Consider the following 72,089-nt stretch of genomic DNA (forward strand, 5'->3'; position numbering starts at 1 on the left):
GAAGATCGCGACTGCTCCTGAGATGTAGAACCTTCATCTGTGCATGCTAAGGTAAGGGTCACAGTTTTTGAAGCATACACATCCCTGTTCTAAATTTCAGTAAAACACATTTTAAAGAACATGAAAACAGTAATCAGGGCTTTGTTTCTTCTTTAATAATTCGAAATCTTTCACTTCTTTAAGCCAATGTATTTTGTCATTTCAGGGTACACACCCTACGAGTTCGTCAGGGCTGGAAGTAATACAAATACCGAAGTTGTAATACAAGAATACACACATGATTTCTTAACATTCAATGCAAACCCAGACAATAACCTTGTGCAAAATGGTCTAATCAAAAACAATATTTGTGCGTAGATACATTCTGAAAGCAGACACCCACACTGTTTCTTGTTGTTACTACATCTAAGCATATACTTATTAACCTTGATAATGACAAGCTTCTTAAGCTTTCATTCAAGTAACATATTCTTATAGTCAAATACCCCTCTTGTGAGTGTGAAAAATCAAACCTATGTCAATCATGGTGTCTGTTATATTTAGAACCCCACATGACTTACATGCTCCCAAGGAAAAACAATATACCCGGGAGACGTCCAAAAATATAAAGTATATGCATGTATAAGATGGGCATCATGAGGCACAAGTTTCTCAATACGAATCTTTTAATCTTAAATTGCAAACTACAAATAAAATAAACCAAGGTAATCCATACCCTCTGTAAATAGCTCCGTGCATATGACTCATTCCAATGATATATAGTCAGTTATCCAGTGCGTGTCATAAACGCCTCCTAAAATAAATTCGTGCCCGACCCTGTAAAAAAAAAACACAAGCACACATCAGATTGTCGCCCCCTGACTACATCCGAGCAAATGTAATCAAATCTCAAGAATTGCTTACCGCAATATAGTGCTGGTGAAGGCCTGGGAGGCAAGGTCCCCGAAACGTAAGTATCGCGATCCTAGAATACGGGAAGGTAGGAGACAGTAACCTCCATCAATCGTAACGTGTCCCTGAAGTACGGGGATAACTGAAATTACAAATAATACGGTTTTAACCTCTCCTTGCAAAGTGCTAGGTATTTATTATTGTGCGTTTAAAAATATTAGAAATCCCACATGCCTTCATACGAATACCTCTGCACCCGAATACTGGCAAGAACACTCGGAAGCCTGTGTCATTTGGATTTAAACCAAATGGTAGAAATCAAAGTAAGAACTCGGGAGTAACGAGTAAACATGAGTGCCATTATACAAGAGTAAAAGTAGACATTTCGTAACTTTAGGCACCATCTTGGTCAATATACACAATTTGTGTGTGAAAGATTTTGAGTTATTAAAGAAGAAACAAAGTCCTTATTACTGTTTTCATGTTCTTTAAAATGTATTTTACTTGAATTTAGAACAGGGATGCGTGTGCTTCAAAAACTGTAAACTGTTTTGTTCAATATTTGATTGATATTTGGGAAATTAGGGTGTATGTTCCCCCTTTTTAATGCACTGTAAGGCATATATAATTGGGATTATTATACTAATTGTTGTGAATACTCTCTTTGCAATATGAAACTTAAAGTTGTTCTGTTCCTAAATGATCTAGAATTCAGCAATATACAAAGGACAGTAGGCAACAGAGTCAAAGAGATGGGAATCAATTTCTTTGGAATGTAATTCCCTCACACACCCAGTTGGGTGTCATGCTTCATCATTGGGCTGCTTCTCGTCTGGCCGGAGCTGCTAAGCCTGACGGGCTCCCGATGCAGGGCACTTTGGTGGAGATCTTTTTCCAAATAGCTGTTTGGTGCCTTGGGGGTGAGAGATTTGTGAGTGTAGATGAATAAGTGGTGTTCTAGTTCAAGTTCAGTAATTTGTATAGCGCACTACTCACCCAGGGGGTCTCAAGGCGCTTAAGGGAGGGTGGGTGCATTACTTATCGAAAAGCCAGGTTTTGAGTTGCTTTCTGAAGGAGAGGTGGTTCTTTGTAAGGCAGAGGTGATTGGGGAGGGAATTCCAGGTCTTGGCCGCTAAGTAGGAGAATGATCTTCCTCCCATGGTGGATCTATGGATGCGCGGGATTACGGCGAGGGCTTGATTGGACGATCGTAGTTGGCGGGTGGGTGTATAGAAGGATAGTCGAGTGTTGAGGCATTCGGGTCCTAGGTCGTAGAGGGCTTTGTGTGCGTGGGTGAGGAGGCGGAATGTTATTCTCTTGTTGACGGGGAGCCAGTGGAGGTCTTTCAGGTGATTGGAGATGTGAGCTTGACAGGGGATGTCCAGTATGAGTCTGGCTGAGGCGTTTTGTATGCGTTGGAGTTTTTTCTGTAGTTTGGCTGTCCTTCCGGCATAAAGGGTATTTCCATAATCCAGTCGGCTAGTAATCAGTGCGTGGGTGACTGTCTTTCTTGTATCGGTGGGGATCCAACAGAAGATTTTTTTGAGCATGCGTAGGATGTTGAAGCAAGAAGATGAGACGGCGTTGACTTGTCTAGTCATTGAGAGGGAGGAGTCTAGGATGAATCCCAGGTTGCGTGCGTGGTTTGTGGGTAAGGGTGCTGTACCCAGGGCTGGTGGCCACCAAGAGTCGTCCCAAGCAGAAGGGGATGATCCTAAGATGAGGACTTCTGTTTTGTCAGAGTTTAGTTTTAGGCGGCTGTTCTTCATCCATTCGGCTACTTCTTTCATTCCTTCGTATAGGTTTGTTTTGGCGGTGTTTGGGTCTTTGGTGAGGGAGAGGATCAGCTGGGTGTCGTCTGCGTAGGAGATGATGTTGAGGTTGTGTTGTCGCGCGATGGATGCGAGGGGACTCATGTACACGTTGAAGAGGGTGGGGCTGAGTGATTATCCTTGTGGTACGCCGCAGATGACTTTGGTGGCTTCTGATCTAAAAGGGGGGAGGCGGACTCTCTGGGTTCTTCCATCGAGGAACGAGATGATCCAGTTCAAAGCTTTTCCTTGTATTCCGACGTTGCTGAGGCGTTGTATGAGGGTGCTATGGCAGACTGTGTCGAAGGCGGCGGAGAGGTCAAGTAGGATAAGGGCAACTGTTTCTCCGTTGTCCAGTAGCATTCTGATGTCGTCTGTAGCAGCGATGAGGGCGGTTTCGGTGCTGTGTTTGGCTCAGAAGCCGGACTGTGAGGGGTCGAGGGAGTTGTTGGATTCAAGGAAGGTGGCGAGCTGATTATTGACGGCTTTCTCAATGACTTTGGCAGGGAATGGGAGGAGTGAGATGGGACGGTAGTTCTTAAGTTCAGAGGGGTCTGCTGTGGGTTTCTTCAGAAGGGCGCTGAGTTCGGCGTGTTTCCAGATTTCCGGGAAGGTTGCGGAGTTGAAGGAACAGTTGATGACATCGCGGAGATGGGGTGCGATGATGGAATCTGCTTTGTTGAAGATGTGGTGGGGACATGGGTCGGTTGGTGAGCCAGAGTGGATGGAGTTCATCAGGCGGGCGGTTTCTTCGGTTGTTATTGGGTTCCAGGCGCAGAGGTTGTGAGAGTGCTCTTTTGGTTCAGAGGTGGGTGGGGTGGACTGTTCTTCGGAATGGTTTTCAAAGCTGTTATGTATGTCGGCGATTTTGTTGTGGAAGAAAGAGGCTAAAGAGTCGCAGAGGTCTTGGGAGGGAGTGATGTCGTTGGTGCCGGCGGTGGGGTTGGTAAATTCGTTGACGATGTTGAAAAGTTCCTTGCTGTTGTGGGCGTTGTTGTTGAGCCGATCCTTGAATGCTGATTTCTTTGTGGATGGGATCAATTGGTGGTGTTTGCGGTTGGCGTCCTTGAAGGTGGTCATGTTATCAGTGGTTGGGTTTTTTCTCCAGGTTTTCTCGAGAGTACGACATAATTTCTTGGATTTCTTAAGGTCAGCATTGAACCAGGGGGCCTTTTTGCTATCTTGTTTGATCTGGATGTTTTTCAAGGGTGCTAGTTCGTCAGCGCTGTGGGTGATCCATTGTGTGAGTTTGGTAGCAGCTAGGTTTGGGTCCGATGATATGGTAGGAGGGTTTTGGTTAAGCGATGTGAAGAGTTGGTCGATGGTGATTTTGTTCCAGTTTCTTCGAGGAATAGGTTGTGGGGGATTGTGGGACGTGTTTTTTTTGTAGCTGAAGTGAACGCAGCTGTGGTCCGTCCAATGGAGAGCTGTGGTGAGATCGAAGGAGATGTGCTTGCTGGAGGTGAAGATGGGGTCAAGCGGGTGTCCGGCCAAGTGGGTGGGGGTGTCAACGAGTTGTTTGAGTCCGAGATTGGCGAGATTGTCCAGGAGAGTGGTGGTGTTTCTGTCGTTATTCTTTTCCAGGTGAAAGTTGAGGTCTCCCAGTAGGATGTAGTCCTCGGAGGCGAGGGCATGTGGGCTGATGAAGTCAGTGATGTCTTCGCTGAATTGCGTGCGTGTTCCTGGTGGTCTGTATATGAGGGTGCCTCTAAGTGTGGTCCTGGGGTCGGTGTGGATCTGGATGTGAATGTGTTCGGCGGCCGCGAGGTTGTCGTCAGAGCTGGTCGTGATTCGGATGGTGTTCTTATGGACGATGGCGATGCCTCCTCCTGTTTGGTTGGTGCGGTCTTTTCGGATGATATTGTAAGTGTCCGGGATGGCTATGGCGACGTCGGGCGCTGAGGAGGCGTTCATCCAGGTTTCTGTAAGGAAGGCGACGTCTGGCGAAGTGGTGTTGAGTAGGTTCCAAAGTTCAGTGGCGTGTCTGTGGATCGAGCGGGTGTTGAGTAGTATGCACTTCAGGTGGTTAGTGTCGGAGCTCTGTTTGGAGAATGTGGATTTAGGGTGAGTCCTGGTGCAGTCGAGTTTGCAGGAGTGGCAGGCGAAGGGTCCATGGGTTTTTCCAGGGGCGGCTTGGTAGCAGTCTTGGAGTCGGCCGGGATTGAGTGCTGAGAGGGATGCAAAATCGTACGTTATGCGGGTGGGTTGGTGTTTGCGGGGGCCAGGGTGTCTGGCGCTGGGCGCGGGCCAGGCGCGGACGGGCGTAGACGGGCTTACCTTTGGCGCACCTTCGGCGCGTCCGCTGCGCGTGGACGCTGCACGTTGGTTCATCTGTCTTAAAAGGAGAGTGGAGGGGGGCGGAGCGTGGGAGGGTCAGCTGGGAGGCGGGATCGGGGAGGAGACACGGGCCACAAGTAAACACCACAACAAAATGTCTGCCCGGGACCGAAAACTAAACTGGGGCACAGCCGGAGTGCGAGCAGAGGTACAGTTACAAAGAAATCACTAAAACACTTTACAGGCTGTTTTAAAATCGCCGCCAATGCAAGGCCAATGCGCTTAAATAAAATGAAATGCTAACGATACCAGGCGCTATGTGCAATTCAATGCGCTCTGACTTGCAGGTGATGTGGATAGCCAGGCGCTGTATCAGGGCAGGCAGCGCTGTATCAGGGCAGGCAGGCGAAGTGGTCCGCAAGGAGCAGAGCGTTGGTGGGTCAGGCAGTGAGCGAGGGGAGCGACCGCTATGGAGCAGGTCCAGACGGTCACAAAGTAAAAGAGGACGGGGTGAGTATACTCTACCAGTGGGTGGGAGGGTCAGCTGGGAGGCGGGATCGGGGAGGAGACACGGGCCACAAGTAAACACCACAACAAAATGTCTGCCCGGGACCGAAAACGAAACTGAGGCACAGCCGGAGTGCGAGCAGAGGTACAGTTACAAATAAATCACTAAAACACTTTACAGGCTGTTTTAAAATCGCCGCCAATGCAAGTCCAATGCGCTTAAATAAAATGAAATGCTAACGATACTAGGCGCTATGTGCAATTCAATGCGCTCTGAGTTGCAGGTGATGTGCATAGCCAGGCGCTGTATCAGGGCAGGAAGCGCTGTATCAGGGCAGGCAGGCGAAGTGGTCCGCAAGCAGCAGAGCGTTGGTGGGTCAGGCAGTGAGCGAGGGGAGCGACCGCTATGGAGCAGTCCAGACCTGTGAGTTAAAACAGGTTTGGGAGTACCAGCAAAAATAACTTTAATTGTGGGATATCCTACCCTGATTAAAATAAAGAGGAAAGGTGCAATGTTAAGTTAATGTCTTAAGTGTGGCACTCTTCCGTGTGGTTGGTCAACATGTTTCTTCGCAATTCTACAAGTCTAGAGGTGATTCGTCTGGCCCTAAAGTTAAAAAAACTATCTACACTAAGGTGGACTGGAAAACAATAATAAATTAATGTTTGGGATTTAAGCCACCATGACGTACTATGTCTAATGGCTGGTAGTAATGGTTCTAACTAATATGGAGAGAAAATCACATATTAATGTATGATGTCAAACACATATCACAAGTATTCCCTGTGTGTCTAAATCACAGCACACAGTGGTGCGGTTTTACCGGCATATAAACACCAGGTGCCAAATATTGACCCAGCCGCCACGACCGAGGTGTACTGTGGTTTCGTGGCGGTTAGGGTTTTGCCAACAGCAGCACTCCCAGTTACAGTGGCAGGTGCGGCTTTACTGCCGCCGGGGGTATTAGGCCCCTCACCCATATTGGTCTTGCGAGCAGACTCTATTTCCTTAAGTAGGCGATCTCCCCTCATCAGGTCTAAACTGATCAAACCCTTCGTTTTTGTGTCATCCTTTTTTACAAGATTTTCTAGTCTGTCCAACCGTTTAAAAATAGAATTAAATTGCTTGATCATTTGACTTTCTAGCTGTTTAAAAATGGTATCTACAATAGTCTCAATAAGATTCCCATTAGTCTTTAGTTGACTGGTGCTGTCAAATGGTAAATCAGTCTGTGTGTAAGCAGAAGTATAGCCATCCATTGCGGGACTTTCTGAGGGAGCAACAAGAGCCACTTTGTCTTGAAGTGTGGAATCATTTAAAGCGGCCCCACCCCCTGTTGGTTCTTTATTTCCTTTATTCCACATACTTTGTGGTGTTGGTTGGCTCTTCTGACGTGGAGGTTGCTTCCTTTTATTAACTGTTAATTTGGATGCACCTCTTTTCCTTTTCTCGCCACCGAGTTTAATGTTTTGGGTCGGTGAAACGGTAACAGTATGCACAACTATGTCTGATGGAGAATCTATTATAAGGGTAGGGCTACTGCCCCCTGGCAAGGGGTCCGAAGAAAAGGAAGAATTGGTGGGTAAAGGTGTTTTTGTTACTACGACCATAGGTGAAAGCGGCTGGGCAGGGCTAGAGTTAGCAAATGCTGGCTCAGTTTGCGTGCTGACGAAACCCATTGACATCCTTCTCTCAGTGTCCGCTATTTTGTTAGATACCATATTAAAAGCGTTTTGTAACATGCTTTCCAAAGATGGTTGAAGAGGTAAGGGTGTCTCAGGTACTTGTGGCACATTGTTGACATTGCGCTTCCCCATAGTTTATAATAAATGGTCTGCCTCACCTGATATAGACAACTTAAGGGGGTGGCCCAGCCCAGCCTCCTAGGGCCTCTGAGGGCCCGCCCTTGTCCCGGGCTTAGCCGGCGCTGGTCCGCGCGCGGTCTCGCGATGCGGGAACTGTGTGGAGTTTAAGTGCCTCCTGGCGCTGTGGTTGCGGGCGGTGACCGCTTCCTGGTTCCTGCCGCTGTGCAGGCTGGGTGTTGTAGTTTGCCTGGCTCCCCCCCGCTCGGCGGCCGCTGTAGCTGGAGATGCGGCGGCGGGAGGGAGAGCAGCTGCAGGCTGGGCAGGTGCTGGCAAGAAGTATGGGACCCAACAAGTAAGTCCGACGTGTTCTGAGATTGCCCCCGCTCCACCGAAACTGTGTGGAGTTTAAGTGCCTCCTGGCGCTGTGGTTGCGGGCGGTGACCGCTTCCTGGTTCCTGCCGCTGTGCAGGCTGGGTGTTGTAGTTTGCCTGGCTCCCCTCCGCTCGGCGGCCGCTGTAGCTGGAGATGCGGCGGCGGGAGAGAGAGCAGCTGCAGGCTGGGCAGGTGCTGGCAAGAAGTATGGGACCCAACAAGTAAGTCCGACGTGTTCTGAGATTGCCCCCGCTCCACCGAAACTGTGTGGAGTTTAAGTGCCTCCTGGCGCTGTGGTTGCGGGCGGTGACCGCTTCCTGGTTCCTGCCGCTGTGCAGGCTGGGTGTTGTAGTTTGCCTGGCTCCCCTCCGCTCGGCGGCCGCTGTAGCTGGAGATGCGGCGGCGGGAGGGAGAGCAGCTGCAGGCTGGGCAGGTGCTGGCAAGAAGTATGGGACCCAACAAGTAAGTCCGGCGTGTTCTGAGATTGCAGCTTGTTTGTACATGGCCTCTTTTGAAGACGAATTCATTTTAAACGACTCCAACCCATACCAGGAAAATCTATGCCTCTGGAAGATGTTCATAGATGATATATTCATCATCTGGCAAGGCAATGTGGATACATGTAACAACTTCTGCATGTGGATTAATACTTTGAATCCATACCTCAAATTCACAAGCTCCTTTTCAGACAACCAAATTCCATTCCTTGATCTCTTGATAAGGCTAGATAATGGTACCTTGAGCACAACAATATATAGGAAGCCAACGGATCGTAACAGCCTTTTACTGTTCAGTAGTTTCCATCTCCGTGCCCTTAAAGAGAATCTCCCTGTGGGACAGTTTCTGAGCATACGCAGAAATTGTAGCCAACTGGAGGACTATAAAACAGAAGCAGAAACATTGGCAAAAAGTATTGCGCAAAGTGAATATCCCGCATGCAGTATTGCCCTTTTGAAAAAAAGTGCAAGAAAAAATAACTGGGAGGCTCTATTAGAACCTAGACAAAAAGCAGAAACAGAGATGTTGACATGTGTAACAACATATTCTCCAACCTCCAATAGCATAAAAAATGTCATCAGGAAACATTGGGGCCTATTAAATACTGGGAGCATGACCCTTGAACAACCACGCTTTGCCTTAATTAATTAATTAATTGTGGGTTTATGTAGCGCTAGAATCAACTCCCGGAGGAGTATCTCCGCGCTTCGACCGCTGGGGAACCCGTCCTGGCTCACCCGTCCTGGCTCACCCTGAGAGATGGTCCCTAATGGGTATCTCTAAGGTGCGACCAAGCATCCCCGGCGGTCTGGGGGGCCGTTGTGAAGATGAGGCAAGCTAATGCCCAGAGTTGCCGAGTGTGGTCCCTGACTGGAGTAGGCACGAGGCGAGAATTATCGAGCCCGCTGACCCTGGTCCACGACCCTGTGGGGTCAAACGATCAAACGATCAAAGAATCTGAAAGACATACTGATACATACCAGGCCTCAGACACGAACCGTTAACACACAAAGACAGTGGTGGGACCTTCCGCCAGTTCAGGGTCACTACCCGTGCAGCACTTGTACCTTGGACTACCATCTTATTACTGCATCACTGACACCTATTGACCTTCATTAGACCCAGTACACTAAGATTCACAATTATGTAATATTACATATTGGGGATACTTTGCAGGAGATGATAATGAAGCCTTATTGTGACCTTTCCTCAACTCCAAAATGGCCCCCTAGCTTTCCAAAAATTACAAAATGGTCCCCATCATCTGTTCCTTTATTTACCATGAATGGAGGACGCGCCCGCGCCAATCTAATGATGGTTGCCAACCAAGATTACGCTTATAAACTCGACATATAACCTATTAGGTTACTCTCCTAACTGCAATTCACACAGTGCGGGGCAGAACAAAATACTTCTTTAGTATCCTCACGTCCGCTCACCATGTATATACTTTTTATTTAAAATAAGGCGGAAGCCCTGGCGGTTGAGTGCTTTATTAATTCCACAACCTCCAGAACCCTGTACCTGATCGGGGTTGTTTCCATAGCCTTCAGATGTAGAAACTGACTAGCTGCTCAAGTTAGGGTACCCATTCCAAAACATCACCTGCAGTAGAGAGTACAGCACAATGGCTTTCCACACTCATGCGAGCGGTCCAGCTGGTAGCAATCAGGAGTTAATGAGTCGGTGCAGCGGGTATTTAAACCAGGCTTTTTCACTGCACGATACCTCCTGGTCCCGGCATCAGTGAGTAGGTCCTTGGACACATTGCGTACAACTACAACCGTGAGTACTATGTTAACCTTTATGGTCTGTTGATGTTCCGCACTCCCAACCCCTGTTATTGGGTTTCCCAGCCAGTTTAAAACATTCAACTAGGTAGATGCACTTTCCTCACCTCCCCTCCCTTTTTTTGTTGTTTTGTTTTTTTGTTTCTTTAGCCCAACTTCAGAAACACATAGGAGGCATGTGTTGTTCAACCATAACATAACAGGGATCACTTTTTAATGTTGTGGGCAATGTTAATGAACTACCCCTGAATGATGTGCACTTCTCTATGTGCCAGATAGTGTGATGTAGGAGAATGTCACTATATGTTATAAGGAGATCCACATATCCATCCTTCTAGTTTATTCAATTAAAACGCTATTAACTTCGCAAGCTAGAAGCTTTTAACTATTCCTTTTTATCTACATACCCCTGTAGTATATGGGGAAGTTCCTCATATCTTGACCTGCCAGGGATTGATGAAGCAGTAGTATATCCCACTTAGAGTGAGTCTTGTGCTCTTTCTGCAGTTTTTGGTTTTAATACACAAATTTGGTCACTGCACACATGAGCAATAATGTGACCACTTCAATATTTGGCACCTGGTGTTTATATGCCTCTCAAACCTCAACACTGTGTGCTGTGATTTAGACACACAGGGAATAGGACAGTAGTGTGTCACTTTGTGATATTTGTTTGACATCATACATTAATATGTGATTTTCTCTCCATAATAGGTAGAACCAGTACTACCAGCCATTAGACAGAGTAAGTCATGGTGGCTTAAATCCCAAACATGAATTCATTATTGTTTTCCAGTCCACCTTAGTGTAGATAGTTTTTTAACTTTAGGTCACGACGAATCGTCTCAAGACTGGTAGAATTGCGAAGAAACTTGTTGACCAACCACAGAGAAGAGCGCCACACCTAAGACATTAACTTAGCATTGCACCTTTTCCCTTTATTTTAATCATGGTAGGACACCCCACAATTAAATTTAGTTTTGCTTTAACTCCCAACCCTGTTTTAACTCACATAAACATCACACACCACTTACTCATCTACACTCACAAATCTCTCACCCCCATGGCACCAAACAGCTATTTGGAAAAAGATCTCCGCCAAAGTGCCCCTCATCTGGAGCCCGTCTGGCATTGCAGCCCCAGCCAGACGAGGAGCAGCCCGATAATGAAGCATGACACCCAATTGGGTGTGTGAGGGCATTACATTCCAAAGAAACGGATTGCCATCTCTTTGACTCTGTAGCCGACTGTCCTTTGTATATTGCTGTATTCTAGATCATTCAGGAACAGCACAACTTTAATTGTCATATTGCATTTGGGCAACAGTGCTGGACCTCATGTATAAAAGACCCTTTTCCCTCTATTTGTGAATACTATTTTTGCACCTGAATACCCTTTACACCCAATTCGGTGAATGCTGGTATCGGGTCTGCTACAAACACCCAGAGATCTTTTGGTAAATAATCTCTTTGTTTCTGTAGAAGGGGAGGGGGTAGGTTACCCTGTCTTATATAATTACAGCTCCATTTATGGTTAATGGATTGCTTACTATGCTCATTGTATTTGGCATTTTCTTACTTATTGTGGAACGTACACTGCATCCTAGAGCAAAATAAATATTTTAAACTTTTCTCGTGTCAGATCATATTGTGGACAAGTATGAGAGTGAAAGCAAAAGGGTATGTCCTGTCACTGCAATTCCTGAGGTGGTCGGAGTATTGTGTTCTGGGGTGTCTAATCACTTGTTCCTCTGTGAGTAGGAGGGCAAGGGGTTCACTATAGCTATTCGGTCCTAGGCTCATGGGTGCTTAGGTGGTACGATAACTCAGTCCCTGCCTACTAAGGTTCGATGGTCCCAAGCATTGTTCTGTGATTTCGCTGAATCCCTGCAACAGTATAAGTGCTGGTTTATTTTATAATTTCATTGGCTGGTGTTCCTTCATTTGCCAATTTCTGACCCTCTCTAGGTATATTATCCTTAGATTTGAACTTTGTGAATACATTAGCCATGATTTGCACCTAAACAAACACAAAACAATCTCAGCGAGCAACAGACAATGACAGCATGACTCTACCGAAGGTCAACCTATCACAGTGCAACTATGTCAGCAACCGCTCAATCAGAGCAGAGCTTTGTGGTGAAGTCTCAGCGCAGGTCACAAGCTGAGAAACCAATCACTGTGCAACTTCTTCGTGAACAGGTAAACAATTACATATCCACTTTATAACACATAGCATCAGTAAACCCTTGTCGGTTTACCCTAGAAAGAAAGGACATAACGGTAAAGTACATAGAGCAGAATATTTCAATCGCAAATAGAGAAACTAAAATATGAGTAAAATGAAAATATCAAATCAAATACTGCAATGAATAACAAAAATAACCACAAGAACCTATAAATTCCTCAGTAGGCAAAGCTCCAACCAGTGGAAATCTATCTAAGAGCTAATGCACTTTACCCCGTGCATACCAAGCGATTACAAGTTAAGCTCTCAGTCCTGAAAAATAAACTTGTTAGATCTGTAACTCTATAGATGTGTTTGCGGTGCCTAGCAGTTTACACAATAATACAGACAAGTAATCAATATATATTGGGATCTCGGATATACATTGAATCTGATAACCAAACTGAGCAAAGAATCTATTGAACATGAAATTTATTACAGATATAAATAATACATATTCACACCGGTAATCAATCCACCCACTGCAATAACAATCATGAACACGTATTCAGAGAACTCAAATACAAGATATGTATCCATCTCACACATCCATTCAATCACTATTCATACTTACAGTGCAAATCATTCAGGACCGCTCAGCTTGTCACTGTGCAGGAGTCTCTGATATCTGAACACCTGGAAAAGCTCCAACATTTTTCCCATTGGAATGATCACAAAGGACCAACAAATGTTATGAACTATCCAGGACTTCCCAAAATGATTTGATTGATTTGATTTGATTTGTCAACTTATAAAGCGCGCGATTGCCCGAGGGCGTCTTGGCGCTATGACAGACACTTGACTATCGAGAGCGGTAACTAGAGCTGTGCAGAGAACAACCAGGTTTTGACTTCCTTTCTGAAGGATTCCAAGGATGGGCTGATTTTTATATCAAAAGGCAGCTGATTCCAGGTTTGTGCTGCATGTACCAGGAAACTTCTTCCACCCCAGCTGGCCCTTCTAAATTTTGGGACCCTGATGAGTTTCAGTTGGCTGGATCTAAGAAGTCTGGTTGGTTCGTATTGTTTTAGATGTGACTTCAGGAATTGCGATCCTGTTCCATGAAGTGCCTTGTAGGCCAGGCACAATGATTTAAATTGCACCCTTTTTGCAACTGGCAGCCAATGCAGGGTTCTTAGTTTGTGGCTGATCGGCTCAAACTTAGGTATGCCGAGTACCAGCCTGGCTGCTGTGTTCTGCAGGCATTGTAGTTTGGCTAAGATCTTTGTCCTGGCTCCAGCATATAGGCCATTCCCGTAGTCCAGTCTTGACAAAGCTAAAGCTGTCACCACTGTCTTACGCGAATCCTGTGGTAGGTAAGGCAATATCTTCTTTATCATTTTTAAGATGAACCAGATTGTTGATGCCAGCTTGCTGGCTTGGGCGTCAAAGGAAATATTGGTGTCTAGAGTAAAGCCCAGATTCTTCACTTTTTCTGACGAATCTGGGCATCTACCTAGATTATTGGGCTACCAAGCGGGAGACCAGATATTTGTGTTGACCCCTAGTATCATCACCTCGCTCTTGTCCCCGTTAAGCTTTAGGCAAAATGTACCAGGGCGCTCTGGCTTGCCCGCCTTCTCCACCAAATTTGTGTGAGCAAAACCATAATATTTCACCACATCCCAATATTTCATAACATCTCAGAATTACTTTAGGGTTCCAGTTCTGCACCTTTAATCTAGATGCAGAGCTGCCACTGCACTCACCTTTGGTTTCAAGCAAATAATATCTTTAGAAAAAATAACCTGGAACACTCAATAACCGCGTACTAGTCCATCAGGAATATTTAAAAATGTATTACAGAATTTTATAAATAAGTGAGGCAGAATAAAATATTAGTTGCCATGAAGACAATGCATTACAGATTAAATATTCAAAGTAATCCCAAAATCCAAATAATACAGCAACATATGTAAAGCATCACGAGGCCAGTAGCATGAATAGGGAAATAGAAAGTCTTAATAAACTGCCTGCACCCTGAAAGTAACTAGCAGCATCTCTAGGAGGGAAACAAGCTCTCTACAAATTGGCAGAGTCCCTGGATGAAATGAGAAAGTCTGTAATAGACTGTCTGGAATCACGAAGGAAGCCAATAGTATCCCCGGAGGAAAAGGGAAAGTGTCCTCGCTCACCCCCAAAACCAGGGGGTTTTGTACACGTGCTCTCATTGATAATAAGCTAAACTACAACTACAGTGGCAGGGGCCCATATCGAACCAATCAGAGGAAGCAACATCACTATTAAGGTTTTTAGCACAAACTCACTCTTCCAACTGCTGCTAGCAGCCACTATGTCAGATCACCCAGAGGCGACAAGACATAATGTTACGTCTTGAACCATTGTCCATGCCAGAGTGTTTCACACATGAAAACTAGGAAACTTCTAAGGAAGCAACCTTGCTAAACTACATTTTGTTGCAACTACAGCACACCAAGAAACAGGTTTCTTTGTAATATATTTGTGGGATGAATAGAATGATTCAATACATTACAACAGTGGTTCCTAACCTGTGGTCCTTGTTGTTATTGTTTTGAAGTTCAAATCATAGAAATTGCTTAGGCCAGGGTTCACCAATTCCAATAAAGACTCAGTGGGGGTCCTCGGATTCCAGTAATGATTCAGTGGGGGTCCTCTTTAGTAAAAAGGTAAAAAAAAAATAGCTGCATGCCTACATCCTGGCTCTGCAGAGTCTGCAAAATAAACAGCACAAAATGGAAAAGAAAGTCACGCAAAGGAATAAAATATTGTCCCTATTGACAGGGGGAATGAAACAGGAGCAGCTTCTGATGCCTTTAAGCTTCAAGGGAAATAACCATCATAGCATCCACTTAAACTAAAAATGCAATGCCAGTTAAAGAAGCTGTATCAGACATATTAATCCATGATAAAGCAGCTGGACGAGTGATGTGGCTCAGGGAGGTCAGGCAATGGCTGTTGTTATTGGGGCTGAGGGACATGTGGGAGGATCCCAAATCCCTGACGAAAGAAGCGGTTCCTCTTTTGGAATTATATTCAATATTCCTGCTTTACTGCCATAGTATCTGGTACTTTAACTGAAAGGTTCACAGATTTTAAATGTACATTTCTCTTTGAGGCAGTTATGGATGAGATTGAACTCCTTTATAACAACAACAGAGCGAGAAAAGAGGGAATTACAAGGGCAGCACGAGGAGAAACCGCTTTATTTAAAAGAACCCTCACTCACCAACCTGGTTGGTGACATGCTTCATCATTGGGTTTCCACCAAAGGGACCGAATGTCCCCCTGGTGTGCTACGACGCCTGAATTGCAGCGGGGATGGTTTTCCACCATTAAAATTACATTGGGATAAAACCAGCAATCTTTTGACCTGCACTACCCTTACATTTACTTATAATATAGGTATGGATTTTTGCCCTTGAATTACAGTAAAAGTAAGTGAAAGTATGCTACTGTACCTCCGTTGTGCCCTGTGTGTAGCCTCAGCCCTGAATCTGTAGACCATTTTATGTTCTTTCGCCCCATCTATGCACAGGTTAGGAAAAAGTGGAGAATCCCGGCATATCGACTTTTCTCCTTCACGCGACCAGCAGAAGCTTTGCGAGTGTTAAGATCAGACACCACAAATAGTGTTTGCTTTAACAAGATACTTGCTTTATGCCTGGAACACATGTATTAAGATACTAACAATTTCTAAGTAATATGGCCTTAACACGAGGGCTCGCAGAAGGGGCCTTTTTTTTATTTATTTTTTTAATCAGTATCACCACTTGAGATAAACATAATATATTTTTGGAGAGGTTAAAGTTTTTGACTGGGTTTAAAAAATATTTTTATACTATGTGTATTCTATACAAACATGATATTTATATTGTATGTCTACGTGTTTAACATTGTATGATATGTTTTTATAAGGAAGATTGTTGTGTATATCTTACGTGAATGATTATTATTTGGTCAAATAAAGTTACTACAAATATGAAGTGAAAATGCAATATGTGGCCTAAGTAAAGTAAAATATAAAACACATTCCTAAAGCAAACACCAAATTTGTTTTAAGTGCAAAACTATTACTTAATCGGTTTATCGAAGATGATGCAGATGTGCTGTATCTGTCAGTCACTGCCTCGTGAAGTCACAGATATGCTACATCTGTCAGTATAATACTGTCTAGTGAAGTCACAGATGTGCTACATCTGTCAATCAATCAATCAATGACACTTATAGAGCGCGCTACATACCCGTAGGGTCTCAAGGCGCTTGGGGGAGGAGGGGTTGCCGCTACTGCTCGAACAGCCAGGTCTTCAGCTTCTTCCTGAAGGAGAGGTGGTCTTGGGTCAGGCGCAGGTCGGTCGGGAGGGAGTTCCAGGTCTTCGCGGCCAGGTAGGAGAAGGACCTTCCTCCTGTAGTTGCTCTTCGGATGCGGGGGACGGCGGCGAGGGCGTGGTTGGCTGACCGGAGGTTGCGTTTGGGAGCGTAGAAGTTGATCCGGCTGTTGAGGTAGCTCGGGCCTTGGTCGTGTAGGGCTTTGTGTGCGTGGATGAGGAGGCGGAAGGTGATTCTTTTGTTGACGGGGAGCCAGTGGAGGTCTCTCAGATGTCCGGAGATGTGGCTGTGTCGTGGGATGTCGAGGACGAGTCTGGCTGAGGCGTTCTGGATCCGCTGGAGTCTCTTCTGGAGCTTGGCGGTGGTGCCGGCGTAGAGGGCGTTGCCATAGTCCAGTCGGCTAGTGACGAGGGCCTGGGTGACGGTCTTCCTGGTCTCGGTGGGGATCCACCAGAAGATCTTCCGTAGCATGCGTAGGATGTTGAAGCACGCCAAGGAGACGTTGTTGACTTGCCTTGTCATGGAGAGGGAGGAGTCCAGGATGAAGCCCAGGTTGCGTGCATGGTCTGTCGGTTTGGGTGCGGTGCCCAGGGCGGGAGGCCACCAGGAGTCGTCCCAGACGGAGGGTGAGGAGCCCAGGATGAGGACCTCCGTCTTGTCCGAGTTCAGTTTCAGGCGGCTGGTCGTCATCCACTCGGCTACCTCTTTCATCCCTTCATGTAGGCTGGCTCTGGCGGTGGCGGGGTCATCTGTCAGTATAATACTGTCTAGTGAAGTCACAGATGTGCTACATCTGTCAGTATAATACTGTCTAGTGAAGTCACAGATGTACTGTATCTGTCAGTATAACACTGGCCATTGAAGTCACAGATGTGCTACATCTGTCAGTATAATACTGTCTAGTGAAGTCACAGATGTGCTACATCTCTCAGTATAATACTGTCTAGTGAAGGCATAGATGTGCTACATCTGTCAGTATAATGCTGTCTAGTGAAGTCACAGATGTGCTACATCTGTCAGTATAATACTGTCTAGTGAAGTCACAGATGTGCTACATCTGTCAGTAAAATACTGTCTAGTGAAGTCACAGATGTGCTACATCTGCTAGTGTAACACTGGCCAGTGAAGTCACGGATGTGCAGTATCTGTCAGTATAATACTGTCTAGTGAAGTCACAGATGTGAGCTGTATCTGTCAATGTAACACTGGTTGGTGAAGTCACAGATGTGCTGTATCAGTCGGTGTAGCTGGTAAAGTTACATTTTAGAATGAGGTTTATCTATTAGTGTAAATAAGTGTCAGATTTACTGCAGCCCAATCATAGCCCCCAAAGGAAATGTTTCTCCTCTCAAAGCACCAAAGCTGATCCTTCACTCTTGCTCAATAAATACTTTGTTTGATTTCATATTTTTCGAAAGGGTTCTCCTTGGGAATATCTGTGAATAGCATTTTAGATTCCAGTTTTACATGAGTGAACATGTTTAGAATGATTCTTCTGAACAAAACTAACGGCTTTATTTACTTACCTTAACTATACCAAAACTGGTCCTGTGCTGCCCTCTGATATCGCGTCCAAATGCAAAAGCAAAGCCTTTTTAATGCTGCAGCGGGGTCTCGCGAGACTTCACCAGGCAGTCATGGGACCAGCATTCCCAGGGCAAACATAATCAAACAAGGAATTATGTACTCTGTGCTTTTAATTGTAACAAAAATTGTGCTCCAATTTTTTATTATTTTTTCAAATTTCAGATTCATGACACGTTCATTATTTGCCCTCACTTTGTCTGGTCATGCCAATGCTTATCTTGCTACTAAAATATGAACAGGAGTGCACAAGTGTGTAAAATAATATCATTGACTTACATTCAGTGCAGTGGTGTGGCATGTTACAGTGACAAAGGGGCTGAATTATATGCTGGTGGTAAGGATACTCCATTGCAACAGTGACAGAGTATCGAAGCCTCTAACATCGTTGTCCACCCACCTAATTTAGATGCGGGTGGACCATAAGTTTGGCTATGACGGTGACTACTTCATCGCCACCTGTGCAAAACCACTCTGATGGTCCGAGGGAGCAAGTGCCATTGGAGAAATGGCTATATGTCTGCTCTCTAACCCAATCAGGATGAGTGGACATACAGCCATTGATTTCCTGTCCGTTACCGCCACACTGGCAGTGAAGGACAGTAAAATGCTTACAAAGCTCCACCTGCCATGGGAGATGATTCCTAAAGTAAGGAAAGTATTATGGGGCAGATTTACGACTTCTGGCACATCTCTGCTAATCAGCAGGGATGCGCCAGAAGAGTTGCGACGCATCTGCTCACCATTGCGCCATCACTGATGCGCAGCATTTACAATGCGACGCACCATGGCGCACGGATGGGCAGATGCGTGTTGCATCCCCCGACGGAAAGGCGGCGCATTGCTAGAGTCGCATCGCAAGCTTCAAGCAGGTGCAGGGTTTTGACGCAGCATGGCAGTGAAAGTGACTGAGTGAAATCTTGTAGATTTCACTCAGCCGCTTTTGCGAGGCATTCCTATGCCGGAACGCCCCCCCTGCTCCTGAACGCCCACATGTGGCGCAGGGGTTTACAATGTGATGCATCTCCCTAGATGCGTCACATTGTAAATACCCCGCAGCATGGTGCTGTCTTTGCGCTGCTGCTGCGTCACACATGTGATGCAACGGCGGCGCAAAAGTGGCGAACGGAGCTTGTAAATCTGCCCCTATATTTTTTATTTTCAAAAAGAATATCCTTTTTCACGATTTTCTTTTTGAAAATAAAAAAAAAGCATAATGTTTGGTGCAATACAGCATCATGCTGATGCAGCCCTGCCCCAAACAACGAAATGCATTATCAGGAACCGCCATGATGGTGTATCCAGACAATGCATCATAAATGACCGCCTGTTTCCTGGTCATGTATAAACACTGTGGGTGCTCCATTGGCCAGGGGGATAGGCCATCTGTCAACTTATAAATAAGTCTCAAAATGTTTTCAAGTTTCTTCCAAAGCTAATTTTTTACAGGTTTTCTGTAAGAATATTATACCGAACCACCAAGAAATAATATATATATTGTGGCATTCCTTTCATAAGTATTTATGGGAACTTCCGTGATTAGAAATACATTCATGATGCAACCTGAATTTACTGATTGAAATAGGACACAACAAATTTCATGCAAGCATATGTACTTCTGTCTACAATAAGTGCCTTTTGTGGGTGGTATTTGGTGTGCAATGAGATGACATACTCCAAGCACTGGTCACACCAAGGTGGCATTATGCATTAATCATGTATATTATATCAGGGGTTCCTCTGCGGTTTGTGTCTGTGTGTCATATGGCACAGGAAGTGAGCAGAGACAACGAGGTGTTCAATGAGGACCCAGAAGAGAAATAGGCCTTCGTCAAATGAATGCAGAAATAAAATCATCAAAGCAAAGTTCATTAAGCTACAATGTTTGGAAGGAAACTACACAGCACTGGCTGCTGCAAAACTGAGACAGGGGTGCAGGATAAAAACGATGAAAATATAATCTTACCTTTCCTTCTGACAATCTTCTTCTCCCGGTCAGCACTGCTCCACTGCTCCTGTCCCCGCACTACATTTCCCATGAGCACAGGCTCCCAGACCCCACGCAATCCCAGCTCTTCTCTCATTCTATAACTCAAAGCATGCGAGAAGCACTGGGATTGAGCTGAGCGGGGCGGTTTTGCACTCCAGCAGGGACTGGAAGCTTGTGGCCCTGAGCACTAGGATATCTTCAGGGGACAGCCTGGAACTATCCAAATGGCTTTATTGTTCATTTTATTTTTCTTCTGTCTGCTGCATTATAGCAGTGGAGAGTTGCTCTTCTACTACAGTGGAGGAGCCACCCCTAAAACTACAACTAGTCACCAGACAAAGGTAATCCATGGCTGTAGCTCCTCAAGGATTCAATATCTTAGCTTGAGCTCCAGAATCATTGGGAAGCACAGGTGTCACACAACCTCTTCAAAAAAGTTGCTAACTACCTGGCCCAGAAAGTATCTTACTTTGAGGATAAAAATGACTTCAGCTTCTGGTCAAAATGTTATTATGATTTGGAACTCAAAGAGATCCACATAAAATACAGTAAAAACAATTTTAAAAGAGTGATATATACAAATACAGTACATCATCAACTATACTCTAAGGCCCCATGCAGAGAAAAAGTGCATATACACAGACTGGGCCCGATTCACAGAACTAACTTAAGACAAAATATTAAATGTACTACTTTTGGTATTCACAGAAGTTAGGATTTTGTCTTAAGTTTGTCTTAAGACAAACTTAAGTTAGGATTTTGGCTTAAGTCTGTCTTAAGTTTGTCTTAAGACAAAATCCTAACTTCTGTGAATACCAAAAGTAGTAAGTTTAGGATTTTGTCTTAAGTTAGTTCTGTGAATCGGGCCCGTAGATCATATGCAATATAGCACAATACTAAACTGACCTAATACAGCAATAAAATAATGCATTGTGTTTCAAAGAACAATACTAATACAATGCTTCTAATTTGCTCAATGCAACATCATATACACAATAAGATTAATACAATGAATCTGGCCTTGTGCTGTGCAAAATGTGTTTTAGAGCTAAAATACCAAACTCCTTAATTTCATGAGTGAATACATTTACTAAAACAAAATTTACAGAGAATCAGATAATTCTAGGAAAGATTAAAAAATCTGGTCCAAAAAAAAAAAAAAATGAAGATTGGAACATACGAAAAGCATGTGATCTAAATCTTGAACTCACTTCCCACAGAGGTCACAGAGCCCCTGCTCCTTTGCAAGACCTTCCAACACTCCTGTGATAATTTTTAACAGAAGCAGATTCAGCCTTAATAATAAAATAGTTCTACACACACAATGGGTAAAATTCCACACTATATACAGTGTTGTTTAAAAAAAAAAATACTACTCTCCAATGTTGTTTCATTGCTGGTATACTGATCAACAGTACAATATCCCTTTTCTGGCTTACCTCATAGATTGAATTTTTAAATAAATCTTTTAAGATGAACTTCAGAAGGGGAGCCTTCCCTTTCATCTCAATTTTAAACAAATCCAGAGCTTTCATATCATTTTTAAAAAAGGGCCCTTCTTCCCTTCAAACAAACAAAAAACATGTTTCAATGCAGCTCTAATGGACCTAGGGTCAGCATTCAGTGGATTATTCCCCCACCTTAAGATGGCAGGCATAGCAAACACATTTGTTGAGAGGAGCCCAAATTCAAGCCAAGCTGAGGGGCCAGCCAAGGAATACAGGTTACAGATTTTGCGTCAAATTCGCTCTTCCATTACCTTACAGGCATAGCTCAATGAAGACAGTATATTAATCTTATAAATCGCTAATAAATGGGCAAAATGCCTTTGCCCACAGCACTTATATAGTCTACTAACACGGAGCCTTGCGATATAGCCATACTTCTACACTGGCTAGTGCGATTCTCATTTAAACAATTACTATAAAACATTCTACCTAGGTAAGGATACAACTTCATAATATCCAAGATGTTTTTCCCCAAGAACCTCTGTAAATCCTTCCTGACTCTACACCCGCTCGACCTAAAAACTATGGGCAATATTATCAAGAATGTAGCAGCAGGAAACTGCCGCTAAAGAGGGGATAAGGGGCTTGATATATGCCCTTGTGAAATCCCATAGAAGCCCAGGTTCTGGTGTGCAGGACATCAAACCTGGGCTTCTATGGGAATTCAGAAAGGCATATTATCAAGCCCCTTATCGCTGCTTTAGCGGCATTTTTCTGCCGCTAAAGGGGCGATAATGTTATCGCCGTTCTCGATAATATGGCCCTAAGACTTTAGTTTTGTGCATATTTTTGTTCTTTAAATGCTCATCAGAGTAGTTTCTCAACTCAAAGGAATGCCTCTACAGCCCTATCAGAGGTATATTAAGCAGAAACAATTTTGTCAACATAGAGGAAACATCCTCTCATAATTTTGGCAGATCCCCCTAACACTGTCTGACTCTGCAAGGTGTATCATGTATGTAGACGGAAAAGAGGAAGGGGCTCGAGTAAGCACCCCTGCTTCAACATCTTGCTCATCTCTATTTTACTTGAGAGACCCCGACTGCCTCTCATCAGAACCCGGGACCAAATTGAAGAGTGCAAAGCTACTATCAACCTAAGCAATTGCGCGGGGATCCCCAATGCCACCAATTTCCCCCACAGCGTCCCATGGTCAACCCTATCAATTGCTGTTGCTAAATCAATGAAGGAAAAATAAGAGGTCATTCCCTTGCACACAGGATACTTATCTATTGAATGTTTGGAGGACTGTAATATTATCTAAGGTTTCACAGTTCTTACGAAAGCCTGCTTGCTCTGCAGGAATGAGATTATTACTATATGCCCAATCTGGAGATTAAGGAAAATACTTTAACAACGCAATCTGTCTATAACTAGAGGGAGAGGTTTGCTGATTCTTTTTATATAGAGGCACAGATACACTACATTTCTAGGATGGTGGAATAACCCCTCACTAATAACAATAATGGAACACCGGGTACAATAGCGGGGCCCATGCAGAAATCTCTTGTTTGATGGCAGATATTGGGAGATCATCCAGTCCCATCGCCCCAGAGAGTCTTGCACCTATAAGGAAACCCTCTATCTCCTCAAGGGAAGGTGGGCTATAATCACTCAAAGAAAGAGGCTCACCCCTCAACTCCGACATCGCACAATTTCGATTGATTTTTAAAAACAGTTGTCCCTAAACAAGGACAATAAAGTTTGAAGAATCAATATACTTGCAAGTCGCACTGCCTGAGCTTTCCTGTTTGTTTTTCTGTTTTACAAATCCACTAAATGTACACATAGTAGGACGCAGGCTTGTGTCCCACTTTATTGTTATGAAGAGGCTCCTAATATCATTAACCACCTCATTAGGTAATGGAATGTGACACAAAAATATTTGTTTAATTGCTTGGAGGTAATAAAAGAAATTATTAAATGCATTAACTGAACAAGATATATCGTAGTAAGAAGGAGAAATTAAACTACTTGTTTTACTCTGTAATAAATATACAATAGGTGCCCATCATACTTTTTGATACAGAAGAAAAGTAAGGGAAATATTCAGAGTGGTGACTGGAGGTATATCCTAAAGTGTGTGTATTCTAAACCAGCTTGTGAACTGTATGTAGTATTGATATATATATAGACCGTTAATTTGATGCACTTTAATTCGCACATGGTGTGTAAATAAATATTTGAAACTAACCTGTTGCTGTGCGGTGACTTCATCCATAAGAATCTGTGGTGAGAAGAAACGAAGTGATATATATATATATATATATATATATATATATATATATATATATACTCTATTTTCTGTGTGGATTACAGTGGGCCCTTGCATGAAAAGTGTGGCAAATCTACCTTTTCTGTGTCACGCCCCAGATTTTTCACCTTTTTGGGACACAAGTGTTACATGTTGTAGAAGTATGTGCACTTCACCCCTGCTAGCTAGTGTTAATGTGCCTGTGCTCCCCTTTAAACATGGATTGACATGAATAACTTGGCTTATCTCTGATTGGCACGCAGTGGGTAACTAGAGGCATATCTCTGAAATGTGTAATCCAACTCGACCTGTCAACCATATGTAGTATTGGTATGAACTTTTTTGGGAGGATTGAACAGGGCACCTATGAAAAAAAGTGAAGCAAATCCCCTTTATCTGAGTGGCACCCCAGATTTTTAACCTTTTTTGGCTTTAGAACTGTTTGCATTTTACCCCAGTTAACACTTAATGTGCCTGTGCTCCCCTGTTAAACATGAGTAGAATTGGTTAACCTGGGTTATCTCTGGTTGGCATATTTAACTTACCTGGAGGTCCCATACATATCGTGAAAAAAGTGCACCCAGTGCCTGCATGTCAAACGCCACTTATGGATTGCAGCGCCTATTGTGCCATTCACTATAGTGGTGGTGCAAACATGGCTATGGATGTAACCTGTGTAGCCTAATTGCTGTAATGTAAGTAAACGTGCAGTGCTGCCTATATAAAAATAAATACTTTCTACAGCTAAAAACCTTCTTTTAAACATTAGTATATCACCCTTATATAAGCCTTGTTGCTCTCGAGAATGGTGCATGATAATTAGAAGTGCGGTCAGCAGAAAATTAGTATTCCCATGCACATGTTAAGGCCAAAAATACTATTTTCACTGTGGCAGACTTACCTGGGGAAATGGATAGTCTAGAAAAATCCAACGGTTCAATGGTAAAGATATTTTTTATACATTTAAAGGAAAAGTAACTTTTAGGAAGTTATCCTTTACATACCTGAGCTTTCAGAAGGAAAAGTAGCATTGGCATCTGCCAGCCACCTTCCTGTCCTCAACCTTGGATTGATGTGAAAGAGGTGTGAAATGCCTCCCAGGAACAAACAATGGACTGGTCTGAATGGGCACAAATCACTCCTCTGAGTTGAAGCTGTGTGCATACTATTGACATCACAGTGTCAAATCCTGCTGGACAGGTCCGTTGATCAATGCATCTTTCTTCGGCACATTTGAAAGATAGACAAGAGGATACCAAGGCAATTCTTGTGTCTCCCTGTTTGATTGTTGAAGGACCAAATGTTTGTCCTACAAGACTTCTGGCTCTGGGTATGTTGTGTAATACCATGCCTGCTTAAAACAGGACTTTAGAGTTAGATGGGGGAAGATACTGGTAATTTCCCTATGACAATCCCATAGACAACCTCTGCCCTCAGAGCCCAAGCTTTGTGTGGCAAAAGACTTTCACCATCTTTAAAATGCCCTGACACATAACTGTGGCATATTGGTACTGCTTGCAAACAGGAGTCACTAAAGAAGTGGATAGAGTTAGCCACTGGAATTTTTTTACCACATTGATTAGGGAGTGCCGAAGAGCCTGCCCCCATCCACTAGCTATTGACGAACATAAATGTGACATTCCAAGGCACCGGGACAGAAAACTTTCTGGGCTTGCGGAATATCGGAAAAGGCCTGGTCTGGCTGTTTGTGACCACAGAGGAACCCCGAAATATTGTACCTATTCCCTCTTGTCCCTAGGAAAAAGATGCAAACTCCATGCGTCAGTTGGCTGTCCTCTTCTGGTCAAAGGGAGAGATCTGCAAGAGGACCTTTTCTGAAAGAACTCTGCTGATTGGCGGCAACTGGACTTTCACTAGGCTCTACAGTTGGCCTCTGACTGACACCCTGTGAGTCTTTAAGTGCATCTCTTCAGGGCTATATAAGGGTACTAATGTTATTTGGGCACTGGAAGAAAATGTGTAAACTTTGGATAACTTACCCTACAGACTAATGGGACGTATACCTAAATGTACAAGGCTTTCAGTTTGCATTTCTTAAAGAGCTATTCCTTAGAGGATATGCACTAAATTTGCGATTCCCTAATAGAAATTCCTACAAGGAAGGATTCGCTATTAGGGAATCGCAAATTGGAAATGCCATTGCATTCCTGCCTATGGGCAAAATAGGAAATGGTTTGCATTTCCTAAATCGCGATTCCCTAGTAGGAAATCACAATATAAGAAATGCAAAGCCAAGGGTGCTTCTGAGCTTAAGGCCTCCTGGAGGTATCCTGAGTTTTATTGTGCACATGAAAGTGCACATATGCTCTAGGGGCATACGTGCACTTCATGTCTCATTAGAATGTCACCTTTCAAAGCATTTCTAATTTTGCACATGGTTACCATAGACTTCAAGTCAAAGGTGAAAGCATTGCCTGAAAGCCCAACTCACATTTAGGAGAAGCTATGTACATGGATTTTAGAAATCGTAAATAGTTAACCCCTATTTGCTATTCCTAAATCACTGTCACAATTTGGGATTTCAAACATGTAGAAATCAGAAATTGTTACAGTTTTTGCCCCTTTGTACTTCTGAAAAGGCCATTTAGCATTTTCTAAAAAGCAGAAATAGTCATTCAGGCCATTAATAAATGCTAAATCGCTTTGTGCATCTGGGCCTTGGACTCTTTTTCAAACTTTCGCTGAGACCACTACTCTTTGTTCATCCGGCCCTTGTTTAATTGCGGTCGGCCTGAATGTGCGCCTTGATCGAAGTCTACCATGACTATTGGCTATCAGTTGTACATCTCTGGTGCACATTATTGAATTTTTTGTCATTTTGTCTATTAAATGGTACTTTCTATTTTCGAATTCATTTTGGGACTTTTATTGTTTTTCATTATGGCTTTATGAGCGTTTTAGTAGTGCGTAAATACTTCAGACCTTGCCCTGAATTAAGCCTATCTGTGCCGTAGCTACAAGGAGTTGGGCTCAGGTTAATGTAGTGACTTTAAAGATTCACCCTAATAAGAGATGTGGATATTTCTTTGAAGTGGGCAGTCACCCATCCCAAAAAATAAAAAAGTTACTTACAAACAGTTGCAGCAGTTCGCACATTAGTGACAACTACATGCTAACTGAATGATAATGGCAGGTGTACCTGATGATATAAGTGATCATTTACAATTGTTTCATAATATTTGTGATTCAACAAATGTTATTTTCAGAAGAAAGATTTGAATGTGTTAAACATGTGTATTTGTAACCGGTCAGAGAAACTCACGGGAACACGTATAGGGGAGAGAGAGGGTTTTATTGATTTTAGCACCCTCCGTTTTCGTAATGTACTTCTGTAGTAAGGGAGAGGGGTTTTGCAGTCCTTCTCTCTGGGCTCCTTCTTCTCCACTCCAGGTTGACTAGTTTCTCCAATAAGTCGTGAAACGTAAAAGAAGGAAAAGAAAATAGAGCAGTTTCAAACAGGTGTTCTATATAAAAGGTGCAAGGGTAGGGGGTGAGGAGACACATGGTGCTCAGCCTTTATTTAAAAAAGGTGTCGCGAGGTGCCCTCGGTGCTTAGGGTAGGGGGGTGACAGTTGATGGAGCGAGATTTAGAAATAAATTATATTTTGACTCGCAAAGTTAAACTTCCATAATAAATTAATTATATTAATAAAGTTTGTTGCATGATTTGTACTAAATCAACCTAGATTAATGAATAAATCATTACACGCGGGATTAACATTATGTGCTCTTTGTTGCATCTGTATGTTTGTAGGAAATAATAAATTAATTTTGTCTTTAGTCTTTGTCAAACATTAAAACGCGGCTGCATAATTAATAGCATGTGCTTTTTATATGTGCTTTTGTTTAAGTTGTGTCATTGTATTATTTGTGCTTAAAGCTAGGTAACATAAACTAATGGGTTAACATTAGTATTGGTGGGTGGGAAACAGAATAGTTTTCATTTCTCAAATTAATTAATGTTTTGTGTTTGTTTGAATACCAGCCCCGTGAAAAAAAGGCCCGAGGCCTAGTGTTTTCGGTGGATGATTGAAATCCTGTCGTGATGAGCCAAGCACAGAAAAAGTAAAGTGGAAAAGTTTTGCCACGTCGTTGTGTTCATCAAAAAGTATAAACAAAAGAACTGTGCAGGATGTGCTCTCAGATGGATATATTTTCCAAGGCCAGGAATCGGCGGATTAGCCGAGCTGAGGAAACAGCGAACTGTTATTTAATAAGTTGTTGCAAAATCCTCGGAAGCTGATGTCGCCTGTGGACAAAAGACAACGGCATAACTTTTGGTTTGGAAAAAATATGATTTCTGATGGACTGACGGCTGTCAGCCAATCCGAACACTGGAAAGACTGCAAAAATATTACATTTAGTTTGGATTAGTGAGTTAGAAAGGTATAAAAACTGACCCTTTGGTAACAGGCTGGCTGGCTTCTTCCTGATTTCTAGAGGGCGAGACATGCTGTCGGACTTTTGACGCACGTAAGAATAGCTGACTACTAATGATTTTCCTTTACAAGTTTAGGGAGTTTAGAACAGGGAATTAGAGTAAGAAACTTAATCCATGCAGTCCGAACTACTTTGAAATGACAGTCTAATAAGCTATGTTTTAAATTGATGCTCTTGTTTGCTAATAAAGAAATCCAAATTAAAAATGCTTTAAACTTTGAGTTTTAATAAAATTAATAAAATAGATTTTGAAATGACAAGCTGGTCTTGTTATTTATTTAGTCAAGTTATCATCAGTTGATTCATTGACCTCAGTGACTTAATTAAATGTTACTGTTATATTTTAGGTTATGATAATGAAAAAATACAGTTGTATATAATATGTAAATAGTTTGTGAATAGTTCTGATTAATTAAGTCACATGATTCAGTTGCCCAAAATCTGTCTCGGTTAAAACGGGCCTTGTGAGAGTTTATGATTAATGGTGAGTAATGTGGTGTTGGGTAGTTTGAAGAGACAGAATTTCTTTAGGGGCGCTGGATCACAGGAATGCCAGACGGGTGAATTAAGGTAGGTTTGGCCCCTTCCTTGCCGCCCACGCTGTGATCCTTGATCGTATCTGGCTAAGCCACGCTTCCCTTGAAGCGTGGCTCGGGGATTCGCCTTGACGTTGGCCTCCTGGCTTTGCTGGTTTCCCGATGGCGTCCGCTCGCTCTAGTTCTCCGCTCACTCCTTGGACTCTTGCCACTTTCTCCTCTTCACTCGATTCTCCGTCTCCAGGAGTAGAACACATCGGCTTCTCACTCGTTCCGGGAATTTCTCCTTCCTGGTGTGTCACGTCACAAAAGGGGGTGGGGCTGGGACCAAACTCGGCCCAGTTAAAGAAGCAGTGCTTGCTTTCTTCTTCTGGCGGGAACACACTTGATGTTGCTCTATTCCAGGTCTCTGCTGGCTGTATAGAGAGAGAGGAGAGGGTTGAATTCCTGTCTTCATCTGTCTTGGATCGTTTCACCCCGTCACAGTATTGTATTGCTTTCTGAAAGTTATGAAATACTAAGTTTGTTCAGTGGCTTTACGAAACTTGAGGGGCCCCTCTGCAAAGTACATGGAGGGCCCCCTCAGGACTCACTCAGGCCAGTGTATTGTGCTGAGGGGAGCCCCCTGGAGCTTGGGCCCACCCGCACTGCAGGGGACTTTGGTAAACCACTGAATTTGTTAATTATTTTAATCTGTTCAGGACAGCCATAGCTGTTTGTGCAAGTTAAGATGTGGTAGGTCAACTGTGGTATGTGTTTTAAGAGAGTCCATAGACAACTATGTGCAATAGCCCTTTTTTCTTACTGAAGTACTTTGTTATGCTTCCCTGAATAAACAATAGCATATTAAAAACAGAACAAAATGCTTTTCTAAAATGTGTGCATCTATTTCTTCAGGTCATCATTCTGCTCATTGAACAGTAACCAAGAAGCATTACAACGATTGAAAAGTGTAATCAAACTTTCCAAACTGACTTTTATATCCTGGGGCTATCACAAAATCCTCAGCTTCAAGTTTCAATTTTCAATGTGTATTTACAAATGTAATTAACAACCCTGCTTGGAAACATTGCATAATTACAATAATATACACAGATTGTAATCTTTCAGAAGCCCATGTATTATTTATTTCTCATGATCTAGTCCCACCTAGATGTTTGTTTAACATCTGGCACTATTCCAAAAATGCTGGAAATGTCTTTAACAGGCAATAAATCAATCAATTTATGTGCCTGCATTCTCCAATTCTATTTTTGCTTTTCCTTTCTCTTCACAGAGATTTGCTTGATTTCTGTCATGGTGCTGGACAGGTATGTTGCTATATGCAACCCCCTCCGCTATACAGCCATAATGAATAAGAAAGTTGTGAGCTTGCTGGCTGTTGCTTCTTGGGCGCTTGGCGTTCTGGACATTATGCCTCAGCTGTTTTGGTATCAAGTTGATCCTTCTGTGGATCCAATGAAATCAATCACTTCTTTTTTGAGATCTTACTGTTCTTCTGAAACTCTCTTGAACAGACACACATTTCATTAATATTGCAACTTTGGCAGAAGGTTCTGTAATAGGTCTGTGCCCATTAATATTAACAATTGCATTATGTGTGTTAATTTTTTCCAATATATTAAAGATTTCCTCCACCAGCAGGAGGCAAACATAATTTTCCACCTGTTCCGCTCACTTGATTGCTGTTATTATGTTCTATGGAAACTGAGCTTTGTGCATATATGAAAACAACATCCAAGGTGTCACTGGAAAAAGACAAGCTGTTTGCTGTGATGTTTACTATTGGCATTCCAGTGCTAAATCCATTCATTTCGTTTGAGAAACAATGAGTTAAAAAGAGCTCTGCAGAAAACGAGAAAGAAGATATGTTGCTAAGACAATACACTGCATTAAAGTTGCATGACGTGTCTTATCTACTACTGTGCTAAGAAAATGCTACCATTGCATTTAGAAACTAACCTCTGCATCTGGACGCAAGCATTCATAAAGAAGAAGAACTGGCTATAATTCAGTAAAACATATATTACAGCTAAGCATTTCTTTAATTGAGTCTTTCAAAGAAACAATGCTCAATTGTTGATCAATAGCCTTTGCATAACAATGCAAAAATGTCATGAGGTATAATGATTAACTTATCTAAAACTGTACTGGATGTTTCTCATGTCAAACTTAGTGAAGCAATTGTTTACATGTTGATCAGAACAGGAAAATGTTTGTGGTGGTCTTTCAAAGACTGTGATTTTAAAGGATACCAATGGATAGTGAAACCATTAGGTCAAATAATGAAGCAAAATGCCTTTCATTTTCTAGATTGGCCACAGCCATCTGATTATTTAGGCAATATATATCAATCGGGGGCACACTCCCATGTAGTTTTTGACAGGTGTGGATTCAGCGGGCTCAAGGCTAATGTATAGCAGACCCTTTGGGAACAAAGTTAGAAAATGATTGGGTGGGTGTTGTGTTTTGCATTGGACTATTTATGTGGAAGGTGACATGAAACATTTATGCTGGATTTATTTTGGTAATAATGGTCTGTTACTTTTGTCCCATGGAAATACATTCCACTGAATCTCTGGATTTGAGAGCACTAAAAAGAGTGCATAGAAAGAAAGAGTAATAGCAGATTCTAGTCACAATGTAAATCATTTATTGTTAGTACAATACTAATTTTTAGGAACTGTTGTGCTTTCTAAGGTGATTTTAGCCTGTGAAGAATGGTGGCCTCTGCTGGAATCTGACAACCCCTGCTTGATAGACAACAACTGTCTGCTATTTTTCTAATGGAAGTTATATAAGGATTTCCCATGCTAAAATAAAGACACATTTTCAATAAATGGACAAATATCTTCCTCAGCTATTTGAGGAACAAATTCTGGTGTGCTGAATAAATCATGTACTTCCAACAGCAGCAGCAGCCGCAGCAGCCTGTCAGATGGCTGTCGGTGGTTCTTATCCTCCTATAGCGTCACCACAGAGTCCAAATGAACAACTAGAGCGTTTACATTTTGTATTCATGACAAAGTGAGGCATACCTGGATGCAATGTTGCTAGTATTAGTGCTCTGAAACTGAAATAATTTCCTGTGGAGGAGACCCAATTAAATGAAGAACAAAAGTGGTCTTTTTTTTTCATACAAAGAATGATTAGTCCTCAAGACCGCTATATACCTAGGGCCAAATATACGACCATTGAATTTTGCGACTCGCAATTTGCGACAAATCATGAACCCCCCATTTGCGAGTCGCAAAAATCAATGTACATACCCAACTGTCCCCCAAATTGCGACTCGGAAATGACTCGCATTGCAATTTATCGAGGAGGCAAATTGCGACACGCTAAGCGCACTCAGATAGCGTACGCAGCTGAAAAGGGCATTTTGCATGCGCAAACAGAGAGGGCGAATAAAAAAAACTCTTCCTGGGAGAGCAGAAGGACCCCAAATCAGGAAGTGGTCTCCCTGAAGAGTCCTGGTCAACATAGACAGCAGATGGCAAGGTGAAGCAGCACTGTGCAACACTGCACGCTAGCCAGGCACAGTCAAGCAAGATGTCCAGCAAGTCCAGTGAGAAGGCCGGGAAAGAGAGGCTGCGCAAACTCAAATTCTCAGAGAAGGAACTGGACATATTGACTGAAGAATGCTGCAACAACCACAAGCATACTGTACCAGTAGCAGAGAAAAGGTGTATTTGGTGAGATATACAGCTGTGTATAAATGCCGTTGGTATGGTTGACCGGTCCCTCGACAGTATTAAGAAAAGGTGGTATGCCCTGAGCTCCAGGGCCCAAGCACAAGGACCAGGAAGAGGTCCATCCAATGTCCCAGAAGCTTTAGAAGCAGAGACAACGGTGAAAACACCCTTGGGAGAGAGGTAGTAGAGGGATTTGGGACCCTCGACACATCTCAACCTCCACCACCCCAGCTAAGTGTGAAATGTGTGCAACACTATGACCAATATGTCCACCAAAAGCCAGCTCCGCACATGTGTTTCCCATACTCAGACCCAACTGCACCTACATGCTCTATCTACATGAGCAGTCAAGAAGGCGGCTTCAAGCTCGGATGCACACTCCCACCTACACCAGAGCAGGCACTCAATCGGCGTTTGGTGGCCTGGAGCAATCTATGTTGAAGGTTCAGCGCCTGCAATAAAAACAGATCAGGCTGATCAATTCAAAGTTGAGCCAGGGGTTCCTTAACATTACCCAAAAAATGGCTGACAACCAGGCCCCCATTGAGGGGAACTTTGATGCACTTACAGGGTCTATTGGGCAGCTGTGCACTGCGTTGAAAGAGGCGAGAGTGCAGCACAGGTGAATGGAGCACAGCAGGGCACACAGAATGCACTCCATGACCAGGGCAATTGGTAGGCTGGCAACAGCCACAACACAACATAACAAGCGCACCCTGGCTCTGCAGATAAAAATGGGCCACTACAGTGGTGTTGTGTGGCGTTTTAAGCTCAGAGTGAATTTTCCCGATTCATGCCCATATATAGGTACAATTCACATTGCCCTTATATAGGCATAGAAATCAAGCCCTTATTTAGGCATATCCCATGCTACCAAAATACAGGCATGATACCAAACGTCACAACGATTTCTTGGAAAACCAGCTTAAGCAGTCAGGGACTTCCCCTTGCATGAATATTGATTTGTCCAAGAACTCAGTTACTGTACAAAGAAAAACTATTCCCCAGGGGTTCTTTCCTGATGTTCATATGCCCAACTTTATGTCAAACTATGGCATTCCTAAACACCTTCAAGGTATAAATATACCTTCACTTGCTATGGCAAACTACGGTGGCTCGGAGCAGATCGACAGCCTACTTGCCTGACGCAGCTCGCTACAGCAAGTGCAGAAGGAAGCCGACTCTCCAGCTGTTGCACTATCAGGAAGCTGCCTTTCTCCTGCCGAGAATCCGGCTCCAGTGTTTCCTGCTCCCCTTGCAGGGTGTTGGGAAATCGAGTCCCGAGAAAGAGATGCCAGACCTCCTTAATTCTAATTTATCAATCAGCCAAAGTGTCTCCTACCAGCCACGAGGTCTTTAAAAACAAAAGATGGGTCATTGACTGGTGTACCCCCAACCCTACACATTATGAAATGGGTGGTCATTGTTAAAAGAATATGACAATAGGGAGCCAAGTCTTAGGAAATATATTGAGTGCCCTTGGTCTGGATCATTGTTGTTTTGATAACGTATTGAGTGGGGGGCGGTCCAGACCTATTTTCCCTCTAAGCTCCGATTCTGTGTGCATACTAGGTACGGCGGCTCAGCCGTGAGAGCAGCCAACATTGTCTCTTGACATATAAACCCTTAGCCACATACTGTGTTCTCACTCTACGTGTAGTAATTATAGTGGTCGCACACCACACACAATTCATTTATAACTATTCTAGAAACAGATAAATGGATAAAAACTGTCTAGCGTTCACGGAGGAACAAATTGCCGCAATTCTAGCGGGTCCATCATTATTTTCTGATAACCCCTTAGGTGGAACTAGTTCTGCCAGAGAAGAATGGGATAAATTAAGCAATTTAAAAAAGAAACATATCAGAATTGCCCTGCATGGGGCGTTAATGTCAGAATACTATAAAGAAGGAGCTGCACCGGCAAGCTTATTGGTGAGGATTGAACCCAGAATTTTTCTTGACGACAAAAAGTTCCGCCTAGATTGGAGCTACATTGCGAATAAGTGCACAAGGGACTGGTTAATCCTCATCATCAGTACGGCTCAACGGTTAAGCGAAGAAGTTCTTAAAGAGATTATAGAACTTGAAGAAAGTATAAAGCGTGACGATACCCTCGCAGATGTAAAGGACCATTTGAGCAAAATACAGAGTGACCTAGCAGAATACAAAAATTACATGGTAACTCAAAAAACAAAAGGATTAGAAAGAAACCTGCAAAGATTTACTCACGAATGGGCTTTCCCATATGTGAATGACTCCTATTACCAATCAAGCCAGGAACAACAGCCCTCTGTAGGACAAAGAAGAGGTCGTGGTCCAAGACAACAACAGCAAAGGCGCAATCCAACGAATTGGACATTCGACAACACATCGAGTGAGGACGAACAAGAGCAGGGACAGCAAACGAATAGAGTAAGGTTTAATCCACAGGACAGTAACACCACTGACCTGGGAGCACTCCTACGTTCTTTTTTAGAACAGGGTCAAGGAGGAACCAGAGGAACGGGCCAACAAGGACGGGGGAGAGGACGAGGCAATCGGCCCCCACCACAATGGCAAACCTTCTCACCACGTCTAACTCGAAGCAGGGGGAGGAAACCTCTAGGATGAGTATTGTCGTCAATCTCTCAGACTATCAACTGTCCATTAATGAAGAGAATGTCCTTAATAAGGGCCTGGGATTTGTCCCGACACCGAACCATGATTCTTTTAAATGCAGAATGGAACTGCACGAAACCATAAGAAAAATCAAACTTAAAAAATTCTTCGCGAAACAACCCTACGAGGAAAATACAGGCTTCTATACTAATCTAAGGAAACCATCGACATTTTGTCCTGCAAGCGGGACCGTTGGTCCGGAGGTGGCTGTATTCGAGTCTAAAGTCCTTCAAGACATTGAAACTCTAGAAATTGATGAAAACAAAAAAATATTCAAGAACATGTCAAAATGTGACTGGGAAGCGGTACGATCTCTACAATGCAATGATAAAATTACAATTAAAAGTGCCGATAAAGGCGGTGCAATAGTGGTCCTCAACACCAAGGATTACGAAATTGAAGTACTCCGACTACTAAATGTACGTACTAATTACCAACCACTCAGAAGAGATCCAACCCCAGAATTATTGGACACAATTAAAGATCTTGTCGGTAAAGCTAAAGAACAAAAATGGATAACATCAAAGGAGGCGGAGTTTCTTGTGAACACCAACCCAAGGACTCCTGCCTTCTACATTTTACCGAAAATACACAAACCGACCAGACCACCACCGGGCCGGCCTATTGTGTCGGGTATCCAATCAGTGTTGGAACCACTATCTCAGTATGCCGACTATTTCCTCCGGGAGTCTGTCGTGACTCAGAGATCGTTCGTTAAAGACACGACAGACATACTGAATGTACTGGATAATATGACGTTTGACCCACTAACAGAGATGTTAGTGACCATCGATATTGAGTCCTTATACTCGTGCATTCCGCAAGATGCCGCCCTGGTGGCTGCTGCACGAGCTTTGGCCAAACAGGAATGGTTTTACGATGCCCCCCAAACGTTTGTACTCCAGTGCATAGAACTGGCGTTGACCAGAAATTTTTTCTGCTACAAAGAGGATTTGTTCCTCCAAACGACTGGCACCTCGATGGGCGCAACTATGGCGCCGAGCCTGGCCTGCATTTATGTGGGCCAGTTTGAGGAGCACGTCATCGATTCCAACATCAATCCTTTCAAAGACCATATGCGTCTTTGGAAGAGATACATCGATGACGTGCTCTGCATCTGGACTGGTGATGAAGGAACTCTTCTCGAGTTTTTAAACTGGCTTAACACCCAAGACCAGAGCTTGCGATTCACTTGGACGTACAGCAATAGCACAGCTGTTTATCTGGATTTGGACATTGAAGCTACAGGGAACATCTTAAAAACCCGCGTACATCAAAAACCCACCGACAGAAATTCCCTACTGTCATACAAGTCATACCATCCGAGGGCTTTGAGGGATAATCTGCCGGTGGGTCAATTTCTGAGATACCGCAGAAATTGTTCATCCACTACAGACTATAACGAGCAATCTATGACCCTGAGTGAAAAACTAAAAGCTAGAGAATATCCACCGAGAGTGATCAAGCAGGCTAGAAAAAGAGCCCTTAACACTCCCAGGAGTGTTTTGTTGGAGCCCAATAAAAGAGAAAGAAAAGAGTGCATTCCGGTCATCATGACATTTGACCCGCTTGCGACTAAAGTACGTCAATCGATCAGGAAACACTGGGCACTATTGTCAACCAACGAGTTTAAGATGCCCCCTCCACGATTCTCTTTTAAAAGAGCGTGCAATCTGAAAGACAAATTGGTGCACACAAGGGAAAAACAATCCAATGAAGGAAATGAAAGAAACATCCCTAATGGCCATTACCCATGCGGATCCTGTTCTGTATGTGCTTTGACTGAAAAAACATTGAACATAACGCTCCAATCGGGCAAAACATGGTGGTTGGGGCAATTCAGCAATTGCAATACCACAAATGTGGTATATAGACTTCAATGCGAATGTGGCCTTTAGTATATTGGCCTAACCACAAGAAAAATAAAACTACGAATACAGGAGCACCTAAGCACAATTAGAACTGGTAGACTAATGACAAAACTTGTGCAACATTGCCACAGAAATAAACACACGTTCACATGGGTGGTACTGGAAAAAGTGAAAGGAGATCCACAAACGATTGAAAGATCACTCATGATAAAAGAAGCAAGATGGATCTACAAGGAGAAAAGTGAAGAAAGAGGACTGAACGAACTCCTGGAATGGAACAGACTACGGTGATTTTCTCAGTGGTCCATAAGTCTTGCGATAGTTCTGCTCGCATAATACACTAAGCAGCTGCCCCATTGGGAGTACTGTATATGATCATTATGAAATGTTTGATTTCCGTCCCTTGTGTATTAGGTACCTCTAGACATACTACACTTTGTTGAAAACAAAACAATATAAAACAAACATAGGAACAAGGGAGGGTTACATAGAATCCTAATACATGAAATTCCTATAGTTAATGTGATTAATTAGAACCTCCAGTATGGCTTTGAAAGCACTGGTTACTATGGCTACACTCGCTTGGGGTGGGACATGAGATACATAGGAATATATAAAATTCACGTCTTCCAATATACACTAACTAGCAATCGGGGCTCTAATTGCAGGAGTGTATTCACGTTATATTGATCGGGTAGCTTAATCTGCTAAAACAACAAACGAGGTGACAGCAGACTACAGCGGTATCCGCGTAACTAGGGTAACAGACCCCGTCATCTCGCGTGAACAGACGGGAGTTCCCACATTTGGTATAACCAAGAATAGAATTTGTCCCAATCCAACATGGCCGCGTGCTATCGCGAGACCATGGGAGCCTATCAGAAAGAATCTGTATGTAAACAGTGAAGGAGACGCTAGAAGGTTGCTCGAGGGATGAGGAAAAGCCGGCGCCTCTCCGCATAGCGGTAACTTTTCCTTAAAACAAACAGAGGGAATAGTTGTAGAAATACAGGTCTGTACTAATGCTTAAGGCATACTTTTGAACATGATTGCGATGTGTTTACAGAGATTCATCGCGCAAGGAGAAACCTCGTGAACTCACGACTGGAGTTCCGGGGGATTTTGTTTTTAAAGACCTCGTGGCTGGTAGGAGACACTTTGGCTGATCGAGGGTAAATATACAAAAAATGATTGTGTGTGCGGTGCATTGTGTTAAGAGAATTACACACGTAAAGGATATATGAGTGAAACGCTTTTTTGTGGTTTGTCTTTACAACAGTATCTACAACCCTGGTGTCCTAAGCAGTGGCGACTAAAGATATGCCCTGAAGAAATTGCCTGAAATTATTAAGGCAATGAAACATGTCGGCAAGTTGATATTGGCTCTATAGGTAGTAGCCTTTCTCACCTTTTTTAACTTGAGTACAACAAGCAGATTAGAACAAGAATAAAAGTGGTCGGTTCATGCTTGTTGTGGATTTTATATATGTGGTATTGTCTCACTATATGTATGTGTTGTCTGTTTGTTCCACTGCACACATCACTACTAACACTGGTTTGGTTGGACACGTTTCCGTTCAGCGTGATAACACCGATGATGATAACAGGGCCATCCTGGTGAGTACCAGCCAGGGGTCCCATTGGTGGTGCGCCCGTGAGGTGTTATCACGTTTTTCACACATTTTTTCTACACATTATGGTGTGGGTATTAGAATTGTTGTAGAGAAAGAGACAGGCTTTTTTAAGATGGGTCATTGACTGGTGTACCCCCAACCCTACACATTATGAAATGGGTGGTCATTGTTAAAAGAATATGACAATAGGGAGCCAAGTCTTAGGAAATATATTGAGTGACCTTGGTCTGGATCATTGTTGTTTTGATAAAGTATTGAGTGGGGGGCGGTCCAGACCTATTTTCCCTCTAAGCTCCGATTCTGTGTACATCCTCCTTAATTCTAAGCCAAGGTATGGAGCTGATTAGAGCCTAGAGAACCAGTTGGTAGATTCTTGGCAAAGAACTAAACCTATGCTACACAATACTAACTTCTTCCCTTGTACTAGACTTAGGTTAGGTACATTGTGGTAGGCGATTTTAGAAGCACCAGTTGAGTATTTTATTCAATGTTATTTATGCATGTATTTTTATATGGCTTAGAAACCATACAATGCTCTTACAGGTTGATTTCATAATACTATTCTCGCTGTACGCATTATACTTTGCAGTCTGCATTACGACTGTAGCAGTTCACTTCTCTTGCATGAGAAAGAAGACTGTTCAATAACCCCTTTTATTAAAAACACCCGTCTCTATTTCTCTGCAAACTCTGTAGAAATGAAGCATGCACGAATGACTGAGTGAAATACTTATCTATTGTTTCTGCGACTCTAAGAGATATATTCTTATTCTTTGGGAAACAAAGTTGTCATGTTTATGCGGTTGTCAGAAACTAATCCCTTCTTGTGTATTCGAGAAAGTTTCTAGTGACCTCTGAGTTAGCTGGCACACACATAATTAAGTTTAGTATATTCGATAGAGACCTAGTTGACCTCAGTCCTACGTCAAATCTATAGGAGTTTTTATTCCAATGTGCAGAGCCTATTGGTAATATAGGAACTACACTACAGTGGTGATGTTTCAAGGAGGCTGCAACAAATCATAGCTGCAGTTGAGCCAAACCAGACTAACATGGATGCTACTGGAGGAGACACAGAGACAGCTGACAGTAAGGTGCCCAGCCGCAGGAGTGTCTCTACTGCATATACACTTATGCAGCGGCGAAGCAGCAGTCGAAAGCCAATAATCCCACATGCCAGATCCCCACATGCTGGACGTAGAGGAAAAAAATTATTTGTTGTGTAGAAAAGTGCCTGTTCTCTTTTTTTGGGTGGTGCAGTAACCACATGATAATTTTACTTTCATTTGATTATGTGAATTGAGCTGGACAGGTTGTCCAGCACTGTCCATTGGCATGTCCTTCAAATAAAGGAAAATTTGATTTTTCAGACTAACTTTTTGTGATGTAATTTGTTGTGTGGAGACTGTGAGTTGTAAAGACATACCTTGCAAAATAATGTTGGCTGTGTGGTTCCTGCACCTTCTCCCCTTTGCTGATGAGCTTCCCTCATTTGGCTGTTGTGCTGGTCAGACAGGGTCTTCATGTCCCGAGTCTGAATCAGAAACCTCCATGGGCAAGCCACGCCTGCAGGCAATGTTGTGGAGTATGGCACAGGTTGCCACAATTTTGCAGACTGTCCCAGGCACATACTGCAAGGTCCCTCACTCTTGTGTTAATGTCCCCTGTAGTACCGCCTTTCAGGTACGTTGGTGGGGGACAGGGATGGTGTGAGGATCCATGTACGCAGGGCATACGCACTGTCACCTGGGGGAAACTCATGATGGTGAGACAACATGCAGACAGGGCATGGAGATTCAGTACTGAGTAGGCATCCTTCATCAAAGTCACCTCTTTCTAATTTCTGGTATATGCCACTGTGTCTGAAGATGTATGAGTCATGGGTGCTTCCAAGATATTTGGAAACAATGTCTGTGATGATGTTATTTGTGCCACAGACAACTTGGATATTGAGGGAATGTGTGCTATGCCTATTCTGGAATATGTATTCTTTGCGTAAGGGGGGCATAAGGGCAGATGGGTTCCATCTATGCACCCTGCGACCTGTGCGAAAAGTCTATTTTTGAGAAAATAGCGTTTTGGGGGACTGCCTGGCTGTGGGGTCCCCCTATCTGTCCTATAGGAGTTCTGCTGGTCTCTGGAATGAGGTGGATATTTAACTGATCCCTTTCTCACTCTTCTAGAGATGATATATTCAACAGTGGAAATGTTCTAAGATTGGCATACTCAAGTAAGAGCATGACACAACTTGATACAAAATCTGTCTTCTTAATTGAGGTTATTAAGTCATCTCTATTTAACCATAAATTAGAGGACACAAAGGTCTTTTGGAGACATACTGCTGTGTTTAGTCTGTAGAATAAAGTTAGAGAGAGTGTTAAAATCATCTACCCTCCCTGTTAAGAGGCTGAATACAGAATAGTGTATTCTACTATCCATAAACTCCTTTACCATATGGGATGGTAATATTATTTGTCTAAAAATTATGAAAAGGTCCTGGCAAGCTCATAATGAGTGAAGCAGAAAACCCCATGCTGCTTCTGTAGGCTTCTTTTGTAGGATTGTTAGAAATTAGGTTTCTGGTTGGCAGAGGTATGAACCCTGTCCAAGCAGGAACTAAAATCTTATTCAGGGTAAGTCACAAACACACCCTAAATTAACCTGTGCTCACCCTCTGGTAGCTTAGCACTGGGCAGTCCAGCTTAACGTAAGAGGCAATGTGTAAAGTATTTGTACAACACATGAACACCACACAAAAGATTCCACACCAATTTAGAAAAAGAGCTCTTAATTTAATAAATATAACAAGACCAAAATGACAAAAATCCAATAACTAAAAGTCAAGATATGATTTTTTAAAGAATAAAAGTGAAAATAGCGCTTAGAGCAAAAAACGTCAAGAGGGTTAATTGGTCATGCTAGACTTGGACAAAGTCAAGATTTTAGGCAAATGCGATGGAGCGCGAGCTAGATAACGGACCCACGCAGGGCCAGCTGAGCAAAAGTATCTTGATCCTGGTTTCAAACAGTTACATACAGTGTGCAGCAGAGCTATGCGTAAATGCTGATCCCGCAGTGAAGTAGATGCATTGATCTTCTCTATGCGACGATGTCGATGCACTGGTTCCAAAAACAGCACCAGTTAGAGATGCATTGGTTCTTAACCAAATGTGCTAGGTTTCTCCACATAGTCACGGGGATCTGCTGTGCTTAAGGACTGCCACTTTGCTGGACAGCTACTCTGGAAGACTTCTACTTTGCTGTACTACCCTGCTGCCTGCTGCTCTCTCTGATTTAGACTTTCATCATATGAACCCTGAGTGAATCAACGGGCTAGATGATTAGCCTCCTGTTCTTCAAAAATTCATGGTCATCAAAGTCTTTCACCCTGCTCCTGTGGCTGGCTCATTAGAAGTTAACCCAGGTACTTCCTCCCATGGAACTGATGTATTCTCTGCTGCGAGATAAGAATCAACGCATCACCGCTATTTAGGGAACAAAATCATACGCATTGCACTTGGAACCAGCGCATCAGAACCACTGCATCAGCATCACAACAGTGAGAGACAGTTGACACGCTCACAGTAAGTTGGTTCCTGGTCGAGATCTCAACTGCTCCACAATGCCTACATGCACACCCAACCTTGCAAAAAGAGTTTTCTGCACTTAGCGCTCCGCTGAGCTCGCAGAGTGCAGAAAAACTCCTCTTCGCATAGTGCAGCTGAGTTTTTTCCCAGTTCGCGATTGCGAACGGTAAGTTCTTTGAAGTCACCCTCACTCCGATGGCACAACTGAGTATAAGTACTAGACCTCTGACCCTACCAACTCAGTACACTTCTGGAAATAAAACCAATCTACCAAGAAGAACAAATTCTACACCAAATGTCGTTTTGCATTTCCATGTCCAGTATTTTCGAAAGAAACAGTGAACAGTTTTATGTCATCTTTGCGACATACTATCACAAGAAAGTCTCCAAAAAATACCTACAACTTAAGAAGAAATGAAGAGTCAAAATACATAAATGACTATAACCCAGTCATTTTGTCCATGTGGAATGCTAACATGGATATTCAATATGTTTCAGACAATTCCATTGCTGTTGCTCGATATGTAACGTCGTACATAACAAAATCAGAAAAGACGGAATTGAAGGAAATGTGGGAAGAGATTTCCCATGAGAAGAGTCTAAGTAAGAAATTATTTACTTACAGCTTGAAGATGTTATCTCATCGAGAAATTGGAGCGTATGAATGTTCGGATCGCTTATAATCTGCAAGTCTATACTCCAACTCAAGAAGAATCATTTGGGTGAGTCTAGGTCTTGCTGGAACACATAACCGAGTTCTTAAATCTGTACAAGAAATTGAATATTTAGCTGAAAAAGAGCCAGAAAGCACAGATATTGTGAAAACAAATATGTTGGATACATATTATCCAAATAGAAGTCATCATCTTGAGTACATTTCTCTCTATGAAGTGCTGCAAAACTATATTTTTAAACAGAATATTACAGAAAACATCAATAATGGTATATATGCTGTGATTGGTTTCGAAGGATGTCTGGTGAAACAAAGAAAAGGTCATTTGATTAATCACCGTAAACAGAGTTGCGAAACACCTGACAAAAGGGAATTTTACTATTTAGCTATTTTGCAACTTTTCAAGCCATGGCGTTCAGAATTGGAATTACTTGGAGATTTCGAGACCTAAAAAGATTCTTTCAATGCGACTAAAGATACTATACAATGTGCTGTTTTTGCTATTTATGTGAAAATGTTGAAAGACGAAATTGAGCAGGAATCTACAATTGAAGCTGAGATTGCTAGAGACAGTTCTCAAGACTGTCAAAGTTCTGCTCCGTTAAGTCAGGACCCACTAGGAGAACCAATTGTTCAAAATGAAGCAGCAACTGCTATGGAAGAGGTGGAAACAGCAATGTATCAAGGTCAAGAAGATGTTAGAAACTTAGGAAATTTGGAAGAACAACTAAATCTTGAGCAGAAAGAAATATATGAGCAAGTGAGAGAACAGATTGACCATTGATTACTTAATGAGAAGAAAGAGTGCTCTTGCTCATCATTTGAACCTATCCGAATGTACGTGAGTGGACAACCTGGAACAGGCAAACGTTTTTTAATTAAAGTAATCAGAAGTTTTCTACACAAAACAACTGAGTCACATTTGTCTTGTGTTGTCACTGCTCCAACTGGTTTAGCAGCCCACAATATTAAAGGAATTACGTTACATTGTTTATTAATGCTACCAGTAGTGCATGAAAACAAATTAGAATACCACAAGCTATCTGGAGAAGCTTGCTGTGAAGTTTCAAGAGTTTTGAGGAAAATGAAACTTCTTATTATTGATGAGGTAAGCATGGTATCAAACTTAATGTTTGCTTTTGTGCATTTAAGAATGCAGCAAATTCTTAAAACAGAGTATGACGTATTATTTGGAGATCTTTTACAACTTACTCCTGTAAAAGGACAACCAGTATTTAAAACACTGCTGCATGAAGATTCTAGAAAGTCTTTGGGAGTATTGGAAATGTAAACATTTGGTCATATTTTGAGTATAAGGAACTTATTAGAAATATGCGACATGATGTTGATTATGGAACTATTCTTCAAGATATAAGAATTGGAAAAATGACTGCACATGGCAAACAAGCTTTACAGAGATGATTACTTTCCAATTTGTTTCCGAATGAAAATATTGTACCAGAGAAAATATACATGACAATTGCAGAAAATAAATCTGCAATCTGCTTAATGCCAACACTACGTGAATGTTCTAAATTCAATGAAGAAATGTTGAAGTTGGAAAATGAAGACATTTTAAAATTGGAAGCTACTGATAAAATAGAACATGAAGGAATCACTATTATTTTGAGTGAAAAGTTGAAGAGGAAATTGGATTCTTTAGAGAAATCGATAAGTAAAACTGCTGGTTTAGAAAATAATTTGTATGCATGTGTAAACTGTAGGGTCATTTTACGACGTAATTTGAATGTGGAAAAAGGTTTAGTAAATGGAGCAATGGGTAAAGTTGTTGATTTAGTTAATTACGTAAATAGAGATGGTGTTGAATTTTTGAAAATCAAATTTGATCAAATTGAAGAAGTACAACAATTTAGTTGTTGTTCAGCTCGTTTTTTGCTTGTAAATGATTTGTATGTTCGCAGAAAACAGTTTCCTGTTTCTTTGGCGTATGCAGTGACCATTCATAAATCTCAAGGTTTAAGTGTAGCTAGTGCTTTAGTGAATATTGGAAGTACTGTGTTTAAAGAGGGTATGGCATATGTTGCTTTGTCTCGAGTCAGAACGTTATCTGGATTGTACTTAATTGATTTTGATGAGACAAAGGTTAGTGCAGATGTAAATTGTGTGAAAGAGTATAATAGGTTAAGAAGAGAATATGCGCCTAATTTAGGTCAATATCCAGTATTTGAAAAGCATGTGGTAGGTAGAAAAAGAGGATTTGAGAATATCTGCAGTGAAAATGTAGAGAAAGAAAAAAAACAAGATGAAGTTGCGCCTGCAAGTAAAAAGAAAAAGAACAGTGTTGGAGAGAATGTTGGTTATCGGTTTGAAAATAGTTGTGGTGTCAACTGCTATGCTAATGTGGTTGTTAATGTTGTTTTTGTTCTTGAAAGTTTGCAACAGCAAATTGTTGAAAATCGGGACAAAAGATTCTGTTCATTGTTGTATTATGTTTATGAGAAATGTAGTAGTGATAAAAGTATATTCAAAATGTTTTGGACATATGTTCTGGTTCTAGTCAATTTACAACATACAAACCTAGGGGTCTAAAAAAGAGGATATCTGGAACCTCTAAGAAAAGAGTCTTAATGTTTTTATTAATACATCAAGACTGAGTCAAGACTGACTAGTAGTTTATAAGGGACAGGAAATGTCAAACAAAGGACCACCAGTGATTGCAGAGGAATATCATACAGGATTCCCATCAAAAGTACTCGTGATGATCAATACTATCACTTGGTCATCCTTAAGGGTCTCGTGTCTCTAGATCATTGAGACCTTGATCGTACCCTTTTTCCAACCAGAATTCCGACCCGCAATCACTTTAGGACCAAGTGACTCTGATCTGATGGGATCAGGTGCAGTGCAACAAAAACAAAAGGAGTGGTGAAGTGTATTTAAAAAGGATAGAGAAACCACCAAACAACTTTATTAAGAGGGTTCTCCTCCTATTAAAATCAAGAACAGTGCAATGATATGTATCTGCAGTTCAAACAAATACCTGCAAGGGGGCCAACATGTTTCAGCCTTAATGGGAAAAGGGGACCCTAGGCTTTCTTCTGGCCTCTGTTCTATCTCTTGTATGCTACTGCGTATGTTGTAAACAGTGTAAGGTGTGTAAATGACATTTTAAGTGAAGTTATTATACAGTCAAAAGGATACAATTATCCATTGTCTGATAGTACTCCACAGGTCACGTGGTGTATGAAACATCTATAACAACAAACACACGATAGACACATTGTTAGAAACCACCGATGTCCCCGAAAGACTGTCCAGTCCCTTTCAAAGCAAAAGACAGTGTCCACTTACCCAGTGTGCCCGGGGGACAGACCTCACCTCTCCTGGACCTGGCACAGGATATGTGAGACCCTGTTCTACGAATGCAAGAACATACTGAGCTTTAATACATATAGAGAGAACAAACATAGTCCTGCACTGTGATGTATGTATGCTCTAAGCCCAGACTACCATTATCTAGCATTCTGAGGAGAAAACTTGCCCCCCTCATCCTATCTACCTAGACCAAAACCTCTTTGGCCCCCTACCAAACCTCTGGTTGCATTTCAACTCCAGGCTCCGATGTATAACTATTACTGTTCAAAGAGCCTGTGAAAAAACATTATACTTATTCACAAATCAAAGACTTCTGGCCCATTGTCTATGGAAAGTAGTGTATCTTTTTGCTGAGTATGATCGTATGGAAGATACAATCTAGGTCAAGAAAAGTTAATCAGCAGGAGCAATATCTACCTGTCCAACGTTGCCTCGAGCCGAATCCGAGTCAGGGGGAGGAAACGAACGAGACAGGGGTAGCTCTTTTAAAGCACAAGTGATAGTGTACTGACCAATCACTGGGTGCGTTGCTCGTATTGTGCCGATTTTTTAATTTGTACAGCATTATCAGGAGTCATAAGAACGGCGTGCTGAGCCTTATGTTAATAAAACCAACTCAGAAAAGTAAGTAAAGACTCACTTCATTACGCTGATCACTTCTGGAACTTGCATCAGGTCACGTGATCTCGCGAGATAATCTCAAGGGACTACAAAATGACATCATCGTATAGTTCCGAGTAGTTCAAGGCTCACAAGCTTACGGAGAGAGCCACAGAGAACTCTATAACATGCAATCGTAGGGAAGAGGAAACTAGAAGAGGTTTCCAAAAAACAGGGCTGCCGCCGTATTAGTCCACAAATATCGGAAAATATCGGCAATCGAGAGCCGAGTGCCAAATCTCGCGGGAACTGACTAGCACTAGAACTGACTAGCACTACCAGATGTCGTCATCTATAGAAGTCATGTAGTTCTAAGCGATGGAATAACATACCTATTACCAGTATAATAAGAAGGAATGAGAAACTTTTCATTTATATAACAAATGTCAGCTGTAAAAATTACATGTTGAAATGCTGTAAGGTAATAAACACCAGCCAGGGGCTTTGTAAAAAAGGAATTGTATATAACCTGTATCAATGGAAAATTCCTTAATATCTCCCCTGTATAGAACATGATGCGGCTTCACTGTTGTCAATGGCAATAGAAATACCGTTTGGACAGTATGTCATTTTAATACTGCAACGTTGTAGAGGTGATGGAAGAAAATTGGAAACTTTATTTTAGAATGTTGTAGCTGGTCAAGTTTCAATATCAGGGTGAACTTTTGTAGCTGTTGAAATTATTTTTCATGATGGACTTTCTACAACATCTGGACATTACACTGTTTATTTAAGATGTCTGAAAGGTTGGATACAATGTAATGATAGTCAATTCGTTTTTAAGCAACGTTTGCCTAAAGAGTTACCAAATTCTTACCTAATATTTTTAAAGCCAACATTTTAAGATCAAAATGTGGCCTTTCTGGATTATTGCTGTTTAGGTAGAATAGTCTGGTGTTGTAGAGTATTTTGTAAGTGAGAGTGAGGAGCTTGAAGGTGATCGTCTTGTTGATATTGAGGCAATGTAGTTGTATCAGGTGGTGGGTGATGTGTCTACAGCAGGGGACATTGATGATCACTCAGGTGGAGGTGTTTTGGATTTGTTGTAGTTGTTGCAGGTGTTTGGCTGGAATTGCTGTGTAGAATGTTTTGTCACAGTGTAGTCTGCTGCTGATGAGGGCCTGTGTCACTGTTCTTCTTCTTTTGGTTAGGATCCACTTGTAAATGTTGCGGAGTATATGGAGTGTGTTATAGCAGTACGAGGAGATGGTGTAGACTTGCTTATACATGGAGAGGGAGGAGTGGAGGATGAATCCTATGTTGTGGACATGGTTGGTAGGTGTTGGTACTGTCCACAGTGTAGTTAGATAGGAGGAGTCGTCCAAGGTTGAGGGGGTGGGTCTGAGGATGAGTACCTTCATTTTGTTTGAGTTCATGTTTAGAGAGCTGCTCTTTATGTAGTTGGTGACGTCCTTCATTGTGTCGTGGAGGTTGCTTTTGGTGGTATGTCGCTTTTTGGTGAGGAAGAGGATGAGCTGGGTGTTGTTGGTGTAGGAGATATTGGTAAATTGTGATGGTGGGCTACTTGTGTGAGGGTGGCTATGTAGATGTTGATTAGTATTGGGTTGAGGGATGAAGACTAGCGGACGGAGGAATTTAATTTGGTGGTTTTGGATCAGAACGCTGGGAGGCAGATGCTCAGGATTACTATTGGACAGTTTGCAAAATAGGAATTTGACGCATACTATTTGGCCGTGCGGAAAAGTATGTGAAAGCAGTAACGAGTTATTGTTGTGTATTTTGTCAGCATATATTTGTAAGTAACATTATTTACAGTGTATGGAAATTAATCATAATGCTTTGTTATTTTATGGTTGTTTGAGATGTTTCATATTTACGTAAGAAATTGCTCTTAGAAAAAAACATTTAAGATATGTTTTATTTCTCTTTCTTAGATTGTTATTGAGAATGTTGAATGTTTTTTTTAGATAATCTTATTGATTGTCTTTTTTTGCCCGCTGTTGATGAGTAGTGTTGAAGTCACTGTTTCTAGTGATATTCAATATATTCTGAGAACAGCAAAAAAGGCAAATGTAATAGCTTACAAATTATTTTCTATTGTAAAAGATATATTGTAACTGTATTTTTTTGTGTCTCCCACACATGGTCATTTTATAATATATAATTGTTTTAATATTTATTATGCTTAAGGTAAGTACAAAGAACTGTTGAAAATGGTTGATGGAATGTGGTTCAACTGAGCTGAAGTAACAAAACAAGGATTGGAGAACATTAGTGTGTAAAGATGGTTTGTATTTTTTAAAGACATTAAAAAAAATTATATAGTGAGTGTACCTGTCAGAACCCATAATTAATCAGTGGATACGATAATGGCTTATCTAAACCCTAGCTGGCGCACGAGAGATGAAGAATCCGCAAGGAAATAGACTTGAAAAAGAGAGGCAAGTTCGAAAAACGAAGGAGTAGGTAATTAGTAGCGTTAGACTAAATTATAGATAAGGAATGGAGATAGAGTGGGGTAGGTTATTAAATAATTGTTCTTTGTTATTTCCGTTATGTATGCATGTCAATGATACAAAGATGGTTTGTATCTTTTATATAGATTAGAAAATCTTAAAAGATAAATATACTTAGTGTTCTAGTATTCTTTGCATTTCACTACAACACATGTAGTAGTTTGGACGAGGTAAGGTGATTGGAGATATTGTACTTTTTTTGCTACTGTATTTTATAATAACAGCCAGTTTTTTTCAGATAGTGATAAGGAGTGACTGGTTTGGTAATTTAAGAAATTTTAAAGCTACGTTCATATAAATAATTATAATTATATAATGTTATAAAGTAGTTGAGAATGGTATTCATATAATATTTATTAAAGGGCAAATTAGTTGATAAAGCTAGTTTTGTGTTCTATATTAGGAAAAAATGTAAAATAAAGTGTTTATGTTTTTGTAGAAGGAGGTCAGCACAACAAATTTACAATGGAAAATCCAGAAAACAATATGGAAGACGATTTTGAAAATACTAACACTGTCGTAGAAGAGATGAACATAGCTTTTATGAGCAACGTTATTGAAGTGGAAAAAGTGAATGTTTGAGATATCAGGTTTGATTTTCTTGATGAAACTTTGGATGATGCTTTTGTGGAAGCATTAGATCAGATTGAAATTCATCTGTTGACTTTTGAAAATGATATCCAGGAAAATGAAATTACTGATGAAATTATAATGGAAGCTGCATTAACTTGTGAAATGTTACAAGAATAAATGTATTATTATATCAAAATAATGGTTTGAGACACTCTGCTTCCAGAATTGTAATCATTTAGCTACTACCCAAGTAGTCATGGTGCAAAGTGGGCCTTAGGATATGGACTGTTTCATACTCTTATAGACAACATACGTATTTGTTTTATGCACCGGCAAACTTTTGTTTTATAAGTTCTATTTCCTAGTGTGTATCATTAGACTTTCACCAAACACTCTCACACTACTGGTTCAATGTTCTAGTGAGTCATTTAGCAGTATGGGGTTATGTATATACTGTTCTAAAAGTGAAGCTGCTATACATTCAGCCAGACACACTCACTTTCAGCCTCACTTGGCAGTTTCACATTCACCATGCACTACTAATGTATTGATTTATTCATTTATGAACTACACTTTCATTTTGACAAACTTTCACAGACTAATCTAGAAATATAGTTCTTTCTTTGACCAGTGAAGGTAGGTCTGATAAGAACTGTTGTATTTGTCTTTTTAGTTTTCTATTTTTTTTGTATTTTTTCAACAAGTTTTAAAAAAAAAAAAAACTACAAAAATGGAACTGTAAACAAAAAAAGTGTGGAACAGGAACAAAAAAGTTAAAAATAAAATTAATGTTTTGGACAACGGTGCTCTTCTTTAGTTTTCACAATGAGATTAATAGAGTGCTAATTGTAACAAAGTAATTTGTTGCAATATTTACAATGACATTTCAGATCTGAAAACTGTGGCACAATAATAGGATGCAGACTGCTCGGAGGAGGTGGTGGTGGAGATGAGGTAGTAGGAACTGCAGGTTGAGGATTCTCCTGCAACGTTTGTGTTGCCATCCTTTCATATTTATTTGGATGTACATTTTTGACATGATGAACCATGCTAGTTGTATTGAAAGAGTACTTTTTAGTGGGATCAACCCTGGAAAGAGTACCCTCACAGATCTTACAAGTTACTTTCGGTGCATTGACTTTTTTTAGTCCCTCAGCATATGTAAAAAAACTTCTAAATGAAAGTTTATTTTCTCTTTTTCTGAAGTTGCTCAGCAACAAATTCTTGCTCACAGGAATGTTCTGATGAAGTTTTAAAAAGAGCAGCCATTGTATAGTTTGGTTCTAAAGGACTAAATAGGAAGGGTCTTTCAAAAGTTTAAAAATGAAGTATTATGAACAAATCAAAACTTTTCTTTTATGCTCACATGGCTTTGCATACACTTAAACGTAAACTGTGCGTTTACGTTGCGAGTATGTACGACGTACAGTTGCATTTTTTGGAATTGCTTTCAAAAGTAATATACGGTTATTAAAAGGTAAAAAAAGTATTTTCATGATTATTCCAGATAGTGTCTTTCCTTAGTATGCACATTAAATACATAAATATATGTTTTTAAATAATTAGAAGCTTTCGCGCCGTACGCGGACGGGGCGTCATACATGACGTCACACGGGAGCGCCGATGAGACACGTAATGTCAAAACTTATTTGTAACGTATGCATTGGTACGCGCAGTGGATGATTACTTGTACATGGTATGTGCGATCACCGTACGCATACAGTACGATTATACAAAAAGGAAATATATAGAATTTAATTTTCATAAATTTGGAGAAGAAAAAATTATAATAATAAAATTATTTTAGACTTTTGTTTTGTTATTATTTTACATTAAGAATATGAAATATAACTTAAAACACTATAAATAATTATAATAAAAAAGTAGGAAATTAGTATAGAAAGACAGAAATATAATAATGAATACCTTTAAAAATTATCATTTACAAAACCTTTGAATTCACTGAAAAAACCATAGGTTTCAGCCACGTTATAGTTAGGAATTAGCATTTAAAAATCCTTAGAAATTTACTGAAAAAACCATAGGTTTCAGCCACATTACAGTTAGGAATTAGCATTTAAAAAACCTTAGAAATTCACTGAAAAAACCATAGGTTTCACACATGTTATAGTTAGCTGGACATTTCACTCATACAAAACCATTGAAATGTCCACGTTATAGTTAGTTCAGCTAACTATAACTCGCGCGCCCGCAATGCACTGCTGATGATGTCACATATTACATCACCCATTACATGGTCAGTGACATCACTATGACATCTCAACTGACATCACTGATGATATCATCCTTGCGAAAGAGTGGCAGACCTACTCTCAGCATAATATAACCTTTGATACACACATTCAAAAGTAGAAACTAAAAATTTCAAAACAATGGAGATACCAATACCAGTTACAACAACCAAGTAATTCCAAAATCTACATACACATCCACTCATTTATCAACAGTTCTATATAGTCACTCATACATGTACTCACTCATCATATGTACTCATACACCTATACATCCTGTTACACACCGATACTCATCCATAGAGTTACTCACACACATACTCACACATGCAAATAAACTATCAAACATCCATTTACTTGCATATACAGCTATACACACACTACTACACTTACTTCTACAGAAACGTACACATACTTACTCTCCTAAACAATCACTTATAGAAACACATACTTATTTATACAGGAACTCTTCCAATCTCTCACTCTCACATATACTCACTTATATACATCAATACTCACATATAATATTTTAAAACATATGTACTTGCTAATAAAGACATTATTGAGACAGTCATTCACTCATTAACACACCCATACACACACTCATCCACCCATACAGTCCTGCACACATGCTGTCTTAAAAAAACATACAAACAGTGAGTCACTCATTCATGCATCTATACACTAAGTAATATCCCCATCGAACCATACAGACACTCATATTGATACTCAAAAAACAAACTAATAACCCATATACACACTCATGTATCTACTCACCCACCCATGCAGCCACTTATACACAAAGTGAGACACTGATACAGATATTTAAATATTTAAACATTACTCGTTAATACATGTATTCACTAAGATACATTTAATAAGTCAGTTATACAATCATTTTGACAAAAAAAACATCCATTTAGACACTTATTTATCCATTTATTCTTCCATCGACCTTTAGATATACATAAATAAAAAAGAATTATTTTTCAGAAAGACACACATTCACTGGATGATGTCATCAGTGATGTCATGAGTGATGTCACTGACCATGTCATGAGTGATGTAATATGTGACGTCATCAGCAATGCATTGCGGGCGCGCAAGTGATAGTTAGCTGAACTAACTATAACGGGAATTTCAATGGTTTTGTATGAGTGAAATGTCCAGCTAACTATAACATGTGTGAAACCTATGTTTTTTTCAGTGAATTTCTAAGGTTTTTTAAATGCTAATTCCTAACTATAACGTGGCTAAAACCTATGTTTTTTTCAGTGAATATATATATATATATATATATATATACACACACACACACACACACACACAGAAACACACACAATAATATTAAAACACAAACAAATAAACTGGAGAGCTGTGCTGAGCAGTCGCACCTATTCCCTCTCCTGCCTAGTATTGGACTAATCTAGGAGCAGGATGCTGTGTATCCCTGATGGCCTTTGATCACTGGTGGCTACGAGGACTGCAGGAATATAATAAAATCAAGAAGCAAATTCCCTGGTTTAGACCGACTTGGGTCTGGATCAAAAGAAAACTGCAAACCTGATGAGCGGCGTCCGAATAAAAAAAAAGCAGGGTCTGCTGCCCAAAATGCTCCCACGGCCAGCAAGACAGGAGAAAGGACGGGAGAAGGCGAAAGATCTGCCAGACCCCCAACGCCTAAAGCAATGGCAGCTGTAACATCAAAGGAGGATACTGGCGCCGGGAGAGCTCCTGGGGCGATTCGTAAGGCATTACCCTCCACTGCAAGGAAAAAAAACGGAGACGCGGGGAAAGGCGAGAGCAGATGCTAGAGGCTCTGCTGATGGCCCTGCGGAGCCGCGGAGCATGATCTCGAACCTAACAGCCTAACAGCTAAAGGAGATGGCAAAAGCAAGAACAAGGATACAGGAATGCAGCAACCTACCCTGACAGAGGTTTTCTCCACGAAGGTCTCTCCGCTGCCTGATGACACAGACGATCAGCTGGATCTGGAAAAGAACATCCTCGAGAACGCAGCAAGCACGGACGCAGCAAGCACGGAGAGTATGGTTGCCAGGCAACGGCCCGATCTCGGCTTAGAACCAGGCACAGACGCGGTGGAGGTTCACGCTGCCAGACTGACTCACGGCAGAGGAGAGCCGACGCAAGGTATGGCAGGTGGAGCCAGTGGGGGACACGGAGGGGCACCTATCCAGAGACCCGGGGAGTGCGGATATGTTGGGGGCCTTACTATTGATGGAGGCAGAAATGAACGCCTCAAGACACTCAGTCAGCACCTGGGGCAGCAGTGTTAGCTTGGCTACTAAAGATAACCCCACAAAAAGCACAAGCAAGTTAGCACCAGAGAAGGGTGTTGGCGGCTCAATAGAGGGGGGTGCTTTTACTCTGTGAATGAAGACTCAGAATCTGTACTTTCATCTGAGGGGAGTTCAGAGGAGGAGGAGGAGGAGTCCAATTCAGGGTCTAGCACCTCAGGTAAAGAGCCTACACAGAAGAAAAGGCATTCAAAATCAAGGAGACGCGCGGCTGGGTCTCCCCTACACCCCAATAAACGGTTAGACTGGGACTACTCTGCCACTTCACAGGTTTATCAAGATGACACCAGTGCTGGGGGTACTTTACCTGAGGCCTCACCTCGCCGAGACTCTTTTGAGATTTTGTTCAGCACTCTCACGCAGATGCAAGGCGAGGCAAGAACAGAAAGCCAGAGAGCAAGGCAGGCCTCAAAGAAGATTCAGAACACCCTGAGGAAGGTGAACAAACTGTATGATGAAATTGCCGTCAGAGTAACGGAGGTCGAGGCAAACTGGAGGATGAAGTTGGGGACTAGCAGTAATTTAAGTCAGAGCAAGAGAAATTGGCAGAGGACATGCGCTGGAAGATGGAAGATTTTGAAAACAGGCAGAGACGAAACAATGTTAGACTGCTGGGTGTGGCAGAAGAGTCAGAAGGGCAGGATACTAGGCAGTTCGTGGTAAATCTGTTAAAGGGGGCCTTTCCAGAATCTCAGTGGCAGTGGGATAGAGAGGTACAGAGGGCACACAGGTTCCCATTTGTGCTAAAGAAGGGTTGAGGCTCTGGAGGCACAAGGGGTGATGGTCAGGGGACCCTGCCTAGGGCAATTCTTGTTAACATCGGGAATTTTCTGCTGAGACAAGAGATGATAGACGAGGCAAGACCAGACAGCAGGAGGACATTCAAAGGCACCTCATTCTTCGCTAGACCTGATTTCTGCCACGTCACTGTAGAGAGGAGGTGGAAGCTCAGACAGATGATTGCACCCTTTTAGGCCCTGGGCTCAGAGGCGTACCTCCTCTTCCCTGCTAGACTCAAGGTAGTTGTAAAGGGGAAAACATGGATGTTCTCCTCGGAGATTAAAGCTCAGCAATTTTTGGAAGAGATTATAAACCAGAAAGGGGGTTAGGGGGCGGGCTTTACGGAGGCCTTGTAGTCTGTATGGGATATCTTGCTGATTATAGATACAAGAATTTGGGGTAGCACAGCATAGGTTGGTGGAAGGTGGGAGAGGGATGCGATTCACAAAACTCAAGGCGACCACACATAGGTCTCTTGACCTATTTGCCAGTAATGGGGGGGTGCAAGGGAGAGGGGGGGGGGCTAGGGGGAGTGGCTTGGGGGGCTCAGGGGGGAACAGGGGGGAAACAGGTACACAAAGTTATGGTGTTTTTTGGGTTCACAACACACTTTCGCATAGAATAAAATACAAGGTGTACAGTACATGAAAGATAATACATGGCAGATTTTTCTCAATGATCCAACAGCTTTATTCGTAGGTCAAGTGATGTATTGGTATGGCATGTAGAATTGCCTCGATAAATGTGTGTGGGCTTAATGAAGTAAACAAGAGGCTTAGAGTGGCTGCATTTCTTAAAACGCTGCGTCTTGATTTGGTTTGTCTGCAGGAGACCCACATAGAGGCTGTAAAAATATTCCTTCTGGAGCAACTGGGTTTTACTGTGTTAGCTAACTCCAAAACAAGGGACTAAACAAGGGACTAAAACTAGAGGGGTGGCAGTACTAGGGAGAAAAGAGGATGTAACAGTGAAAAGGAAGAAGGAAGATCAATGGGGGAGGTGGGTAATTGTGGAATTAAATTTTAAAGGGGAGACTATCACGCTGGTCACAATCTACGGGTCAACAGAGGATGATCCAGATGTTTTTCAGTTTCTGGATGTTGAACTGGCGCAGTGGCCCGAACGAATTGTGTGTTGTGGAGATCTTAATCTGCATGACCCCTGTAGTTCATTTCTGCAACCTGGGAGACTATACCTAGGGAGGAAAAAGAGGACGTACAGAGCATTGTCAGATCTGGTCTTTTATAATTCCCTGAAAGACCCCTGGATGAAGTGGCACCCGCAGCTAGATGGTAGTACTTTTTTCTCAGCCCCCCATAAAGTGATGGTTAGATTGGATCATTTTTTAATTTCAAATAGTTTGATTTCCAGTTCAAAAATTGAAAGACAACCCTGGATTATATCAGATCACAGCCCGCTAGTTTTGACACTAAGGGGTCCATTAGGATGTCGGGTGGTGGCACCACCGCGGCAGTGGCGGGGCGGAAAAACAGCTTTTTCCGCCCGCGAGCAGTGGAATTCATGTCCGCCACATTAGGATAGGTAAACACAGGTCAATTCCCATCCGCCGCGGAGCGCCGCGCACCGCCATCAATGTGCGCCCACCACCGCGGCGGCTGCAGCCAATCAAGACCCTCCACCGCGGCCGATGACGTCCGCCCCGCTCGTCAAATTAGGATGGCCCAAACAAGCAGACGCACCGCTGCGGATACACCGCACAGCTCTAGCAGGCGGAAAGTCGACAGCGGAGCACGAACGCCGAGACCCGACATGAACCCCATGGACCCAGCCCTCCACATGCATCCGGTCATGTACCTGCTGCAACACTATCGCCAGATGGGCCGCCGTGGACGCCGCCGCAGGTACGCCACTACACATATGCACCACACATCACACATGCCGACACAGGGCCCAAACACAACACTGGCATGCTGCTGGGGGGCACACCACATCCACATGGGCACCCACACATCACCCACCTCACAACAAGGCACCCCATGGCATCCGGAACACACAACGTCAGCCAACCTGCAGCAACGTCACGGACACGTCACCGCCGCGGTCAACACATGCGCACTATGCAGAAGGCAGGGCAACACCAAGGCATGGCCAGGTCCCAAACATCACAGCGACACACCACCCTGACCAACACTGCACACCACCCGAACTAGTCACAGGCCAGGTGCATATCCCGTGCACCCCCATGCACATCTACAAGCACTGTAACAACAAGCACAATACACACACACTGCGACACACAACCAGGGACACAGGCACTGCAGGATTGGCTGACAAGGAACACACAACACCAGTGCACTCCCCACAGCCCACACAATTGCATACAATCATCCACACAGGGCAAGACAAAACAAACAACAGGCATACAACTCCTGGCTGACACATGTGTGTCTCACACCATACAGGGGCACACATACATACACTACAAACTAACGCCCTTCACACTGCACACCTCTGCCACACCCAACACCACACATGCCATGTAAGCCATGCCACCAGGATTAAGGGCCAACACAAGACGACCATACACATACACGCCTGGGCACACAGAAAGGAAAACACACACCTCATCACATCATAGACATCTACCACACCACAGCACAGCTGCACACCCTGTGCTGTCAGTGTCCCCCAAGGTGACCTGTGAACAGTGTATGCAGCAATAGCAATTCACCAACACGAAAACTGCATGGCCTGCAAAATAACCATCACAGAGTACAACATCAGCAGGGCCACAATGGACTGAAGACCCTGTCCCCCTGTCTAAAAATCATATGGCCACATAGAGCTTTGCAATGGTGATGTACAAAATAGACCATGGTACTCAGTCAAGCATATGCAAACAAGAAAAGGACTTTAATCAGTAAGGAGACAGAGAAAACACCCCATAATTTACTGTATTTATTCACATATTGCACAGATGTAGCTACACAACATTAGTAGACACCAGCAAGTCTCAAAATCATGTACAAATGGCATAGACTATGCACTGGTCAAACACAATTGGGAAGTGCAAAGTCCTTGGCAGGGCAGGGGAGAGCACATCAGAGCAACAGGCCCAGAGTCTTTGGCAGGGTACAGCACATCAGAGCAACAGGCCCAGAGTCCTTGGCAGGGCAGGGGAGAGCACATCAGAGCAACAGGCCCAGAGTCCTTGGCAGGGCAGAGTACAGCACATCAGAGCAACAGGCCCAGAGTCCTTGGCAGGGCAGGGGAGAGCACATCAGAGCAACAGGCCCAGAGTCCTTGGCAGGGCAGGGTACAGCACATCAGAGCAACAGGCCCAGAGTCCTTGGCAGGGCAGGGGAGAGCACATCAGAGCAACAGGCCCAGAGTCCTTGGCAGGGCAGGGGAGAGCACATCAGAGCAACAGGCCCAGAGTCCTTGGCAGGGCAGGGTACAGCACATCAGAGCAACAGGCCCAGAGTCCTTGGCAGGGCAGGGGAGAGCACATCAGAGCAACAGGCCCAGAGTCCTTGGCAGGGCAGGGTACAGCACATCAGAGCAACAGGCCCAGAGTCCTTGGCAGGGCAGGGGAGAGCACATCAGAGCAACAGGCCCAGAGTCCTTGGCAGGGCAGGGGAGAGCACATCAGAGCAACAGGCCCAGAGTCTTTGGCAGGGTACAGCACATCAGAGCAACAGGCCCAGAGTCCTTGGCAGGCCAGGGTACAGCACATCAGAGCAACAGGCCCAGAGTCCTTGGCAGGGCAGGGGAGAGCACATCAGAGCAAGAGGCCCAGAGTCTTTGGCAGGGCAGGGGAGAGCACATCAGAGCAACAGGCCCAGAGTCTTTGGCAGGGTACAGCACATCAGAGCAACAGGCCCAGAGTCCTTGGCAGGGCAGGGGAGAGCACATCAGAGCAACAGGCCCAGAGTCCTTGGCAGGTCAGGGTACAGCACATCAGAGCAACAGGCCCAGAGTCCTTGGCAGGGCAGGGGAGAGCACATCAGAGCAACAGGCCCAGAGTCCTTGGCAGGGCAGGGTACAGCACATCAGAGCAACAGGCCCAGAGTCCTTGGCAGGGCAGGGGAGAGCACATCAGACCAACAGGCCCAGAGTCCTTGGCAGGGCAGGGGAGAGCACATCAGAGCAACAGGCCCAGAGTCTTTGGCAGGGTACAGCACATCAGAGCAACAGGCCCAGGAACACACCCACATCGCTAACAATGGTCTAGTGTAGCACACCTATGTGTGGCACAGGCGTCTGAGGGTGTTGACAACTCACTCCTGGCTGTCATGTGGAGTGGGACCTGGCTGTGTGTCAGGGACTGCAGGGCCACTTGACTGGTGTGACAGAGGGACATGTGATGTGGCTATTAAAGAGGGCCTGCAAGGTGGAGGGCTGTGCGGACCAGGTGGCACCGTGGCACGTGGAGGTGGAGTCATGCACGCCCTTGACACAGTGTGGGTGGGAGAGGTTGGAGGGGTGCCCTTCCACTTCTTTGGAATATGAATTGGCTTCCCTGTCATGGGGTTGATGGGAAGTGGCTTTGACACCACCGGCACACCCCCCAACTGTCCCACATCAGGGGCAGACACTGCCATTCCCTCTGGAGAAGTGCTTGATCCTGCAGTATGCTTGGGCTGGCTACGCCTCCGGACCACCCTACCCTCTCTGGAAGTTGTACCCCCCACAGGGACCACCTTCCCACTTACCCCAGGGGTGGTGTCTACAGTGCCCTCCTGTCCCTTCTTGCCAGGGATGGCCACTACACTGCCCTCCTTTGCCACAATGACTGGGCTGGTCACGACAGGGGTCTCCTCTGCCACAATGACTGGGCTGGTCACAACAGGGCTTCCCTCCACCTGCCTCGATGTATTTTGTTCTGGGGTTGATGTGGTAGGTGGTTGTGTCCCTGTGTTCTCCCCAGGTGTAGCCATGACATCCCACACATCCTCTGTGGGCATAGCAGAGTCAATTTCTGGTGATGGCTCTGCAGCATGTGAGCCTGGTGTCTGACACAATGCTCTTCTGGCCTTGCTCTTCTGTGACTTCACCTTGTCTGTGCATATTGGGGGGTCCCTGCTCTTCTTTGGGGATGGAGTCTGTGGACGGCATTGTTTGCTTTGGGTCTGACCTGTGCTCCTAGTGTTGTAACGTTTACCTGATGTATGTCCCAAGTGCTCACTGTCATCTGATGTGGCCACTGACTGGGTGGACGTCACAGGCACCTGAGCTGCAAAGGGGGCATGTGCTTGTTGGAGGGCTGACGTCACTGTACCTGACAATGACAGGAGTGTACGATGTAGGCCACCCACGTCAGAGTGTATGCCCTCCATGAATGCCAGAACCTGGCCTAATTTGTTATCGTGTGCACTGAAGGCATTGAGCAGGGCGGTCTGGCCCATGCAAAGTTGCCGCAGGAGCTCTACGCCCTCTGCACTGAGGGCAGCAGGGGGGACAGGTGCAGGTGCAGCGGTGCCATGTGTGAATGTCACACGTCCCCTCTTTGTGACACGGATACGGCCAGCCCCAGAGGAAGTGGATGGGAGGGTGGGCAGTGGCCGCTGGTTGTCAGATGCTGCAGCAGACTCCCCATCTCCTGTGGCTGCTAACAGGGATGCATCCCCCCTGCCCTCAGATGAAGTGGTACTCTGTGTCTCAGCCACAGATTCCTCATGCATACTCCTGTCACCCTCATCAGCGCTGGTGTGGTCAGTGTCACTTTGCTCCATCTCACTCTGCTCTGCTGCCGCTGTCGTGCTGGTCTCGCCACCACTTTCAGGATCATGTTCCGCCGTGGTGTCTTGCGAATCTGCATTAGTGACAAAAACATGGTTGTATAAGTGTCATTGTCTGGTGACACGATATCAGAGCAATGCAGCACATGAGAGGCCGAGAGCTACATGGTAACCACCACACCCTCAAATCAATGTGCAGCTACACACCATATAGACCACAACTGTGCCTGTCATGCGGACAAACAGGCATGAGTGGACCAATGTCGATGACACACAGCACTACACCCTGCCCATGGATGTTGTTCCCCCAGCCCACATGGACCTGCCCCATGGACATGATGTAGCCACAACTAACATCACCACTTACAGACCCAAAATGGATGCAGAGGGGAATACACACACCTGTATTGTCTACACATGCCACATTGTCAAATAGGCCATTACAATCACCATGTGCCAATCTGGGTTCACATTGTTGTCAGATGTGTGGGCCACTACCATGAAGGTGCATGCAAAGTAGACAGACATCGTGTCACACTCATTAAGTGGACACAGCTGTACGGCATAATAGGGACTCCACCCACCATCACAAAGAAGAGTGACCATGTGGACAACAAAATATCTGTCAAGGAGTGAAAACTGCAGGCAGGAGCTGCAGAGTAAGGCCATGGTGGCCCAATGCCTCATACAGCCACACATCACAGTCGCCACTCACATCACATATCACAGCCTGGCAGTACACGCACATCACATGTGTCACCGCAGGCACAGGTACTGTACACATGCATCCACTCCCAGACAAACTCTCCCTTCCCGGATACTCACCATCTCTGTCTTGCTGCTGAAGGCCCTTCAGACGTGCATCCAGGTCTGGATTGGTCACTGCCAGTATGTGTCCCATCAGCGGAGTCATGGTGCGCCGTGCCACACGCCCTGTGCGTGGTACCATCCCCAAGGTCATCTCTGCCACTTGCTTAGCCAGCTGGCTGATGTCGTCCCACCTCTTGTGACAGTGTGTGTGTCGTCTGTTTGATACCCCCAGGGCTCGCACCTTTGCTGCTATGGCCCTCCAGACAGCCTTACGATGGTGTACTTTGAGCTGCAGGTATGAGAGTAAAGAATGCCAAATTAACATTTACACATTGTCATATGTCAGCATCTATCAGTACAGCAGCCAGACACTGAATCGGGACTCACAGTGACCGACCTCCCTCCAGAACTGGGGGTACCCTCACAAGGCCACTCTGCATGGCCTAAACATTAGTGAATGCATGCACACATTGATCTTCGTAGTCTCCATGATAATCACACTAAATAATGATGCTTCAACAGAAATGCATCGACAGCACTGTGTAAATCTGAAATTGTACAGGGCATTGATGGGGCATATCCACTAATCAGTGTGCAGCAACTGTAGCATGTAAGTTGGCTGATGGACAAACTTTGGCTGTGCAGCCACTGAACCTACTCTGTGTGGCACACTGACTATGACTACAGGGGCACCCTGAAATTACATCACAAGCGGACACTGTCCAACCAGCAACAAGGCAAACAACCGTTGGTCATGTCTGCCCCAAAAAGTAGAAAATCCCACTCACACATACAAGTATAGGCCTAGGACAGAGTCACAATGCTAAACACACACTCCCACCACCTGGAAACATCTTGTCTGTCAGTGTTTGTCTGCACCCCACATCCAAAAAAACATAGTGCAGCATCATGAATACACGTCTGACACCACCCTGCCCTACTGCTCCCTACATGGTGACTTACCACGACATTGGGGCCACCAAACAGGCGTGGGTACTGTGCCAGCACCTCGTTCACAAGGACATCCAGCTCCTCACTAGTGAATGGACTGGCACGGATCTTATCTGTTCTTGACATCCCTGTGGATATGGCAGACCTGTGGCGGAAGTGAGTTCTGAGGTGTCCCAGGCAGCAGGCTCTGTGAGCAGCAGGAGAGGGTCCCAGGCAGCAGGCTCTGTGAGCAGCAGGAGAGGGTCCCAGGCAGCAGCAGGAGAGGGTCCCAGGCAGCAGCAGGAGAGGGTCCCAGGCAGCAGCAGGAGAGGGTCCCAGGCAGCAGGCTCTGTGAGCAGTGGGAATGTGTGGCTCACTCCCACAGATTTATAGGCCCCTGGGGTCGTAAGGAAGCTAATAAGGTGCTACAATTGGTTGTCTGGGTCTGCTTTATTCAAAAGCATCCAATGACCGCGTCCGCGGCAGCGGAGCACCGCTTCCGCATTTTTGAAATCTGCATCATGCCACAGAGAACACCCATGCCATTGGCTGTATGCAATGCTCCACGGCGGTGACGCACCGCGGGTGTCCGGGGTGCGCTACCGCGATGGTGCATCATTCAAAAGCATCCAATGACCGCGTCCGCGGCGGCGGAGCACCGCTTCCGCATTTTTGAAATCTGCATCATGCCACAGAGAACACCCATGCCATTGGCTTTATGCAATGCTCCACGGCGGTGACGCACCGCGGGTGTCCGGGGTGCGCTACCGCAATGGTGCATCATTCAAAAGCATCCAATGACCGCGTCCGCGGCGGCGGAGCACCGCTTCCGCATTTTTGAAATCTGGATCATGCCACAGACAACACCCATGCCATTGGCTGTATGCAGTGCTCCACGGCGGTGACGCACCGCCAGGGTCCGGCGGTAGTTACCGCGACTCATGCGGCGGAGCATAGCCAGGGGCATGTACACAAGTCCATGTGCCAATGGCTACCTTGGCTGGGTAGATGGTGGTGCTGGGGTCACACCGCCGGGGTCCGGCGGTAGTTACCGCGACTCATGCGGCGGAGCATAGCCAGCAGCATGTACACAAGTCCATGTGCCAATGGCTACCTTGGCTGGTAGATGGTGGTGCTGGGGTCACACCGCTGGGGACCGGCGGTAGGTTATGGCATTTTCGTACACATTGCTGTGTATGTCAATCCTGGACAATGTATAAGTACCATGCAGCTACATGGTGTAGGGCACATCATTGTACACACGATGCCACAGAGCCATTGCATCCACAGGAGGACGCACGTTCAGTGTGAGCCACTTTAGCATGTGTTTGTGCCATTTTAGTAAGGGTTTTGATGGGTGATGATGATTGACAGACGTCAGGTGCTCTACATAGATGTCATGAGGTTTAATGTGTTGTTGGTCAGTGCAGCCCTTGACCGGGCTGGTGGCACTGCATTGTATCGTACATGACTTGTGCATTCACAACTGATCATGCACACAACCAGAAGTGTCCCTGCTATTGTGATCATTGTGTTAATGAATGGTTGCAGAATGTACATGATGCATTGAGGTGTGGCAGGTACGGCAGATGGGTATGACAGACATGTTAAGTCACATTAGATTTGTGGCTCTAGTAGCTCCATGTCTGCGCATGTCACAAGTTCAATCATTATATCCACTTTCACATTACCCGATGTGTTGCTGTAACTTGGGTATTTTCACTGGAGAGGCCTGCCCTCTGTGTGTAGCTATTGGCCAGCCATGTAACCAGATGTGCCATGCATTTCTCTGGCCCTTGTTGTTTTCACATTACATCATTGATGCTTTGTGCTATGGCCATCTCATGATGCTTGTCATTGACCTATTTTTTTAAATCCTAAACTAGGAGGAGGCCAAATCTCCTACGTCAGTTGATTGTGCTTGAGGACATGGAGAATGAGGCAATCATCAGGAAATTCAGGCTGGACAGACCGACATTGAAGATCGTGTGTGATCTATTGGAGCCCCACCTGCAGCCTCGCCGTCACTATCCTACGGCATTCACACCCACCTACAAGGTAATGGCAGCACTACACTTCTTTGCGACTGGTTCCTTCCAGGAGACCGTGGCTAACGCTGGGGGAATGTCGCAGCCCATGTTCAGCATGGTGCTGAGGGATGTACTTGAGGCCATGATGATATATCGGAATCGCTACATCCATTTCCCCCGGGGACGTGAATTGGCTGCCGTTAAGGGGGACTTCTATCCACTTGGGCACATCCCACATGTAGTCGGTGCGATAGATTGCACCCATGTGGCTCTGGTGGCACCGCAGGCGACGGAGCACATCTATCGGAACCGCAAACACTACCACTCCATGAATGTGCAGGTGGTGTGCCTTGCAGACATGACAACTTCACATGTGTGTGCTAAGTATCCCGGTTCGGCACATGACTCTTTCATCATGAGGAACAGCATGGTGCCACGGATGATGGAGAATCTGCATCCCGAACGTGCCTGGATTGTGGGTGAGTTACACTACTGCTATCACGTGCTATGTGTCACTGGCTTTACTGTGGCCGTACAACATTACTATGGGTGTTTTTTATTCACAGGGGACTCTGCATATCCCAGTAGGCCATGGCTGTTGAGCCCACTCCGGAATCCCCAGACACCAGCAGACATCCGCTACAATGAGGCCCATGGCAGGACACGACGGGTAATTGAACGGACTTTTGGACTGCTGAAGTCAAGGTTCCGGTGCCTTGACAGGACTGGAGGCGCACTCGCATACTCGCCTGGGAAGGTGTGCAAGATCGTTGTGGCATGCTGTATGCTACACAACCTGGCCATCCACAAGGGGGTCCCCCTGCTCCTGGACGACGGTGAGGAACCAAGGGCACAACCTGCTCAGGTACCTGAATCCAGTGATGAGGACAGTGGAGAGGAGGAAGGAGTTGACCAACGGCAGCAGCTAATCCAACGCTACTTCACTTGAAGGTGTGTGACGAGTTACAACGTCTACAAAGTCTAGTGTGGTAGCTTACGTTGTGAATGGATATGCGCAGATGTTCCCAATAGCCACTTGTTCTGTCACCTATGTATGGTATTGTTGGAATGGACGTTACGTAAGGAGATGTATTCTGGATGGTATTTGTGCATATCAGCTAGACAATGTGTATTGTACCTGTGATAATTTGGATATTTGTGGAGCAGTGATCTGTATGTGTTGCCACAATGAGACCAGTGACTGTACTTCTGTTGTGTCTCCCTAGGTGCTCCAGAGTGTTCCTGCCCTGCATACTGTACATCATGTTTACATATCATGGACATTATCATCATTGTAAATACTGCACTAAAGAATTCAATACACAAAATCTGGATTGTAAGGTATTTTATTTACGGGGTGGACATGTGAATTGTGCGGGAATATTTACAGGAAGGTGGGGAATGAGCAGTGAGTTGACAGTCATGGTCGCAGAGATGCAAGAGTAGACACCACATGGATGTGGTGACCCAGTCCAACAGACAGGTGCCATTGCCAAGGCAATGTGGGGAAAGACAGTCAAAAAATTCAATGCAGTTGGGGAGAGGGTTGTCTTCACGGCTGGCTCCGTGACTGGCGTGTGGCAGGTGCTTGGCTTCCAGAGACTCCCAGGCTCTTCTTCGGATGCCCCCTAGATCTTTTTTGCGGTGGGGGGCCTGCTGAATGGCCAGCGGCATCAGTGGACTCGCCCCTCTCTGTTGGCGCAGGGGAGGATGGAGCACTGTCATCCTGCGGCACAACAGGAGGGGACGGAGGTGGTGGTTGGGACACAGGCCTGTCCCTCTGCAACGCCACTTGCTGGCCCATGAGGTCCACCATCTGTCCCAGCCGGTTATCGATGGACCTCATCAGCAGGATGAGCTCCCTTAATAGTTCATCCGACCGGCCACTTTGTCCCTGGACCTCTTGGTAGGCCTCCACAACTCTGGTGAAGTGGTCCAGGGATGGTGTCCACTCCTCCCGAGGTCTGGTGTTGACCCTGGCCCTCCCACCTGCTCTGCTGCCACGGACCTCTTCCCTCGCCACTGGTGCGCCACGCACTGGCTCCCTGCCCTCCACAGTTGTTGGTGTGGGCTGGTCATCCCTAGGGACAGGGAGGGTGCTGCAGGTGGTACTGGTGGTAGTGGTGGTGTTGGTGGCAGTGGCTGCAGTTGTGGTTGCGGTGGAGGCAGAGGCCGTGACAGCAGGGGTCTGCTGCGTTGTCGTTGCAGCAGAGGTGGTGGTGGGGAGGATGGGTGCCTGGGACCTCTGGGTCTGTGGAACACCGGATGGGCCGGGCTGGAGCTCATCATCCAAACTGTCCTGGGAGTCTGCATCTGTGAGTCCATGTGCCGGAGGTGGAGACTGGCTCTGCTGGTCGTTGGTGTTGTCCCCAGCAGTGAGTTCTTCATCACCTGTGGAGTAGATGGGGAGTGGTCAGTGTTTGTGTCATCTGCGTATCATCATCTGTCTGTACACTAGTGCATTTTGCTGTCATCAGTTGTACAAATCATGGCAACACCGTGTTACATTACATAGTGGAGAGTTACATCATGGAGTCCTAAAGGTTGATTGTCTATGCATTTTGTACAATAGTAATTTGATTAATACACACACACACACTTCATGAAGATATATGGTAGTTACATACATGTAAGGTGAGTGTGCAGGGTACAATGGCTGACACTTGCTCCTGGGTGGGGCAGGCCTCCATGCTGCTGGGCTGTGGGACAGGGGGGCATGCTGGGAGTAGTGAGACAGGCCTCCCATCACACTCCCTCCAAGTGAAGATGGCTACCAACCTGTAAGTTTGTTTGTTAAACAGTGCAATGGCTGACACTTGCTCCAGGGTGGGGCAGGCCTCGATGCTGCTGGGCTGTGGGACAGGGGGGCATGCTGGGAGTAGTGAGACAGGCCTCCCATCACACTCCCTCCAAGTGAAGATGGCTAGCAACCTGTAAGTTTGTTTGTTAAACAGTGCAATGGCTGACACTTGCTCCTGGGTGGGGCAGGCCTCCATGCTGCTGGGCTGTGGGACAGGGGGGCATGCTGGGAGTAGTGAGACAGGCCTCCCATCACACTCCCTCCAAGTGAAGATGGCTACCAACCTGTAAGTTTGTTTGTTAAACAGTGCAATGGCTGACACTTGCTCCTGGGTGGGGCAGGCCTCCATGCTGCTGGGCTGTGGGACAGGCGGGCATGCTGGGAGTAGTGAGACAGGCCTCCCATCACACTCCCTCCAAGTGAAGATGGCTAGCAACCTGTACGTTTGTTTGTTAAACAGTGCAATGGCTGACACTTGCTCCTGGGTGGGGCAGGCCTCCATGCTGCTGGGCTGTGGGACAGGGGGGCATGCTGGGAGTAGTGAGACAGGCCTCCCATCACACTCCCTCCAAGTGAAGATGGCTAGCAACCTGTAAGTTTGTTTGTTAAACAGTGCAATGGCTGACACTTGCTCCTGGGTGGGGCAGGCCTCCATGCTGCTGGGCTGTGGGACAGGGGTGCATGCTGGGAGTAGTGAGACAGGCCTCCCATCACACTCCCTCCAAGTGAAGATGGCTAGCAACCTGTAAGTTTATTTGTTAAACAGTGCAATGGCTGACACTTGCTCCTGGGTGGGGCAGGCCTCCATGCTGCTGGGCTGTGGGACAGGGGGGCATGCTGGAAATAGTGAGACAGGCCTCCCATCACACTCCCTCCAAGTGAAGATGGCTAGCAACCTGTAAGTTTGTTTGTTAAACAGTGCAATGGCTGACACTTGCTCCTGGGTGGGGCAGGCCTCCATGCTGCTGGGCTGTGGGACAGGGGGGCAGGCTGGGAGTAGTGAGACAGGCCTCCCATCACACTCCCTCCAAGTGAAGATGGCTACCAACCTGTAAGTTTGTTTGTTAAACAGTGCAATGGCTGACACTTGCTCCTGGGTGGGGCAGGCCTCCATGCTGCTGGGCTGTGGGACAGGGGGGCATGCTGGGAGTAGTGAGACAGGCCTCCCATCACACTCCCTCCAAGTGAAGATGGCTAGCAACCTGTAAGTTTGTTTGTTAAACAGTGCAATGGCTGACACTTGCTCCTGGGTGGGGCAGGCCTCCATGCTGCTGGGCTGTGGGACAGGGGGGCATGCTGGGAGTAGTGAGACAGGCCTCCCATCACACTCCCTCCAAGTGAAGATGGCTACCAACCTGTAAGTTTGTTTGTTAAACAGTGCAATGGCTGACACTTGCTCCTGGGTGGGGCAGGCCTCCATGCTGCTGGGCTGTGGGACAGGGGCTATGGTGGGAGTTGTTGTACTGACAGTCCGGCCCCATACAGGCCTCCTCAGCAGAATGGCTGGCTACATGTTGGTTAGGGATGGACAGTGTATTGGTGGTTGGGTATTGCAAAGAGGTAAAAGTCAATGTGGTTGTCTGTACTTACCAGCCTCCGCTCCCCCGGCTACTCCTGTGAAACTCTCAGGTAGCAGGATAGCAAGCACCTTCTCCTCCCATGGTGTGAATGTCTTCAGTGGGATGGGAGGGCCACTGCCAGTCACGTTTGCCAGATTCCAGTTCTTGCTCCTCTTCTCCTTGACAACCCTCTTGAGATCATGCCACCGCTTCATGATCTCCTTCTTGGACCTTGGGTTGGCCCCAACTGCATTCACCCTTTGGACAATCCTTTCCCACATTTGGGTCCTGGTGGCTAATGGTGTCTGTTGGACTAGGTTCCCAAATAGTTGTGGTTCTACTCTCACAATCTCGTTGACCATGACTGTCAACTCACTCTCTGTGAATTTTGGCATTTTTTGTGATGTCATGGTGTGGGGGGGTTGAGGTGTTTGTGGGTGCAGGGGTGTGTGGGTGCAGGGGTGTGGTGATGGGGTGTGTTATGTGCTGGGGGTTTGATTGTGATGGTGTGCGATTTTGCCTCTCCTCTCAGATGTGGTGTGTGGCCTTCTGTTCTGGAAAGATGCAAAGGATTGTGGTGAGTGGAGGGGGTGGCTTTGTACTCAGCTGTGTGGGTGTGTCCAATTGGATTGTGGTTGTCAGGTGTGTTGTGGGTGTGGTTGTGTAGTATTGTATATTTTTTTTGCCATTTCTGTGTCTGTGTGTGTGTGTTGTATCTATTGGAGGCAGGGCTACTTTGTTTATGCAGTATTTGGCATCACTGCGGTGCTTTGACATCGACCGCCATGTATTTCATGTTCGTCCGCCGCGGTGACTTTGCTGGTGCTTGTCCGCCATTTATCCCATGCAATCCTGCCTTCGACCGCAGCGGTCGGTGCCTGCGGTTCCGCCCGCGCCACCCTCGGGGATATCGTAATTTCCTGTGTGGTGTCTCCGCTTTCCATGTGGGCGGTTTTGTATTTTCCGCTGCTTTTCCGACCGCCGCGGTCGGAGTTTTGTCATCACCGCACACGTCGGGCGGTTTTATTATCACCGCTACCGCCGCGGTCGGTCTCTAGTGGCGGTCGATCCTAATTTGTCTGCCGGTTGCACCGCCTCCATGGCGGGCGGTTGTTTTCCGCCTCCATGGCGGGCGGGGTGGTTTTCCGCCCGCTATCGTAATGGGGCCCTAAGGTTGGGCCAGGTCCAAAGGAAAGTTATACAGTGGACTTTTGAACAAGCGCTATTGCAAGATCAGGCATATCGGACATACATGGAAACATGGATTAAGGAGTTTTTGGGATATAAATAGAGGGACAGCACCTCCAGGGGTGGTATGGGATTTGTTTAAGGCTGGAGTCAGGGGGGAGACAATGAGCTTTGTATTGTCTGCCCAAAAGAAGGAAAAATTAAAGCTAGAAGAGTTATGTCAAAACCTTTTGAAAGAGGAAGCAGATCTAGCAGTACCGGCACCTGCTTAATATTATTGCACTTAGAGCAGAAGCCCTCAAAGGAATGGCCAAAAAAACAGCTGAGAAATATCTAGTTAAAAAGGAGAACGCATACGAACTAAGTGAAAGAGTGGGCCATATCTTAGCCATTCGAACTAGGCAGAGAGTAGCTACATCCGATATTAAGGAGATTATAGATATGCAGGGCAACGCTGTAACAGAGGCAGACCAGGTCAGAGAAGTTTTTAGACAATTTTATAACACAGGGGGTGCGGTAGAGACAGAAGGGTATCTGAGGGATGTACTCCCCCCGGAGCTCTCTATGGATGATAAAGAGGAGCTAGAAGCTACATTTCAATTGGAGGAATTTGTTTCGGCTCTTGGTAGTCTACCGTCGGGGAAGGCAGCGGGTCCGGACCAGATCCTGGTGGAATTTTTTAAAGTATTTCAAACAGCACTATTAGTGGAGATGTTTAATATTATGCTGCTGGCGCAGAAGGGGGATTCGGTTCCTGAGTCCTGGGGAGGGGCAGACATCATCGTGATAGCAAAAAAAGGTAAACCTCCAACGGCTCCAGGCTCATATCGGTCGATTACATTAATGCATACCGATGTAAAAGTTTATTCTAAAATGCTGGCCAAAAGATTATCACGGGTTGTTGAGGGTCTGGTAATCCCCTCCCAACACGGGTTTATTCCAGGGAAAGGTACGACACAGCGTGTTAGGCAAGTAGTCACGATGTTTGATGCAGCAGGTACCCTGGGAGACCCTATGGCAGCACTCTTTCTAGACGCAGAGAAAGCGTTTGATAGGGTCTCCTGGGGCTACCTATGGTCTGTCATGAGGTGGAGTGGCATAGGTGAGGGATTTATAAAGGCCTTACAGATGTTATATAAAGATCCGACGGCCAAGATTAGGGTAAATAGGGGGCACTCTGCAGTGGTTAAGATCAGCAGAGGGACCAGGCAGGGTTGTCCTTCGTCTCCTCTGCTATTTGCGCTTTATCTGGACCCGTTCCTGCACAGATTAGAAAGAAACACGGAGATTCCAGCAATGGCTATAAATGGCTGCTTGATAAAAACACTGGCTTACGCTGATGACGTGGCCATCCTGACACCCGACCCTGCAGGGGCTATTAGGGAGGTGGAACAGGAGGCGCAAAGATTTGGACAGGTCTCGGGATACAGTCTCAATAGCCCGAAAACGCAGATTGTAGAAAATAGGTACTCTAGATGCAATGATACTAGGGTTGTTGGTTCAGTGGTATATACTGGGAGTGGCGATATCGGCAAATCTGGATGCTGTGGTAGAAAATAATATGGCTCCACTAATGTCACGGGTAAAAGTAGATTTAGAAAGGATGAATAATCTACATTTGTCACTAGTGGGCTGCACCAATGTAATTAAGATGTTGATTCTTCCAAAGTTTCTTTACCTTTTTAGATCTATCCCTTTATTCTTTGAAGTTAGCTGGTTCAACGCATTAGAGGC

The sequence above is a fragment of the Lissotriton helveticus genome, chromosome 7 (assembly GCF_964261635.1).
Source record: "Lissotriton helveticus chromosome 7, aLisHel1.1, whole genome shotgun sequence".
NCBI lineage: Eukaryota > Metazoa > Chordata > Amphibia > Caudata > Salamandridae > Lissotriton > Lissotriton helveticus.